Source organism: Budorcas taxicolor, chromosome X (genome assembly GCF_023091745.1).
Source record: "Budorcas taxicolor isolate Tak-1 chromosome X, Takin1.1, whole genome shotgun sequence".
NCBI lineage: Eukaryota > Metazoa > Chordata > Mammalia > Artiodactyla > Bovidae > Budorcas > Budorcas taxicolor.
Window position 1 is genome coordinate 102,624,009 of NC_068935.1, and position 72,089 is coordinate 102,696,097.

At 42.0% G+C, this 72,089-nt stretch overlaps 1 protein-coding gene across 2 annotated transcripts; it reads right to left on the reverse strand.

The window, feature by feature from the left end:
* Positions 1-32,740: 32,740 nt before the first annotated feature.
* LOC128069750 (ATP-dependent RNA helicase DDX3X) lies at positions 32,741-47,771 on the reverse strand. Of its 2 annotated transcripts, none has more exons than XM_052662884.1 (17): positions 47,642-47,771; positions 44,847-44,904; positions 43,252-43,299; positions 41,442-41,574; positions 40,297-40,452; positions 40,117-40,216; positions 39,349-39,484; positions 38,113-38,198; positions 37,842-37,940; positions 37,572-37,732; positions 37,110-37,254; positions 36,886-37,030; positions 36,522-36,703; positions 36,312-36,429; positions 35,877-36,030; positions 35,499-35,635; positions 32,741-35,305 (listed from the first exon to the last, which is right to left on the reverse strand). In XM_052662884.1, exons 1-17 carry the CDS (start codon positions 47,684-47,686, stop codon positions 35,226-35,228), a joined length of 1,983 nt encoding a protein of 660 aa, XP_052518844.1. In that variant the 5' UTR covers positions 47,687-47,771; the 3' UTR covers positions 32,741-35,225. The 2 variants fall into 2 exon arrangements, with proteins under 2 accessions (XP_052518844.1, XP_052518843.1); XM_052662883.1 differs by having other exon boundaries at positions 35,499-35,638.
* Between the last annotated feature and the right edge of the window lie 24,318 nt (positions 47,772-72,089).

Consider the following 72,089-nt stretch of genomic DNA (forward strand, 5'->3'; position numbering starts at 1 on the left):
TCAGCCCACACCCGCATGTCAGTCTGCACAGACCCCCAACCAGCACGTGCCATGCACATTCTCAGGCCCCATTTCCCAGCAGAACACATTCTTCTGTCTGCATAATCCTGTCTCTCCTCCAAGGCTCAGCTTACTTCCCTCACCCTCCACCCCCCCACAGGCCACCCTGGCCCACAACTGTCCTCCCTCTCCACAACTGTGCTGTTTCCTAAGACCACACGGTCTGATCCTGAATTGTCCCCTAGGAGACCCTTATGTTTCCCCAGTGTGACATGGGTGATGTTGAAACAGGAGGGGAGGGTGCAGGGCACAACCTTTAGAAGAATGACATAGCCGTTGAGGATACACAAAAACTGGTTAGGCCCAAGAAGGCAGAAAAGTAGGTTTCCAGTGGACCTTGAGCCTTATTATACTCTCATCGTTGGAGAAGGAAATGGCAACCCACTCCAGTGTTCTTGCCTGGAGAATCCCAGGGACGGAGGGGCCTGGTGAACTGCCGCCTATGGGGTCTCACAGAGTCAGACACGACCGAAGCGACTTAGCAGCAGCAGCACATTCTCATCGTAATACACTTCATGTGCGCTCAATCGCTTCAGTCATGTCTGACTCTTTGGGACCCCATGGACTGTAGCCCGCCAGGCTCCTCTGTCCATGGGGATTCTCCAGGCAAGAACAGTGGAGTGCATTGCCCTCCTCCAGGAGATCTTCACAACCCAGGGGTCGAACCACTGTCTGTTGGGTCTCCTGAGGGTTCTTTACCACTAGCGCCACCTGGGAAGCCCTCATAATACATTCAGTTCAGTTCAGTTCAGTCACTCAGTCATGTCCGACTCTTTGCGACCCCATGAATCACAGAACGCTAGGCCTCCCTGCCCATCACCAACTCCCGGAGTTCACTCAAACTCATATCCATTGAGTCCGTGATGCCATCCAGCCATCTCATCCTCTATCATCCCCTTCTCCTCCTGCCCCAAATCCCTCCCAGCATCAGAGTCTTTTCCAATGAGTCAACTCTTCACATGAGGTGGCCAAAGTACTGGAGTTTCAGCCTCAGCATCAGTCCTTCCAATGAACACCCAGGACTGATCTCCTTTAGGATGGACTGGTTGGACCTCCTTGCAGTCCAAGGGACTCTCAAGACTCTTCTCCAACACCACAGTTCAAAAGCATCAATTCTTCAGCACTCGGCTTTCTTCACAGTCAAACATGACCACAGGAAAAACCATAGCCTTGACTAGATGGACCTTTGTTGGCAAAGTAATGTCTCTGCTTTTCAATATACTATCTAGGTTGGTCATAACTTTCCTTCCAAGGAGTAAGTGTCTTTTAATTTCATGGCTGCAATCACCATCTGCAGTGATTTTGGAGCCCCCAAAAACAAAGTCTGACACTGTTTCCACTGTTTCCCCATCTATTTCCCATGAAGTGCGGGGACCAGATGCCATGATCTTCATTTTCTGAATGTTGAGCTTTAAGCCAACTTTTTCACTCTTCTCTTTCACTTTCATCAAGAGGCTTTGTAGTTCCTCTTCACTTTCTGCCATAAGGGTGGTGTCATCTGCATATCTGAGGTTATTGATATTTCTCCCAGCAATCTTGACTCCAGCTTGTGCTTCTTCCAGTCCAGCATTTCTCATGATATACTCTGCATATAAGTTAAATAAGCAGGGTGACAATATACAGCCTTGACATAATCCGTTTCCTGTTTGGAACCAGTCTGTTGTTCCATGTCCAGTTCTAACTGTGGCTTCCTGACCTGCATACAGGTTTCACACCCACCAGCACCATGACAGCTCTGAAACAGAGCAGGACCCCATGGTCTTTGCTCCCCACCACCCCCCACCTGCACCCACCCATGTCTTCTGCCTGCCTTTTGTCTGTGGAAAATTTCAAAGAATTAAGTTTAATCAGAGAAATGAGAAATGCAGACACAAAGGAAAACAGTCAAAGGAGACCAAATAATAATAACGTAGTCATTAAGCATAGTCAAGGACCTTTAGTTCCTTCTCAAGGACTATAGATAATATTTTGAGCCACATCCTGTGAGCTGTCTTAGCGATACTAAAACCCCAGGTGGAGAAGTTAACCACATGATGGCCAGACTGTGCCCAGGACATGAGCTGCCACGGTTCTGAGAACTGGCCTCAGAGAAATGGGAACAAGTGGACCCTGGAACAGCAGATTAACTATACCTAAATCAAGATGACCAATTTCGAGATGACTGTCAGAGCTGACTGTGCTGTTTCTGCACGTAGCCCCTCCTTTTGACTATAAAAGCTCTTGCCCCACTGGTTGCCAGTTGGGGGGTGGGGCGGAGAGTCGGCCTTTGAACAGACGTCAGTCCCGACCCCGCCCACCAAGCCTGTTGCCGGCATCTGAAATAAAGCAAACTTTCGTTTTCACCATCCTGGCCTGTTTATTAGCTTTTGAGCAGCGAGTAGCCAGACCCACACACTCTTTCAGTAACAGTGCCAAGGCCAATCATAAAAGGCCAAAAAGTGGGCAGTGGTCCGGCTTCTGGAAATCCCTGCCCCTTCCTCTAAAGAGTTAGAACAATTCTCCCACTCATTAACCTAGGAAATGATCCAGTCCATAAAAACTAACCACCCTGTATTTCAGGGCCTCTCGCCTTCTGAGATGGCCCACACTCTATCTGTGGAATGTGTTTATCCCAAGGCTGTTCTTGCCTTTTGAGAGGGACTGCGTTCTGTGAAATGTGTATCTCTCTAAATAAATCCACTTCTTACCTATCACTTTGTCTCTCACTGAATTCTTTCTGCAACATCAAGAATCTGAAAACCATAATTCCAAAAGATACATAGAGCCCAATGGGTTTGTTTGTTTAAATATTTATGTATTTATTTGGCTACACCAGGTCTTAGTTGTGGCACATGGGACCTTTATTTGTGGCATGTGGGATCTAGTTCTCTGACCAGGGATCGAACCCCAAGCCTCCTGCACTGGGCACACAGAGTCTTAGCCACTGGACCACCTGGGAAGTCCGCAGCCCAGTGTTTGTTGCAGCACTATTTACAATAGCTAAGTTACATGGAAGCAACCTAAATGTCCAACAACAGAGGAATGGATAAAGAAGATGTGGTACACATATACAATGGAAAATTATCAGTTGTAAAAGGAACAAAATTGGGCTATTTGCAGAGACATGGATGGACACAGAAGAACTGTACAAAAAAGATCTTCACAACCCCAGATAATCACGATGGTGTGATCACTCACCTAGAGCCAGACATCCTGGAATGTGAAGTCAAGTGGGCCTTGGAAAGCAACACTACGAACAAAGCTAGTGAAGGTGATGAAACTCCAGTTGAGCTATTTCAAATCCTGAAAGATGATGCTGTGAAAGTGCTGTACTCAATATGCCAGCAATTTTGGAAAACTCAGCAGTGGCCACAGGACGGGAAAAGGTCAGTTTTCATTCCAATCCCAAAGAAAGGCAATGCCAAAGAATGCTCAAACTACTGCAAAAATGCACTCATCTCACACGCTAGTAAAGTAATGCTCAAAATTCTCCAAGCCAGGCTTCAGCAATCCGTGAACCGTGAACTTCCAGATGTTCAAGCTGGTTTTAGAAAAGGCAGAGGAACCAGAGATCAAATTGCCAACATCCGCTGGATCATGGAAAAAGCAAGAGAGTTCTAGAAAAACATCTATTTCTGCTTTACTGACTATGCCAAAGCCTTTGACCGTGTGGATCACAATAAACTGTGGAAAATTCTGAAAGAGATGGGAATACCAGACCACCTGACCTGCCTCTTGAGAAACCTGTATGCAGGTCAGGAAGCAACAGTTAGAACTGGACATGGAACAACAGACTGGTTCCAAATAGGAAAAGGAGTACGTCAAGGCTGTATATTGTCACCCTGCTTATTTAACTTATATGCAGAGTACATCATGAGAAACGTTGGACTGGAAGAAGCACAAGCTGGAATCAAGATTGTCCGGAGAAATATCAATAACCTCAGATATGCAGATGACACCACCCTTATGGCAGAAAGTGAAGAGGAACTATAAAGCTTCTTGATGAAAGTGAAAGAGGAGAGTGAAAAAGTTGGCTTAAAGCTCAACATTCAGAAAATGAAGATTATGGCATCTGGTCCCATCACTTCATGGGAAATAGATGGGGAAACAGTGTCAGACTTTGTTTTTGGGGGCTCCAAAATCACTGCAGATGGTGATTGCAGCCATGAAATTAAAAGACACTTACTCCTTGGAAGGAAAGTTATGACCAAACTAGATAGCATGTTGAAAAGCAGAGACATTACTTTGCCAACAAAGGTCCATCTAGTCAAGGCTATGGTTTTTCCTGTGGTCATGTATGGATATGAGAGTTGGACTGTGAAGAAAGCTGAGTGCTGAAGAATTGATGCTTTTGAACTGTGGTGTTGGAGAAGAGTCTTGAGAGTCCCTTGGACTGCAAGGAGATCCAACCAGTCCATTCTGAAGGAGATCAGCCCTGGGATTTCTTTGGAGGGAATGATGCTAAAGCTGAAACTCCAGTACTTTAGCCACCTCATGTGAAGAGTTGACTCATTGGAAAAGACTCTGATGCTGGGAGGGATTGGGGGCAGGAGGAGAAGGGGATGATAGAGGATGAGATGGCTGGATGGCATCACTGACTCAAGGGACGTGAGTCTGAGTGAACTCCGGGAGTTGGTGATGGACAGGGAGGCCTGGTGTGCTGTGATTCATGGGGTAGCAAAGAGTCGGACATGACTGAGCGACTGAACTGAACTGAACTGAACTGGATGGACCTAGAGATTGTCATACAGAGTGATGTAAGTCAGAAAGAGAAAAATATCATGTATTAACACATATATGTGGAATCTAGAAAGATAGTACAGATAAACCTATTGGCAAAGCAGAAATAGACACAGACATACAGAATAAATGTATGAACACCAAGGGGAGAAAGGGAGGGGTGGAATGAACTGGGAGATTGACATTAACATATAAACACTACTACATATAAAATAGGTAACTAATGAAAAACTGTATAGCACAGGAAACTCTTTAAAAAAGGGGAAATACATCTTCAATTTGTTTAATATCCACACAGTGGGATACTACTTAGCAATGAAGAGAAATAAACTATTTCTACCTGTAACAACAACAAAAAGAACCTGAACTTCAGTAAGTCCTGAGATTAAGTGTGTGATCTCAATTAAAAGACAGGGGGTGGGAGGCGCTTCCCTAGTGGCTCAGTGGTAAAGAATTTGCCTGCCAATGCAGGAGACACAGGTTCAAACCCTGCTCCAGGAAGATCCCACATTCTGAGGAGGAACTAAAGCCTGTGCACCACAACTAGAGAGTAGCCCCCGTTCTCTGCAACTAGAGAAAAGCACATACAGCAATGAAGACCCAGCGCGGTTATAAATAAATAAAATTATATCTTTTTACAATTATCATTCTAAAAATAAAAGATATATGGGAGGATTCCCTGGTGGTCCAGCAGTTAGGCCTTCTCACTCTCACTGCCAAGGGCCTGGGTTCAATCCCTGGTCAGGGAATTAAGTTCCCCACAAGCCACACAGCCGGAAAAGAACAAAAAGGGACTTCCCTAGTGACCTGGTGGTTAAGACTCCGCTTTCACTGTAGGGGGTGTGGGTGGCATACCATGATGTGACCCCCCAAAATAAAAAAAGATTGGGTTCAAGTCCCAATCTGAGTTGTGCAGTTTCAAAGTCATACATTTCCTTGTAAATCACTCGTTTAGGGTACTTTACTAAAACGGCAATTACACAGATCCCATCTTAGACTTGCTTAACCAGAATCTCTGAGGGTAGGCTCGGATGTCTATATTTTTTTTTTGGTAATGGCTTAAGTGAGTTATAGGGCTTCCCAGATGGCTCAGATGGTAAAATGTCTGCCCGCAATGTGGGAAACCTGGGTTCTATCCCTGGGTCGGGAAGATCCCCTGAAGAAGGAAATGGCAACCCACTCCAGTACTCTTGCCTGGAAAATTCTATGGACGGAGGAGCCTGGTAGGCTACAGTCCATGGGGTCGCAAAGAGTCGAGCACGACTGAGCGACTTTCACTCACTTTAAGTGAGTTATACCTTACATAAAATTCACCTTTCTTTCTCTTCTAGTTTTATTGAGATCTGGTTGACATACAATGCTGTATAAGTTTTAGGTCTACAGCGTAATGATTTGGCTTACATAAGTCATGAAAATGATTACCACAATAAGTTTAGTGAATATTCCTTGTGAGGAGAAAATTCACCCTTTTGAAGTATACACGTTATAGTTTTTAATATATTCACAGAGTTTTGCAAGCATCACCACTGGCTAATTTTAGAACATTTTCATCACCCCCCCAAAGGAAATTCCATACCCATTAGCAGTCACTCCCCATTCCCCTCTTCCTCCAGCCCCTAGCAACCACTAATCCACTTACTGTCTCTATGATTTATTCTGGAAATTTCCTTTAAACAAAATCATACACTGTGTGGTCCTTTGTGACTGCTTAGCTTTAAGTTTTCGAGGCTCATCTATGTTGTAACAGGTGTTAGTATTTCATTCCTTTTAATTGCTGAATGATATTCCACTGTAGGGATAGACCACATTTTGTTTCCATGCATCTTTTGCTGGATATTTGGCCTGTTTCCACTTTTTGACTATTATGAAAAAGCTGCTGTGAACATTTGTGTACAAGTTTTTGTGTGGACATAAGTTCTCACTTCTCTTGGGTAGACACTAGAATTGCTGGGTCATGGGATAACACTTATGTTTAACTATTTGAGGAACCGCTGAAGTGTTTTCCACAGCAGCTGCACCAACAATGTGAGGGTTCTAGTTTCTCCACATCCTCGCCATATGTATTTTTAACACATTCCATGGGTATGACAAAGTTTGAGGATTCCTGTGCTAAATTCTGGAAGCCCTGCTTGTCTACCATCCTGGGACTACTTTGAGGTGTTGGGTGGCCCTGGGTTGAATGACCTTCTGAGACAGGAGAGAATGGAGCTGGGCACAACCTCTAAACGAATGACATAGCCGTTGAGGATACACAAAAACTGGTTAGATCCAAGAGGGCAGAAGATTTGACTTCTTGTGGACCTTTAGCCTTATTACACACTTGTAATAATATTAGCATATGCTAAATGACATAATCACAGACACCATGACAGTTACAATGCGGACCACAAAAGGCCAAAAAGTGGGCAGGGGCCAAATCCTGGAAATCCCTGCCCCTTCCCCAAAATACTTAGAAAAATCCTCCCATTGTTAGCTTATGAAATTACCCAGCCCATAAAAACTAACCCCTCACACACACAGACAAGCACACACCTCCTCTCCCTTTCTGAGATGGCCCACAGGCTATCTGTGGAGTGTGTATCTCTCAGAAAATCTACTTATCAGTTTGCCTCTTACCGAATTCCTTCTGGGCCAAGACGCAAAGAACCTGAGCTTCATTAAGTCCTGAGACGGGGTATGCAGTTTCAGCTGGGAGATTTGGGGTTCAAATCCCTTTCCTAAGCCAAAGATTGTAGGTTCAAGTCCCATCTGAGGCACAATAGGGCTTAAGTCCCATCTGCGGTACGCAGTTTCACTTCCACAGAGATCCCCAGATGGAGGTGGTGGAAACAGCGTAACTAGGAGCAAAAGCATGGCAGCCCAGGTGCTAAAACTAAAGGCCCCCCAAAAAAAAAATTTTTTTTTTAATAAATAAATAAACTAAAGGCCCAAGAAACTGAGGGCTTAGAGATATTTAGGAGGAAGCAGCTGCTCTGGGGGTAAGGCCTGAGACCCAGCCAGGTTCTGACTCAGCCTTTGTGTTGCTGTTTGTGTGTGACTGGGTCATTTAGCCTCCGGGGCAGGCCTCTATTGTGTAAAAAAAAAAAAATGAGGGTGGCATTTGCTCTCCATCCTCACCCCTGCTCCCCACCCCCATCCCAAGAAGGATGCTGTAAGGTTAAAATCGGCTAATTGGAAGCATCTGGTGGTAGCCCTGGCTCACTCCTTTGCTTGATTATGCTATTACCTCCGTCTAGTCCTCAGGTGGGAACCGGAGGGCGTGGTCCGTGGGCCAGGGGGTGCCACAATTTTCCAGACTGATCTAGCAGTTGTGATTCCTTCGAAGTGCTACAGCCCTGGTTTAAATCCCCGCCCCCACAGCTTTAAAGGACTCAAATAAACAGGAAGTTTCCGTTTCACCTCGATCTCACTGAGGCTTGGGCAGCCTGTGGTTTTAGCTGTCTAGTTCTGTATCTCTCTTCAAGGACCTTTCAGGCCGAGGCGTGGCTCCTTTGTACTCAAAGCAAAGCGTCCTCTTTTTTGTTTGTTTCTGAGGTGTGTTTTTTTTTTTCTTTTTGCCTGTATGACTTCTATCCAGAAATGATTCTAGTCCCCTCTCCCCTCCACACACATGGAGCGAAAAGGTGCTGAAATCATAGGGTTAGAATTCATAGCGAAGCCCACCACCCCACCCCACCCCCCGCCCCCGGATCCTGTGGCAAATCCACATGAAGCTATTTGTGTAGGACTCTGACAGCTGTTACTCAGAAGCATAGTTCCTGAGAACACAAAGAACATTTCTTTGAACCAAGTGAAACCTTAGTCCCTGGAACAACTGAAGGGTGTTTCCTTGCCTTGCCGGCGCAGGCTCCCTGTGGGCTGGGTCAGAGTCAGCCGAGCCCCGGCTTTTCTTTGTCTCTGGGTTTGTTACCGAGTCCCAGGGAGGACTCAGCCAAGGCCACCGCATGTCAGTCAAATGGTGGAGGGGGCGGGGCGGGGCGCGGGTTGGGGTGGACGACTGCTGTACATGGAATCAGAGGTTTTGTTTCCTCTCTGCCATGTCGAGAACAGCAGACCCCTGCGAGAGGTCTACGTGGAAATAGTCGTTGAGGATAAACAACTGTTCACGGCTGACAGCCATCACCGATCAGCCCCGACAGGGCTCCCTTCTCCTACTTCCTGGAATTGTATTCCTTGGCTGGGAGAGGAGCAGATGGTGTAAGTTCATTTGCAGCTTTGGAATGAAGGCTTTCCCCTCTCCCATCTTTTTAAATAGAAAAACGAATGGATTCCACACGGTCTGCTGCCCAAGTCTCTGCTAAATTTTATCAAGCCTTTGTATGGTTCGCATGTCGCCTCGTGATCCAGATCTCAGTCATAAATAAACAAATAAGCCCATCGGAACCTCTGATCCTTTCCTTCCCAGAAATCGGATGAGTCACCAGCTCCTCAACCTCCCACTTGCAGAAGCCAGTGAGAGTGGAGTTGCAGAAGCCAGTGAGAGCAGAGCTAACCGGACTCTGCCCTGAGGGAGAAGCAGGTGAGACCTTTGCCCCCTGCCTGCTTGGCAGTCTTCTGGCCTTTCCAGGATGGGGTTCCAGTCCCAGGAGGGGGTAGGGGAGCTCTGTTCGTGACTGGAAGAGTCAAGAGGACTTCTGCTAAGAGGGCCAAGAAACTTCCCAGAGTTTTGAGGAAATGAGGCCACCCAGGTTTTCGGGCTGTGTCCTCAGCGCCATGTCCTAGGGATAGAGGCCGTTCAAGAAAGGGCTTTGAATTGGAGGGAGAAATCCATGGGGGAGCTCATGGTACACCTTCTTTTTTTAAAAAAAAAAAATTATTTATTGGGCTCTGTCGGGTCTTAGTTGCCTGCAGCACATGAAGTCTTTTGCGTCCTGCGGGATCTTTCATTGAGGTGCACGTACTCTGACCAGGGATCAAACCCACGACCCCTGCACTGCAAGGTGAATTCCCAACCACTGGACCACCAGGGAAGTCCCCAAGGTGCACCTTCTATTCCCTCGAGCTTGCTTAGGGTCAGCCCTCCAACTTCATCCAGCCCCAGACCAGACTTGGGGGACAGTGAGAATTGGACTCTGAATGCATCCACACTGACCTTCCAGAAGCTTCAGTTGGAGGCACGTTCCAGGCCTCAATCCATAGCAGCATCAGTGGATTGGAACTGCCTTGTTCCTTACCAGGTGCCCTGCCCACCCAGTTTGGTGGGTTGGGGGCCACTCTGTCCCCAGGGGGCAGTTTCTAGCCTGGCACTAGCATCCCCCCACCTGGTGATGATAACTCTCAGACTCTAGGGCATCATCCAGAATGTTGATGGTTGGCAGATGACTCTGGAAAATGACCAAGGTTAAAAAAATAACTAAACAGTGCCTCCCATCCTGCCATCCCAACTCCCTGCCTGGCTATATGTAAAGCGGGACAGAGCCCCCTGTTTCAGGAATTTAATTCATTGGCTAATATTGCAAGCTCAAGATAGAGGACCTCTCAGCCATTCCTCCGCCCTGAGGGCAGTGCTGTCCTGCCTCCAGGGAGGCAGTGGCACTTCGGCAGGTCTCCGTGTCTCAGGCTGATGTTCCTTTGCTAGCCTGAGGTTGTCAATGAAAAGAAAAGAAGATAATGTAGGGGAACTCTCAGGACTGCTGCAGTGTTCTATAATTTCATCTACCCAGGTGTGGACATGTGGCAGAATTCATTGAGCTGGTCACTTAGGATTTCTGCACTTTGCTACATATAAATCATATATCTGAAAAGAAGTATTGTTGGACTGAGAAAGAACAGAAAAACAAGACAACAGATGTGCAAAGGTACTTTGTAAACCATTTGTCTCATGGATTTTTAAAACTTTTTAGTGAAGTATAGCTACTATCCTGACTTCTAATATCAGGGATTCGTTGGTCTCCCTTTGAGCTTCATATAAACAGATCATTCAGTATGAACTCATGCTTGTTTGCCTTTTCCTTCCATATGATGAGACTCATCCATGAGATACCAATAGCTTGTTCATTCTTGTTACTATATAGTATTCAGTTGTGTGAAGACACCAACCCTTTCTCTGTTCCATGTTGGTGGCAGGTATTTGGGTAGTTTCTAGCTGGGGGCTGTTGCAAAGTGCTCCTGTGAACATTTTTATCTTTGGGTAGACAACCGTTTGCCTTTCTATTGGGTCTATACCTAGGAGCAGAATTGCTAGGTCAGGGAACGTATATATTCAGTTTGGGTAGATATGTATTGTTGATTACTAAAGGACAATCCTGCAGCGTTCTCTTCACCAAAATAATTCAACATACAAAGCTTTAAATGAGCCCCTTACATCGATTTCACATAAAAAACGGTCACCTACCACCCCAGCACCATTCTGGAGCTCAGTATTTGTGCCAGCAGCATAGATTTACTTGTCTAGCCTCTATCCCTACTGCTGACACCAGTGGACACCAGTGAAGCTTGTTCAACAAGGCCCCATTTCCTTATGTCACCATATCGAGGGTTTAGGGTTTCAATATATGAATGGTGGGGACAAAGTCAGGCAACAGTTCAGCCAGGAAAATCCTGTTCATTTCTGTGCTGGGTCAGAGTTATGGAGGAGACAGGTAGGGGGTGGGGGGCAGGCCACCTGAGCATGGCCAGGGCAGGACATGGAGCAGAGAGGAATCTTCCAGTAGGAGGAGCGGCTGTATAGCCTCCTTTCTTCCATTAGCTGGGGCTTCCCAGGTGGCGCTAGTGGTAAAGAATTGCAGTGGCCTGCCAACGCAGGAGCCACAGGAGATGAGGGTTTGATCCCTAGGTCAGGAAGATCCCCTGGAGGAGGAAACAGCAACCCACTGCAGTATTCTTGCCTGGAGAATCCCATGGACAGAGGAGCCTGGTGGGCTACAGTGGCAAAGAGTTGGACACAACTGAGTGACTGAGCACACACACACACACATTTAGCTGGTTCACCACTGTGTCCCCAGCATCTGTAAGCAAAAGCTCTGGCATGCAGTGTGTGCCCCAAAAATGCTGCTTTTAGAATCTATTCTTATGGGAATTCTTAGGCAGACAAAAACTGAGAGACTGGTGCAATGAGCTCCTATATTCCTATCACCCAACTTCAACATCATCATCTGCCCCATCTAATATCACCTACCAGCTGTAGGAATCAGCATTCCAAGGACAGCAAATAGCATGTAAAAGACACGGAGACATGAAGACTACAAGATGTATGTGTTCGGCCTCCAAAGGGTTAAAGGGTGACCAGATCCAGGAGTGGAATCCTGGGGGAGTGGTGGTCCCTGTGATCGTTCCATCTCTGGCCTGCATCACCCTGATCTCATCTTTTCCCACAACATATACTAAGAGCCTACCAAGGGCCATCCCTGAGAGGGGTCACAGGGCAGCTCCACTTCTCTGACCATCTAGGGAGAGAGACCAATAGGGGGAAACTAGCAATATGCCATGATAGTGCTTGGACAAGGAGGCTGTAGGCATCTGACCAGGCTTGGCAGTCAGGAAAGGACTCTTGAAAGGAGTGATATTTTGTGATGGCTATTCTCCATTTGCCCCCAGATCCATTCTATGCTTGGAAGCTGACCTTTAACAGACTTCAGCAACCAAGCTCCCTTGCCTCTCTGGCTTCTAGGTGATCCAGCTCATCAGAACAGGCAGGAGACTGAGGTGGAAAAAAAAAGAAATTGGAGTCTCCATTCTTCTTTGTTTTATGCCCCACTGTAGTTCTGGCAGTGCCAGAACCATTTGTGGCCATGGCTTCTGTCAAGTGGCCCCTTTTCATGGCTTCGGCTCTTGCCAGAGCATCATTGCCTCCACCTACCCCTTCAGATCTATGGGTGTTAATGGCTTCCTGCTGTTGCTAGTTGCTGGGTGCCTCAATATCCCCTGTTAATTCCTTTCATCCTGCCAACACCTTTGCAAATGGTCCCTTCAATTAAAAAAATATATATCTCTGACTCCCCTGCTGGTCCAGTGGTTAGGAATCCGCCTGCCAATGCAGGGGACATCGGTTTGATCCTTGATCTGGAAAGACTCCACATGCTTCAGAGCAACTAAGCCCGTGCAGCACAACCACTGAGCCCATGTGCCCCAACTACTAAAGCCCAAACGCCCTAGAGCGTGATCCTCAACAAGAGAAGCCACTGCAATGAGAAGCTGGCACACTACAAGGAAGAGTAGTCCCACTCGCTGTAACTAGAGAATGCCCACGTGCATCAGTGAAGACCCAGCACAGACAAATATTTTAAAAAATCTCAAAAGTTCTGCATCAAGAAAGTAAGAAAGTGCTTGCGAAAGGATGGAAGAATGTTGAAAGGGCACTAAAGTCCACCTTTTATCCCCCCCACCCTCTGTTGTTTATTTTTTTTGGCCGGGCCATGCAGCTTATGAGATCTTAGTTCATGACAAAGGATTAAACTTGCACCCCCTGCAATGGAAGCATGGATTCAACCACTGGGGCCACTGGGGACACCTCTGAAAGAGCTCTTAATGGCCAAAGTTAGAACGATTTGAAGAACAAACTAAATAATGACAGTATTGAATTATATCCTATAGAATAAAATAAATATCCAGGAGTCCATCCTAATAGTAATAACTGAATTAATGAATAAATGGGACTTCCCTGGTGGTCCAGAGGTTAGGACTCTGCACTTTCACAGTCGAGGGTGTGGGGGTGATCCCTGATTGGAGAAATAGGATCCCACAAGCCAAGTGGTGGGGGCAAAACAATAAATAAATGAGGGAGAAGAGACAGCTCTTCCTTGCAGGAGAATTCCAATTAATAAATGTAAAAGGAATGAAGGGAAATATGAACAACACACAACACAGTAATAACAGTGGCGGGCAAGATCCACTGATGGATGCTAAAAGCCGAGAGCACAGAGAAGGCAATGGCAACCCACTCCAGTTCTCTTGTCTGGAAAATCCCATGGACGGAGGAGCCTGGTAGGCTGCAGTCCATGGGGTCACACAGAGTCGGACATGACTGAAGTGACTTAGCAGCAGCAGCATATTCCCAACATCACAATTCTCCCCCTTCTTACTGTTCTCAGAAACACAAGGAATAATCTGATCCAGGACCAGGACCACCTCTTCAAATGACTGTATTTATAAAGACTTTTGGAGCTGCACTGAAACATCTGTAATAGTTAAACCAACCTGATTTTCTTTTCTTTTTTTTTTTTTTGAATTGAATTCCCAAGGTACCTTATTAAAGATCTTTCAGAAAGCTCCAAAAAATAAATAAATAAAAGCCAAGAGCAAAAGTGTGAAGGGAAACAGGATATACACATAGTTTCAAACTATCTTTTCCAAGATATTTATTAATAACCAAGGAGGAAATAGTAAATTTCAATGGAGAAACACAGCACAAACCACCTTAACATCATCAGTAATGAGACACATTAATATCCTGTATCCCCAGATATGGTGAGAGGAGCATAGCATCATTGTGTGGATTCTTGCTAAAAAAATGCATAACCTCAATCTAACCACAAGAAAACATCAGGCAAACCTGAACGGAGAGATGTTCCACAAAATACATGACCAGTACACTTCAGAGGCATCAAAGAAAGACAAGGGAAGAACCGTCAGAGATTGGAAGAGACTGAGATATAAGGACTAAATGCAATGAGGAATCCTGGGTTGGATCCTAACACAGTAAAATAATCTTGGGTTTTTAAAAAAGGTGAAATTTGAATTAATTTCATAGATTTTTGTTTTGCTATTATTCTTTATTTTTATTGAGGTAATATTGGTTTCTAACATTATGTAAGTTTCATGTGTGCAACATTCCTACTTCTGTATACCTGCGGTATGCTCACCACCAAAAGTTTAGCTTCCATGTGTCATCCTATAGGTGACCCCCTTTACCCATTTTTGCCCTTCCCCAACCCTACCCCTTCCTCTCTGGTAGTCACTCCTTGGTTCTCTGTATTTACATATTTATTTTTGTTTGGTTTGTTTGTTCATTTCTTTTTTTTGTTTTTTGGACTCCACAAATAAGTGAAATCACACAGTACATGTCTTTCTCCATCTGACTTATTTCACTTAGCCGGATACCCTCAACATCAATCCAGTGTTGTCATAACTGGATAACAGTTCACCTTTTTTATGGCCAAGTGTTGATTATTATATTAATCAGGTTGTACATTACATCCCTTGGTATTTACTTATAACTGGTAGTGTGTGTGTACCTTTTGACCACTGTCATCCAATTCCCCGTCCACCCTCCCTGCTACTTCTGACAACCACAAATCTGATCTCTTTTTCTATGAGTTTGTTTGTTTTTGAAATATAATCGATCTACTACACTGTTAGTTCCTGTTACACAACATAGTGATTTGATATTTCAAATGATGATTACCATGGTAAGTCTAGTTATGGTATGTCACCATACAAAAATATTACATAGTTATTTTCCCCACACTGTGCATTTCATACCCGTGACTCATTTATTTCACAACTGAAAGTCTGTACTTCTTAATCTCCTTCACCTAATTTTTTCCTCTCCCTACCCTCTCCCCTTTGGCAACCATCTGTTTGCCTGTATCTATAACTCCATTTCTGTTTTGTTATGTTTGTTCATTTGTTCTGTTTTTAATTTTTAATTTTATTTTACTTAGCCATTCTTTTGCACTGGCCTTTCATTGCGGTGGCTTCTCTTGTTTCAGAGCACAGGTTCTAGGCCACTCAGGCTCCAGGAATTGTGGCATGTAGGCTCAGTAGTTGTGATTCCTGGGCTCGAGAGCACAGGCTCAATAGTTGTGGCTCACAGGCTTGCTTTGCTGTATGTGAGATCTTCTCAGACGAGGGATCAAACCCATGTCTCCTGCTTTGGCAGGTGGATTCTTTACCACTGAGCCAACAAGGAAGCCCTGTTTGATGTTTTAGATTCCACATACAAGTAAAAACATGCAGTAGTTTTGATTTGGATTTCCCTAATAATTAGTGATGTTGAACATCCTTGCATGTGCCTATTGGCCATCTGTATGTCACCTTTGGAAAAATGTTTGCTCAGCTCCTCTGCTTATTTTTTAATTGGGTTTTTTTGTTGTTGTTGTTGCTGTTGCTAAGATTCACAGCATCACACTGAGCTTAAATTCCTGGTTTTGATCATTGTATTGGGTTGGCCAAAAAGTTCGTTCAGGTTTTATGTACGATATTAGAACCAGGAGAAGCTGAGTGAAGGATATGTAGAAAGTCTTTGTCCTTTTTTGTGTGACATGTTTGTAAATCCAAATTCAAAATAAAAACTTAGGTTCTGATTCTGGTTAAGATGATGGAAGAATTACTTTCAATCCTCTTTCTCTCACTAAATGCAACTGAAAATCCTGGGCTGAGTGTATGAAGCACCTTATTTGAGGACTGTGAAAAGAAAATGGTAGCAGGTAGACTGGGGATATATATCAGAACTCAAAGAATGGCTAATCCAGTGGTGAGATTCCTAGACTTTTTTTTTTACCTCGCATATCTCCTGGCCTGGATTAAGACAGTACAAATCCCAGAATTGTATACCAGATGTGGAGCAAAAGATATTCACATAAGTGTTCTCTTTCTGGTTCATAGAATGGGAAGGGGAGCCCCAAATGATAGAGAAAGTGGAAAAATACCTTTTTTTCCCTCCAACTCCAAACCCCAAGCAAGTCCCGCTTTCAAAGCTACAGTCCCATGGCAGCAGCAATGGCAACAGTGGCTGAGCAGGTACCTAAAATTTCTCTCTAACCAAAGGAATTCTCTCTAACTAGAGGAACTCTGGTACAAAGAACTCAGGAAATCACTGTTGCTTTTTGATTGTTTTGTCCTTCTTCAGCTTGACCGTGAAAACAGATAGAGGAAATTCCCTGGAGGTCCAATGGTTAGGATTCCTCGAATTCACTGCCAATGGCGTGAGTTTGGTCCCTGGTCAAGGAGACCCTACAAGCCACACAGCCAAAAAAATGAAATGAGGACTTCCCTGGTGGTCCAGTGGTTACGAATCAGCCTTGCAATGCAGGGGATACCGATTCAGCCCCTGGTTGGGGAAGATCCCACATGCCACAGAGCAACTAAGCCCATGCGCCACAACTTCTGGAGCCCTTGACCTGCAACTACTGAGCCCACGTGCCCAGAGCCGGTGCTCCGCAACAAGAGTAGCCACTGCAATGAGAAACGCACACACCAAAACTAGAGAGTAGCCCCCACTCTCTACAACTAGAGAAAGCCCATACACAGCAATGAAGACCCAGCACAGCCATAAATAAACAAATATTTTTTAAAATTAAAAATGAAATGAAAATTAAAAGAAAGCAAACTCTGTCACAGGAGCTATATGGCAGAGCCACGAGGCTAAGGCCCAGGCTTTCTAACCATAGGACCAGGATGGGGGTCCCCTTGGAGCTGAGGAATATAGAGTGATTGCAAAGAGAAGGGAAATTGAGAAAGGGATCACATAAAGTTGTGCGTAAAGTCCTGGACTCAAGCCCAAGCCCACATATATGGCCTTGACTCTAAAGAGTCAATACTGAAGATTTTGCCGGCTAAGCTACGGAGCACAACACTGTCTAACATGCAGATTGGCTCCTGGGTGGCCCACACATGGAGCAGATCTGAACAGCACTGGAAAATATTTCAAAACTAAACTGACATTGGAACCACAGCCTACAAAAGGAGAGGTCAGAACTTGGTGCCTAAACCTACCTGAAAGAAACAAACAAAAAAATTAACATTTTCCATAGAATCTAAGCAAGACTCAGAGTCTGATAACATAACAGTCAAATGTCCAGGATATAACATGCCTTGGCATATGAAGAACCAAGAAAATCACAATAACTCACAAGGGAAAAGACAATCCATAGATACCAACCCTAAGGTGACCAAGGTGTTGGAAATGTCAGAAAACACTCTAAAACAGATAGTATAATCATGCTCCAAGGAGTATGAGCAAATACTCTTGGAATTATAAAAAGTGTCAGTAGAAAAAAAAAAATAGAAACTACAAAAAGAAACCAAGTAGAAGAAATTTTAGAACTTAAAAATTAGAATAACTGAAATAAGAAATACAAATTTGCTGGATGCGCTCAATAAAAATGGAGATAACAGAGAAGACTCAGTGACCTTGAAGATACATCAACAGAAATTATCTGATCTGAACAACAGAGGGAAAAAGATTTTTTTTAAGTGAACAAGGACTTCCCTGATGTCCAGTAGTTAAGAATCCACCTTCCAATGCAGAGGACTCAGGTTCCATCCCTGGTTGGGGAACTAAGATCCCACATGCCTCGGGGCAACTAAGCCAGTGTGCCACAACTACTGAGCCTGTGCACTGAAACCAAGACCCTACACAGCCAAAAAATAAAATTAATGACTTAAAAAAAAAAAACAACCAACATCCAGGATTTGACCAAACGTGTAAGATTCATGTCATTGGAGTCTGAAGTAGAAAGGAGAAGCATGATGCAGAAAAAAATAGTTGAAGAAATAAATTGGAAAATTTCCCAAATTTGAAGGAAGATATGAGCATAAAGATTCAAAATGATTGAAAAAAAAAAAAACATTATAAACTCAAAGAAATAAATCCCAGACACACAACCAAACTTCTGAAAAGCAAAGACAAAGAAAAAAAATTAAAGCAAAGAAAAACAATTCATTGCATACAAAGGAATAATGATTCAAATGACTAGATATTTCTCATCAGAAACCATAAGGCCAGAAGTTTAAAAATAACATTTTTAAGTGCTGAAAAATTTGTCAACTCAGAATTCTATATCTTGTGAAAATATCTTTCAGAATGTAGGCAAAATAAAGACATTCTCAGATGAAGAAAAGCTAAGAGAATATGCCACTGTGAGTCCTGCTCTAAAAAGAAGTTCTCTAGACAGAAAGTAAATGATACCAGAAGGAAATATGAAATTTTACAAATGAAAGAAAAGAAAGAAAAATGGTAAGTATCTAAGTAAATATGATAGAGTTTTTCCTCCTAAGTTCTTTAAAATACATATGACATTTGAATGCAAAAATTGTAATGCTTCCTACAGGAGTTTTAATGTACATAGATGTAATACATACAATAACTAAAACATAAAAAAGAGTAAATGGTCTTATATGATGGGAAGGTTTCCACACTCCTTTTGGAGTAATAAAATATTAGTGAAAAGTTATGTATATGTATAATAATCCCTAGAGCAACCATTTAAAAAACTATATAGTGGGGGACTTCCCTGATAGTCCACTGGCTAAGACTCCAAGGTCTGATCCCTGGTCAGGGAACTAGACTCCACATTCCACAACTAAGACCTGGTGCAACCAAATACATAAATAAAAACCTACACAATGAAATAGAGTAAAAAAAAAAATCCAATTAATAAATTAAACTGAAATGTTTAAAAATATTCCCATAATCCAAAAGAAGGCAGAAAAGGAAAAATGGGGGAATAAAAAGGCATGGGGAAAAACAGAAAACAAAATAATAACATGATGGTTCTAAATCTAATGTATCAATAACTACATTAAATGTAAGTGATTTTTTAATGTAGTGGATTAAACTCTACAATAAAAAGACAGAAATTTATAGGATAAATTTCTTAAAATGACCCAACTGTTTGCTATCTGCAAGAGACTCACTTTAGATCTAGGCATACAAATAGACTGAAAGTGAAAGGATGGAGAAAGATATTCCATGAATATAATAACCAAAAAGAGCGTAGAGGTGACTATAATTAAGTCAATCAGAGAAGGCCAAATACTGTATGATTCCACTTACGTGAGGAACCCGGAATAGCGAAATCTGTAGAAGCAGAAAGTAGAACAGTGGTTGGGGAAGGGGGAAATGGGAAGTTACTGTTTTAGAGGTACAGAGTTTGTTTTGCAAGATGAACATTTCAGGAGATGCATGGTGGTGATGGCTGCACAGCAACATGAATGAACTTAATACCAGTTCACTTCAGTTCAGTTCAGTCGCTCAGTCATGTCTGATTCTTTGCGACCCCATGGACTGCAGCATGCCAGGCTTCCCTGTCCATCACCAGCTCCCAGAGCTTGCTCATACTCATGTACATTGAGTCGGTGATGCCATCCAACCATCTCATCCTCTGTCGTCCCCTTCTCCTCCTGCCTTCACTCTTTCCCAGCATCAGGGTCTTTTCAAATGAGTCAGCTCTTCACATCAGGTCGCCAAAGTATTGGAGTTCCACCTTCAGCATCGATCCTTCCAGTAAATATTCAAGACTGATTTTAGGATTGACTGGTTGGATCTCCTTGCAGTCCAAGGGACTCTTTACCAGCTGAGCAACCAGGGAAGCCCTAGTCCAAGGGACTCTTAAGAGTCTTCTCCAACAGCACAATTCAAAAGCATCAATTATTCGGTGCTCAGGTTTCTTTATAGACCAACTCTCACATCCATACATGACTACTAGAGAAACCATAGCTTTGACTAGACAGACCTTTGTTGGCAAAGTAACGTCTCTGCTTTTTAAATATGTTGTCTAGGTTGGTCATAGCTTTTTTACCAAGGAGTAAGCGTCTTTTAACTTCATGGCTGCAGTCACCATCTGCAGTGATTTTGGAGGTCCTCAAAAATAAAGTCTGTCACTGTTTCCATTGTTTCTCCATCCATTTGCCATGAAGTGATGGGACTGGATGCCATGATCTTAGTTTTCTGAATGTTGAGTTTTAAGCCAACTTTTTTACTCTCCTCTTCCACTTTCATCAAGGGGCTCTTTAGTTCGTTTTCTGCCATAAGGGTGGTATCATCTGCATTATTTATTATCATGTGAGTTTATTGATATTTCTCCCATCAATCTTGATTCCAGCTTGTGCTTTATCCAGCCTGGCATTTCGCATGATGTACTCTGCATATAAGTTAAATAAGCAGGGTGATAATACACAGCCTTGTATTCCTTTCCCGATTTGGAACCAGTCTGTTGTTCCATGTCCAGTTCTAACTCTTGCTTCCTGACCTGCATACAGATTTCTCAGGAGGCAGGTAAGGTGGTCTTGTATTCCCATCTCTTTAAGAATTTTCCATAGTTTGTTGTGATCCACATGGTCAAAGGCTTTGGTGTAGTCAATAAAGCAGAAGTAGATGTTTTTCTGGAACTCTCTTGCTTTTTTGATGATCCAACAGATGCTGCCAATTTGATCTCTGGTTCCTCTGCCTTTTCTAAATCCAGCTTGAACATCTGGAAGTTCATGGTTCACGTACTGTTGAAGCCTGGCTTGGAGCATTTTGAGCATTACTCTGCTACTGTGTGAGATGAGTGCAATTGTGCGATAGTTTGAACATTCTTTGGCATTGCCTTTCTTTGGGATTGGAAAGAAAACTGACCTTTTCCAGTCCTGTGGCCACTGCTGAGTTTTCTAAACTTGCTGGCATATTGAGTGCAGCACTTTCACAACATCATCTTTTAGGATTTGAAACAGCTCAACTGGAATTTCATCACCTCCACTAGCTTTGTTCGTAATGATGCTTCCTAAGGCCCACTTCACATTCCAGGATGTCTGGCTAGTGTGAGCGATCACTCCATTGTAGTTATCTGGGTCATGAAGATCTTTTTTGTATAGTTCTTCTGTATATTCTTGCCACCTCTTCTTAATATCTTCTGTTTCTGTTAGGTCCATACCATTTCTGTCTTTTATTGTGCCCATGTTTGCATGAAATGTTACCTTGGAATCTCTAATTTTCTTGAAGAGATCTCTAGTCTTTCCCATTCTATTATTTTCCTCTATTTCTTTACATTGATCACTAAGGAAGGCTTTCTTATCTCTCCTTGCATTCAAGAACTCTGCATTCACATGGGTATATCTTTCCTTTTCTCCTTTGCCTTTAGCTTCTCTTCTTTTCTCAGCTATTTGTAAGGCCTCCTCAGACAACCATTTTGCCTTTTTGCATTTCTTTTTCTTGGGGATGGTCTTGATCACTGCCTCCTGTACAATGTCATGAACCACCATCCATAGTTTTTCAGGCACTCTATGAGATCTAATCCCTTGAATCACTTCCACTGTATAATCGGAAAGGATTTGATTTAGATCATACCTGAATGGTCTAGTGGTTTTCCCTACCTTCTTCAATTTAAGTCTGAATTTGGCAATAAGGAGTTCATGATCTGAGCCACAGTCAGCTCCTGGTCTTATTTTTGCTGACTGTATAGAGCTTCTCCATCTTTGGCTGCAAAGGATATAATCAATCTGATTTTGGTGTTGACCATCTGGTGATGTCCATGTGTAGAGTCTTCTCTTGTGTTGCTGGAAGAGGGTGTTTGCTATGACCAGTGCATTCTCTTGGCAGAACTCTGTTAGCCTTTGTCCTGTTTCATTCTGTACTTCAAGGCCAAATTTGCCCATTACTCTAGGTATCTCTTGACTTCCTGCTTTTGCATTCCAGTCCCCTATAATGAGAAGGACATCTTTTTTGGGTGTTAGTTCTAGAAGGTCTTGTAGGTCTTCACAGAACCATTCAACTTCAGCTTCTTCAGCATTACTGATTGGGGCATAGACTTGGATTACTGTGATATTGAATGGTTTGCCTTGGAGACGAACAGAGATCATTCTGTTGTTTTTGAGATTGCATCCAAGTACTGCATTTCAGACTCTTTCATTGACTATGAGGGCTAGTTCATTTCTTCTAAGGGATTCCTGCCCACAGTAGTAGATATAATGGTCATCTGAGTTAAGTTCACCCATTCCAGTCCATTTTATTTCAGTGATTCCTAAAATGTTAATGTTCATTCTTGTCATCTCCTGTTTGACCACTTCCAATTTGCCTTGATTCATGGACCTAACATTCCAGGTTCCTATACAATATTGTTCTTAACAGCGAACCAGTGAGCTCACCTAAAAACGGTCAAGATGATCAATGTTAGGTTTATGTGTATTTTCCCCACAATAAAAAAAAAGTGTTATTAAATTTTTTTAAAGAGAATGAAAAGCAAGCTACAGACTGCAGAAAAAAAATATCTGTAATGCACATATCCAACAAAGGACCTCTATCCAGAATAAATCAATAACTCTTAATACTCAACAATAAGAAAACAAACCAGTTTTTGAAACAAGCGTAAGATTTAAACAAACAGAAAAAATATATATGGTAAATAGGCACATGACTAAATGGTCAACATCATTAACAATTAGGGAAAAGGAAAACAAAAGCACCAGGAGATACATAGTATTAAAATAGCTAAAACACATTACATATAGAATGGATAAACAACAAGGTCCTACTGTATAACACAGGGAAGTGTATTCAATATCCTGTGATAACCCATAATGAAAAAGAATATAAAAAAGAATGTATACATATGTATAACTGAGTCACTGTGCTGTACAGCAGAAATTAGCACATTGTAAATCAACTATACTTCAATAAAATAATTTTAAAAAAATAGGGACGAAAATTTAAAATGTGTAGAGAAAGAATGGCTAAAACTAAAAAAAAAACATACAACAGCAAGTGCTAGTCATGTAATGACATGGAAGGGTGGCTACTCTCAGATGTTACTGATGGGAGTTCACAATGGAAAACAGTTTGACAGTCTCATAAAATTAAATGTGTACTTATCACATGACCCATCAATCTGACTTGTAGACATTTACCTGTAGAAACATAGAACTTATTTCTGCAGAAGAAGTTGTATAGGAATGTTTATAGCAGTATTATTCATAATCACCAAAACATGGAAAACATCCAAATGCCTTTCAACATGTGAATGGAGAAAATAACTGCGGTACGTCCATACAACAAACTATTTGCTCAGCAATAAAAGGAAAGGAATGATCTGTTAATGCATGCAATAATATGATTGAATCGCTAAGGTATGCTGAGTGAAAGAAGCGAGTTTCTAAAGGTTATATACTCTATGGTTTCATTTATATACCATTCTCAAAAAGATAAAACAATAGTACTAGAGAACAGATCAGGGGTTGCTGGGGAGTTAAGGGTGAGGGGAGGGTGTGACTTATAAAATAATACCTTTTGGGAGCATTTCAGGATGATGAGACTGTTCTATATCCTGATTGTGGTGTTTACACAGGTCTATACACGTGTTAGAACTCAGAGCTGTACACCCTTAAAAAAGTCAATCTTACTGCATGTAAATTGTTTTCATGTTGCCAAGTGTGCTTCTGGGTTGTTGTTTTTTTTTTTCAGGCCCCAGATGGATCCAATCACTAAAGAGATTTGGAGGATGTAAATTAGCCAGAGGAAGGGGAAGAAGTGTTTCTGACAGAACAGCATGTACAAAAGGCAGGAAGTGAGACAAAGACCCGGCAGGATCAGAAAAAGAAAGGCGGTTCAGTGTGACTGGAGTCAAGGGAATGATGAAAAAAATTTTTTTAAGAGATAGGAAAGATGAAGCAGGAGCCATGCGATGTCAACACATTAGGAATCTGGGTTTCCATGAGGGCAACAGGGACCCACTGGAGTTGTGGCTCACGGGCTTAGTTGAAAGTGAAAGTTGCTCAGTAGTGTCCGACTCTTTGTGACCCCATGGACTATACAGTCCATGGAATTCTCCAGACCAGAATACTGGAGTGGGTAGCCGTTCCCTTCTCCAGGTGACCTTCCCAACCTGGGGATCAAACCTAGGTCTCCCGCACTGCAGGCAGATTCTTTACCAGGTAAGCCACAAGGGAAGCCCAATGGGCTTAGTTACCCCTCAGCATATGGGATTTTCCCAGACCAGGGATTGAACCTGTGACCACTGCATTGGCAGGCGAATTCTTAACCACTGGACCATGAGGGAAGTCCAGGGACTTTTTTTTTAAGTCTTACCCATCACCTAACTTTAACAACTATCACCTCACGGCCAATCTTGCTTAATCTCTACCCTGACCCACTTTCCCCTTTGATTATTTTGAAACAAATCCCAGACATCATTTCATTGTTAAAAATGTTATCTCTAAAAGGTAAGGAGCCCCTCTCAAAAATAACTGCATTACCATTACCACAACTACTGCAATTCCTACTATCAGGGTGCTTGTAAGAACTAGCAAGTTCAATGACTCAAAGAGAGAATTTTATCTTTATCATCTGAGCCACCAGGGAAGCCCTTAAAACAAGAGTGATGGTCATTATCACAGAGTCATTGGCTGTGGATGACTTGCTATTGGTTTTTCCATGTAGCAGGCTCACCTCTGTCCTAGTGGAACTATGATGACACAGTATCATTGCTCTCCATATCCCTGGGAGGAGTGTGTATATGTGTGTTGTCTTTTTAAAAAATATACAGCTAGAGTTTTAAAACAAGGAACTTTATAATATTTGCAGAAGGGTCATGTAAATAATATCTCATATGATGGAAAATATTTGTGTCATGAGAGATCATTGGATGTGTCCTTTTCCACTAGCATACAAGTTCTTTTATGTCTCAATTTTTTTATTTAGAAAAAAATTAAACCTGCCGAAGACTTACAAACATAGCAGCCCAAAGGATGGAGAATGAGATACACAGGGATTTATGTTTCTTATGTAAAAAGTCCAGAGAAAGACAGCTCAGGCTGGGGCACTGGCCTCACCGGGTCATCTAGAATACAGGCTGGCTTATCTTCCACTCCACCATTGTCAGCATATATTTTTGTCCTCATGGTTGCAGAAGAGTTCCTGCCTCTCTGGGTGTTATGCTCCAAGTTCTAGGAGAGAAAAAATAATAGTAGAGCCAAAAGTCTTCTCATGAGGTTTTGCTGGGGAAGGGGCGCTCAGCTTAGGGACTTTCTACCTACATTGATCAGAACTGGGGGATAAGGTGATTCAAGCTGCAAGGGAGGCTGAGGAGCCAAATATTCTTAGAGAAGTACATCCATCCTGAGCCAAACTGGAGTTCTGTTAGTGAGGAGAGCAGAGAGGGATGTGTCACTGATGGAGAGAGGATGGAGGCAGAAAGACAGCTGTTTCTGTGGTCTGAGCTGAAGGCAGCAAGGAAGGGAAGGGACCACAAACGTGAGCAGTGTTCAGAAACGATGAGGCAGCTTTGGGTGACCGGCTGGTGGAGAGAGGTAGTGAAATAAGTGGTCAGGGTGATTCTGAGCTTTCTACCCTGGGAGAGTAGAGGAAGGATGGGGGTTTGGGGGGGTAGGGTTTTATTTTTTTGTGACAGTTGTGACTGTTTACTATTAGATATCCATTGATATCATGGGATCATAATATGACACTTTACATACATTGTCCCCTTAATTACCACAAGCTAAGTGTATGGGCAGGTACTGTTATTCCTACTTCACGCTAAAGAAGCTGTGATTCAGAGGTTAAGGTACTTGCTGAAGGTCACAGTTAGTGGGGTGGTGTTCTCTTGCATATAAAGAGACATCTTAGTTTTAGAAAGTGAAAGTGGTTTCATGCTATAGATCTTAGCATGGAAGAAGGCAGTAGGGGAGGATGGCCCTCAATATACGAGTGTCAAGGTAACCAGGAAGCATCTGGCAAGCATGTACCGCATCTAGTGACCAGGAGACAGTGGAAGCACAGCCCTCTGTGACCTGTCCCCCACTAGCTGGAAGTGCAACCAAAGAAGAGTCATCAGCCTCAGCGGCTCCCGCCGCACCTTTCCTAGGCAAGGGACTGGCCCAGGGTCCTGTCCGAGATTGCACATCTCTCCTTTAGGGCTTGCGTGGAACTTTTATTAGTTAGCTAGCAATGTCAGGGTAGGCCTCTCTGAAGAGGCGGCATTTGAGTTAAGACCTGAATGAGGAGGAGACAGCCATGAGAAAAAAGGAGGATCTAGCCGAAAGGATGATGTTGGCATGGTTAGGGGTTGGAACGTTGGTATGATATTAATAGGAGCAGGGTGGATGGGAAGTTGGGAGGAACCTAATCAGGTAGAGATCAGAAACCATAAAGGAGGCAGGGAGACCAGTTAAGGAGGCTGTTAGAATAGTTCTGGTGAGAAAGGAAGTTATCTTGGACCAAGATTTTAGCAGCTAGGAAATATAGTGGAAGAAGATACTCCATTTATAACAGTGACAAATAATAACATAAAATACCTAGAAATAAACATCACATAAAACGTAAAAGATCTTCATTTCAAAAAAACCTAACAAATGTTTAGACCTAAACTGTCATTTAAAAAATAATAATAATAAGCAAGAAGCATCTACACTCCAATAAAAATTAAACTATAGAAAATAAAAATAAGCAAGAAGAGAAAAATTAAACTCTAAAAGAACGTTGATATTAAAGATATTAAACCATATCACAAAGCCTCAGCAATTAAAACTATGTGGGTCTAGCACATGACATAAAAGGCCAGGGTTAACACAATAGAAAAATTTCAGAAGTAAGTCCATTGGTATAATGGGAGTTTCATATCTGAAAATTGTTAACTGTGTTGGAGACTGTTAGGTACCCTCCCAAATACATTCACACCTTCTTCTAGTAGAATGTGCCCAGCTAAATTACAATTCCCAATCTTCCTTGTGGTTAGATGCGGCTATGTGATGAAGATTTTGCCAAAATGGCATGAGTAAAGTGATGTGTGCCACTTCTGTACTGACACATGAAAATATTGGTTAGTGTGCCTCCTCTGGGTTCTTTGTCTTTTTTCAGCTTATCTATAATGCAGGTTTATTTGAACCACACAGATGAGGACAATACCCTAAATGAGGGGTTCTCACACGTAAGGGCATCAGAATCCCCTGGAGGGCTTGTTAAAACACAGATCACTGGACCCCATCTCCATTGTTTCTGAGTCAGCAGATCTGGGGTGGGCCCCAAGAATTTGTGTTTCTAGCAAGTTCCCAGGTGATGTTGATGCTGCTGGAGTAGGGATCATGTTTTGAGAACTACTGCCCTAAAGGTAGAGGAATAAAAGGGAAGGAACTTCAATCCAAATGACTGAGGGCAACAGAGTCACCTACTGACCTGTGAACATGAATTCTGTACTGGTAGGTAAGAGAAATCATTACTACCTTGTTTAAGTCATTGCATTTCAGAGCCTCTTTGTTACATTTTAACCCTATCCTAACACAGCGTAGGAAAGACATACTTCAGTAGATGGTAACTGGGTCAAAAAGTAAAAAATGTTGGATCTATACACCATTATCATTCACCAAGATGAACTCCAAACAGATTAAAAAATTAATATATAAAATATAACCATAAGACATAGCCATAAAAATAGACATGTAACTATTATAAAAGAAGAAAACAGGGACTTCCATGGTGGTTCAGTGGTTAAGAATCTGCCTTCCAATGCATGGACGGGGATTCAGTCCCTGAATGGGGAACTAAGATCCCACATGCCCCAGGGCAACTAAGCCCAAGAGCTGCAGCTAGAGAAGCCAGAGGGTCAAAACAAAGAGCCAGCCTGCTGCAACCAAAACCCAATGCAGCTAAAAATAAACAAACAAAATAAAAATGTGTTTTTTAAAAAAAGAAGAAAACATAGAGGAATTCTTTGATAACATGTTGGAATAGGGAAAAAATATGGAAAATATATGCTTCAGTTAGTATCTCCAGTACATCATTAAATAATAATTGTGAATTCTTCTGGTGTCTCCCCACCAACTATGATGCTGGAATAATGTTAAAGAATCTGCCTGCCAATGCAGGAGACACAGGTTCGATCCCTCATCCAGGAAGATCCCACATGCTATGGAGCAACTAAGGCCATGGGCCACAGCTACTGAACTTGTGCACTAGAGCCTGGGAGCCACAGCTACTGAGCCGGTGCACTTTAGAGCCATGCTCTGCAACAAGAGCAGCCACCGCAATAAGAAGCCTGCACGCTGCCACTGGAGAGTAGCCCCAGCTCGCTGCAACTAGAGAAAAGCCTCCAGCACAGCTGAAAATAAGTAATTAAAAAAGAGAATCCGGGAGAGAGGGCATTATGGATAATGCATTAATAGATGAGAGAGGGGATCCCCTGGTGGTCCAGTGGTTAAGACTCCTTGCTCCCAATGCAGGGGGCCTGGGTTCAATCCCTGGTCAGGGGACTAGATTATATATGCTGCGACTAAAACCCCGTGCACCCAAATAAATATTAAAAAGCAAAAAAAAAAGATGAGATTGCTAGGTTTTTGAAAAAGGCAGAAATAGATGAGAAAGGCACAAACAGAAGACTGGTCCTTAAACAAGAGCCCTCCATACTTCCTCTACGAGAAAGTAATAGAAAGCACGTGAGAGGAGAAAAAGCACAATAAGGCCAGGGATGATGCTAGTTCCTTTCTTAAGCTTTTAAGCAGATCTATTATCAAAACACACCCTGATCTTCTAGTGCTACACACTTTTATTTTGGCTGCTTGATTAAAACATAGTAACCCCGTAGCTATGTCTAACTTATTGACATTACCATTCAAAACAAATCTCACTAGTTGTTTGATCTCCCCTAGTAGATTCTCAGCCCAGGTGGTGTTAGTGGTAAAGAATCCACCTGCCAATGCAGGAGACATAGAGATGCGGGTTTGATCCCTGGGTTGGGAAGATCCCCTAGAGAAGGAAATAGTAACCCACTCCAGTGCTCTTGCCTGGAGAATTCTATGTACAGAGGAGCCTAGGTGGCTGCAATCCATGGGGTTGCAAAGAGTCAGACGTGACTGAGGGAGTAACACTTTCAAGTCCTAAGTAGATAATGAAGGACAGGGAACCCTGGCATGCTGCAGTCCATGGGTCACAGAGAGTCACGGCACAACTAAGCAACTGAACGACAAAGTCCTAAGCAAGAAATGAGTAAGATCACTTGAGTTGCTGCGCTGCCAGATTTAATTTTTATCATCCTTAAATCTAAATTCCTGTCTCAGGATACTCGTTTGGTAAGAAACCAAAACAAAAAATAGTGTGAAGTTTCATTTTATAGATTTATACTTTAACTCTGAAATTTGGAGGCAACTTATACATGTCCATGCAAGAAAATGAAAAAAGTCAGAAAAGAAAAAGTGAGTAGGTAAAAGAAAAAAAAAAAATTAGTAGGTGAAGATCCAACTAGGGGTAAATGCCATAGACCTTGAGGGTGGGGTTGGCAGGGGGCGGGGGGTGGAGAGTGAAATCATGTAGTTTTCACACTGTTCAGAAGAGAAAAACATGTTTCTCAGAAGCAAAGCCTGTTTGTCACACTGATACCTGAGATAAATTTATCCCACAGGTCCTCTTATAAAATAAACTGTTAACACTGTAGATTTCTTTGAAATCCACAGACTAAACAGGACCATGAATTGCACTTGGCAGCTTCGGGGCCCCTTGTGAAAGACAAGGCTCTGCCTAAGTGTATGCCAACTAAAGAATGTCTACAGTTAGTCACCACAGTACATTCCAAGGACACAGTTCCTTGATGAAAACTGCCATTAAATTTTTAAGTGTTATTAAAATTCTAGAACATTATGGTAATTAAATTCCAAGCATGCTGAGAATGAATATTGAAATAAGACTCCAAAGTACTCTCAAAATAATGAGTTTTAAGATGAAATTGAAAAGGTGTAAGGTTTCTTCCAAGTTTGGGATTAGCTGAATATTGCCATTTTGGAACAGGCAGTTACTAACTTACTTACTTGTCTCTAACAGGCACCCTTCCAGAAGATGCTTACTGGCTCAGAACAGGAAGGCCTCCATGAAATTTATACTTGCAGTTTTATGGTAATCTTCAGCAGGAGGGTTGATCCGAAATACCCAGGCTGCCATGACTAGCAACTGGACTCCTTAATATTCTTGTATGAATGTTCTCCACAAAATGTGGCATTTCATAGATACACCTGTACCATGGACATGTTTCAAAAGAGAAGTATGATCCTAGGATAAATAAATAGCAGTGTTCCATGTAAAAAGTATTAGATAATCTCCCGTTAGCTGGATATTCTGAATTCTCGACTTAAAAAAAAATGTTTTAGCACTAATTCAAAAAGATACATGCACCTCAATGTTCAAGCATTATTTACAATTGCCAAGATAGGAGAGCAACCTAAGTGTCTATCAACAGATGACTGGATAAAGAAGACGTGTGTATATATAAACAATGGAATACCATGCAGCCATAAAAAAGAATGAAAATTTGCCATTTGCAACAACACAGAAGAACCTGGAGGACATTAGTGAAATAATTCAGAGAAAGATAAATACTGTATGATACCACTTATAGTTAGCATCTAAAAAATAAAACAAACCAGTGAATATAACAAAAAAAAAGAAACAAACAAAAACCTCACAGATACAGAGAACCAGTGGGGAGAAAGAACGGAGGGCAAAATAGGCCTAGCAGATTAAGAGGAACAAGTATGTATGAAATAAACAATATACAAGGGTATATTATACAACAAAGGGAATATAGCCAATATTTTATAACTGTAAATGGAATAGAACCTTTAAAAATTATGAACCACTACTGTATACCTGAAACATACAATTATACCTCAACTAAAATTATACACACACACACACATACATGGGCTTCCCACATGGCTCAGTGGTAAAGAATCCACCTGTCAATGCAGAAGACTCAGGTTCAATCCCTGGATGGGAAAGACCCCCTGGAGAAGAAAATGGCTACCCACTCCAGTATTGCCTGGGAAACCCCATGGACAGAGGAGCCTGGTGGGCTCCAGTCCATGGTGTCACAAACAGTCAGATACAACTGAGTTACTAACACTTTCTTTTGGGGGTTGTGAATAATGCTAAGGCATATTCACATGCAAGCCTAAACTGTAAATTCTTTTCCTAGAATTGCTAGGTCATATAATTAACTCTTTTGAGACACCTCCTTGAAGTAAATGTGTTGATTTACTGTTTTCTCCAAAAAACATTTCCACAAGAAATATTCTTCCACAATACAACATACTGCCATGTCAAAATAATCTTACTTATGAAATTTTTCTAGACAACCTAGTCAGATATAGGTAGTGAAAACAGAGAAAAGAATCAACAATGAAAACAAGAAATGGAAGTCACTAAGAGGAACCAAGATGGCCAGAAGTTATCAATAACCTTGACATGCAGATGACATCACCCTTATGGCAGAAAGCGAAGAACTGAAGAGCCTCTTGATGAGTGAAAAGGTTGGCTTACAACTCAACATTCAGAAAACTAAGATCATGGCATCTGGTCCCATCACTTCAAGGCAAATAGACGGAAACAGTGGGAACAGTGACAGACTTATTTTCTTGGGCTCCAAAATCACTGCAGATGGTGACTGCAGCCATGAAATTAAAAGATGCTCCTTGGAAGAAAAGCTACGACCAACCTAGACAGCATATTAAAAAGCAGAGACATTACTTTGCCAACAAAGCTGTCTACTCCAGTAGTCATGTATGGATGTGAGTTGGACTATAAGAAAAGCTGAACACCAAATTGATGCTTTTGAACTGTAGCGCTGGGGAAGACTCAGTCCCTTGGACTGCAGGGAGATCCAACCAGTCCAGCCTAAGGGAAATCAGTCCTGAATATTCACTGGAAGGACTGATGCTAAAGCTGAAACTCCCAATACTTTGGCCACCTGATGCGAAGAACTGACTTATTGGCAAAGACCCTGATGTTGGGAAAGATTGAAGGCGGGAGAAGGATGATGGTTGCATGGCATCACTGACTCAACGGATGAGTTTTGAGTAAACCCTGGGAGTTGGTGATGGACAGGGAGGCCTGGCGTGCTGCAGTCCACGGGGTTGCAGTCAGACACAACTGAGCGACTCATCACCCCAAACCCAAATAACGTTCTTGATCTGTAAGTACTTATTGCACATATTAGATTACTAATGCATTTTTTTACCCAATTCATTACCGTACTGTTCAATCATCCTATGTATCAAGTGCTTCCAAGAATAGTTTCCACCCCTCCATCCATAAATGTCAAACTATAATCATAAACTGTACATCAACAAGGATCTTTTGGATTTCCATCTATTACAAAAGTCTTTTTCACTGTATTCCAAACTAACACCATCTTCATTTTTTATTAATGTAGCAGGGTAATTCTATATCCAAGAGGTACTTCAAAATCAGCACTGGATGGCAACCCCAAAAAATTACATCTTACAACTCTTCAGGCAAGACCACAACTTTATTTTCACCTAATAATAAACCACAATTGACAACAACAAAAGAGACTGTGCAGTTCAACTTTTATTTTAATAAAATCAGAATATGCACAGCACATGCAGTGCTAGCATCTAAACTAATACAATAAGCAATTACTAAAGCTACAGTGACTTGAGGTTCAATCTTTACATTCAGCAAGTTTAACTTCTTACATGATTTTTGAAACCTTATTAACTGAAAATATTGCTTGCTGATAAAACTTGCTCAAATGCTATCGCTGAATGTCCAAGTCACTGACTATGCCAATACAACAAAGATAACCACATGTTTCAGGATTGCAATGAGCCAGACATTCACTGGAAAAAAAAATACACACAACGAAACAAAACACACAATATTTGAATATGGACACTTCGTATCAGTGTTTTGAAGTGTTTCATTAATATCTTAAGACGAGTGTATCAAAACCTTGGCATGATTTAATTTAAAGTCGCCAATTTTGTTTTTACTAACATCAGAAAGTTATGGCTACACTGCCAATGCCGGGTCTGCTTAATTTGACTTAAGAGTTTAATATGACTTAACATTAAAAGCTCACACTACCCCGAAATATATAATTTCACGCATACGGTGACATTCAACATTCAAGTGCCAGTGTTTTTGTACTGTCTTTTGGTCAAGTTTCTTTAAACTTTCAAAGAATCACTTTTAGGCTTACAAAAATAAATATTTGTCAAAATGTTCAATAAATATTACATAAAACTAGCAGCAAAAAGTATCTAGAAATCTGTCGTGTGCAAATAGTTTTCTTCCCAACTATCATTCCCATGGTCCCAAATAAATTTTAGAATCTAGTCCCATCCCCTTCCTAGACAAGCTGCGTTCAACAATCTCCAAGAGACAAAATAAGATTGGAAGTTTAAGGACACGCACACAAGACATATATATAAAATTCTCTGAATGTGCAATAAAAGAAGTACTTTGTAAAAAGTTATGGGCAAAATGTACAAGGGCCTAAACCTAGACTAATTGAAATAGCACCATAACAAATGACCTCAATACTGTCAAGTGCACCTACTTAATAAAAGTTTTAGAACAAGGCACAATACACTTGAAAATCTATTGCACTTTAGGAAATTTTTGCCATCTTCCTATGCCACTGTAAAAAGATTGAGCATTTTGATCACCGCATTCTGGCCACAAAATTAGCACAGAATTCAAAAGTGGCAGAGGCATTTTAGTGGTGGACAATGCTCATCTTTGGCCAGATTTAGCATAAACAGACTATAAATACAATGGAAACCTATGCAACTAAAACTGACTAAAACTGCACTGTATAGCAGAATTGACACCTTGTGCAGTTATGTACATATTTCCAACCTGTGTGATCTCAAAGATTTCAGTTTGTTACTCTTCTGGAGCCATTTTTACAAAGTCTATAGTAAGCCAGTTTAACATCTCAACGCAGCTTGAACAGAGTAATATGAATCGGCATTTAAAAGAAAGCCTGCTGCATTTAATTCTTCCTGTTCATACCCTCTTGACCAAAAAACATCAACACTAGCATGCGTTATTAGACCAAAAATCATCCAGGGCCCTAATGAGGGCTGGTCATTGCTGTGGTCAGCCATTCTACCATTTCAATTTCACTTATGGCAGGCATTTAAAAAGTCTAAGTAGATGAATTCTCCTAAAACCCTATCTCAAGTTATCAGACCTTTAAACTTTCCCTGTAATATTATGCCCACATTTGGCTAGCTCATAATTAATGATCTGCCTAAACACTGAAAGAGGAATTGCTGTATTTACTTGCATTAACTTTGAAAACAGTGCTTTGAATGTATGCATGTATTCATACATCACCTCATCATGACTGGAATGGCTTGTTTAAAGACTATCAGGTTCTAAATACCTATCCAGGATAGAGTGAGCAAATCAGAACTTTAACTTAATACAGTTCGCCACATTAGAAACTAATTCCATTAATATGCTTCAGAGACATTTGTTGTTTGTTTTCCCCCAATCTGCAAGTATCAAAAAGCCCTAATGCAGGCTACTGCATAAGTTTTTTCCTTATAATATTTATGGATGAATCGATGATTCCTGTTAAGTTGTATCACACCTGTGTGCCAAGGTTTGATTTTAGCCCAAGTTCAGTAAATTTATTTTGTCAAAAACAATTGGTATCTTGAGCATTACTGAGCCAACAGGACATCAAAATAAAAAGTTGTCTAAAGTTAAAGGCACAGTACATTAACAAACAAATGATCCTCAGTCACAAATTATAAATGCAGTTTGGGATGGGGGTTGGGAGGGGAGTTAATCCAAACTACAGCAATGAAATCTTCAAACCACCTTCTGAACAGGGCTGCTGATTGTTCCTTTCGACTCTTCATGTGACCTTGAGCTCCCTTAAAAAAAAAATTTCAGTGGAGAATCACAGCTGGTAATGTACTGCGAGTTCTTGAAGCTACACAAGGTATAGTCTGGCTAAGTTACATGTGGTTTCCATATTAGCTTGTTTGGCAGGGTGACCTACTGCAAAGCAGGTTCAGTTACCCCACCAGTCAACCCCCTGGGAGTTATAATTTCCTCCATATCCATCACTGTTGTAAAAGCCTCCATAGCCACCTAATGAGAGATTAAAAAAAAAAAAAAATTATTAAGTCATCCATTGTGTAATACCACCTTTCCCTTCTGTAAATATTTTGATGTAAAATTACAAAAAGCAATCTACGGGGCCAATATTTTAAATTACTCTTTGAAAAGGATGAAAAAGGGCAAAAGCCTTTCCCAAAGGTATGAGATTAAAATTTAACATCACCTCCACCAAACCCTCTGCTGCTTCCATGGCCGCCTCCACCACTGCGGCTGCTGCTGGCGCGGCTGCTGCTGAAGCTGGAACTGCTGCCACCACTACTCTGTCGATAGTCTCTGGCACCAAATCCTCCACTGAATCTACTACTATAAGGACAAAACGTTAGTTTACATAAAGACAATCCAATTCTTGTTAAAATTTCCAATGACCAATTTCTGATTTTCCAATTCAAGCAATTCCACTTGGCCCTTCTTTTCTGTAATAAGAATTTTATAAGGCCTTAGCTGTGAAAAGCTGACACTGAAGGTCACTTAAATAACCTTAAAAATCACACCCCTCTCCATTATACACATTATTTAATAAAACACATTATTTCTAACTCACCTTTTGGATCGTCCACGACTGCTACCCTTGTAGTGGTGTTCATAAGCCATGTTTTCTAACCAAGATGGCACTTCCTGTTTAGCTTCAACAAGAAGATCCAACAAATCCTTGGTAATATTTATGTTCCTCTCATTAAAGAATGAGGTGGCAAGGCCTAAAACAGTTCCAAAAAGTACATAAATTAAGGTCTTCCACAGAGCAGCACAATATTCTTACTTTCATATTAGAATATTAAGTAGAATAATAACTTTTTAAAAAGATAATTTGCTATTTGTTCTTTGAACAAACCTTGACTTCCCCCCCTTGCCACTTCTGATACTTTAATAGCATTCCTTGAAAATCAGAGTTCATCTAAGACCCTGAAAAGTTCTTTGCTGTAAGAATCACACTGAAAATCAGCAGCCACCAGATCATCCTAAGTAATCACACACTTACCAAGGTTTCCTACACGTCCTGTACGGCCAATGCGATGTACATATTCTTCAATATCACTTGGCAAGTCAAAATTGATAACATGTTTCACATTTGATATGTCCAGTCCTCTTGCTGCTACCTAGAAAATAATTTTTGTTACATATGGTCCATTTAAAACAAAGTAAACAGTTGAACATGCTGGCCTAGAAAATAAAATTAAATTTTACATACTGCTGTAGCCACGAGAATTGGGCTTTTTCCTGAGCGGAACTGGTGAAGGGCCTCTTCTCTATCTCTCTGAGATCGGTCTCCATGGATACTGGTACAAGCATATCCTTCATGGTATAAGAAATCCTCCAGAGAATCCGCACCCTTTTTGGTCTCCACAAACACTAAGGTCAGTGAATCTTTGCCTGAAGTTAAAATATCACAAGGTTTCTGTCACTAACAGTGGCTTGGTTCTCTTTGCACTTAGTAAACTTACGAATAGAGGCAAATAGACTGTCTCAACAGAATGTATTGGATGAGAAGGAAAAGCACTAAAGGTGATCCAAATAGATTACCCTAAGCCACCAGACTAATGCTAAAATTATACCTGTTGCATTTAGAAGATCAAGCAGAAATGACCGTTTGTCTGACTCTTCAACCCAAACTACTTTCTGTGTTATGTTCTCAGAGGTAGAGCCAACTCTTCCTACGGCCAAAAAGATATACTCATCCAAGAAGTCACGAGCAAGCATCTGAAAGAAAAAAATTATTGTTTTATCATCTATTGAGATAAACAAATTCCTAAGTAAGATCTGCAGCACCAAACAATACCTGTATTTCCTTAGGGAAAGTAGCACTAAACATCATAGTGTGGCGAACTCCCTTTGGTGGCATAGTATCTTGTTCAACGATTCTACGTATCTGAGGTTCAAACCCCATATCCAACATCCGATCGGCTTCATCTAACACCAAGTACCTGCCATGAAAAAAAAATCCCGCTTAGAATTTGAGGCGAAAAGGTAGTTTCCATTTCTATAAGCACAGTTAATTATTCATTCAGGTAGTTTAGTTCCTCACACCATACAATCTGACCCATGTACATAAGACACAGCACAGGATCTCTGCCACTAAATCGCACAGCCAAATTAGCTCTGTATACTTGACTCTGGTCTCAAGGTCTGGTCATTCTTAGCCTCTACTAAAATCACTTCAAATTAAAATTACAATCAGCTAACTTTTTATAAAAGTTGGAAGACTAAAAAATGCTTTTCACACATTTAAAAATTAACATACTTGCAGAAGTCTAATCCAATTTTTCCTCTTTCCATCATATCCACTAGACGTCCTGGAGTCGCAACTAACAAATGGCATCCACGTTCCAAGTCTCGAATTTGCTGACCAATATCAGCACCACCATAAACCACGCAAGGACGAACTCTAGATCGGTATGAAAACTATAAGCAAAGAAAAATTTTATTAATTTTAAGACCAAGATTTTTACACGGTCATAAAACACTTCATCAGAATCAACGAGAAGGCCAATAACCTGAAAGGCATACTTACTTTCCTGGCTTCCTCATAGATCTGTACAGCCAATTCTCTAGTTGGTGCTAACACCAAAGAGATTGGGTATTGTTTGCGGCGCCCGTATCTTCCATTTTCCTAAGAAATAATTTATTAAACTTGTTAACGAACATCCTCTCTCAAAGGTTCATTACAACATAATCCCCTTCTGCAATTTATAGATTACATGTAAATGCTGTTACTAATTATACAGATTAGAATTCAAGTCTGTCATTTAGAAACCTTTCTCATTTTATACAGAAATATTTACCTTCATGGCCCTCAGAGCCTCGCCGGGACCATCAGAATAAATCTGACTCAAGATGGGCAAGAGAAATGCTGCAGTTTTTCCAGACCCTATTTTAAAGAAAGCATATTCATTTAACCACAGAAAAACTGGCTTATTACTTTTGAACATATATTGGTAGATGATGGTGTTTTAACTGCCCAATTACTTAGCAATTAACTAGTAATCTCACTTTAATTCCCAAATTAAATTTCTAAAAATAGGCTAATTTTAAAATACCATCAAGTGATGACTTTGATCAACCTGTAATAGGAGTTAGTGAACTAAGTTTAAACTATTTATTTTTATAAATAAAGCTTTACTGGAATATAGCTGTGACCAGTAATTTACATATCATCTATGGCTGCTTTCATACAACAGCAGAGTAGTTGCAGAGACCACATGGTCCATCAGCTAAAAAAATATTTTTGTTCATTTACCAGAAAAAAAAACCATATATATATACACACACCAAATTTTGGTCACAAACATTGTAGTAGTTTTCACTTCTTTGCTTCACTTGTGTAACGTATGTGTCACGCAGTCATGTCTGATTCTTTGCAACCCCATGGACTGTAGCCCACCAGGCACCTCTGTCCATGAGGATTCTCCAGAGCCAAGAATACTGGAGCTGTCATGCCCACATCCAGGGGATCCTCCCAACCCAGGGATCAAACCCTAGGTCTCCTGCATTGCAGGCAGATTCTTTACCATCTGAGCCACTAGGAAGTACTTGTGTAAAGAGAGCAGGAATTCTGTCTCAAAACTGGTGTCAATTTCTAATACTTCCTTATAAGTATTGTATATACTGATAGGGAGGTACTACTTTACCAATCGATGAACCTTCTTTTGGCCACATTTCCACGGATCACAGGCTATTCTCTATCTTTCTCTAATTTTCTACAGTTCTCACTTCCCCACCACTGCAATCACAAAAACCTATCTACTTGTTACAGTAATATCAAGCTCATGACTTTCTACAGGCCATCCCTAAGATACCCTAATGAAAGCACTAGAAGTAATATAACCAAAAGGCTAAAACAAAAGAGATACCATCCAGCTACTCCTTACCAAGGTGTACCAGTCAGACTACATACAGGACTCAAGCTTCCTCATGAAACTTAAAATGCTCCATGCATATTTTCCTGGTATTGGTTTTTATTAGAGCAAGCCAAGTCAAGGTATTCTTGACAACTTTTTACTTTCATCAAGTCTGCTTACCTGTTTGGGCACAGGCCATCAAGTCTCTCTTCTCTTTGATAATAGGAATAGCATGCTTTTGCACTGGAGTTGGGCGAGTGTAACGAGTAAGCTCAATGTTTCCCATAATAATTTCTCCCATCTCAACATCACTGAACTGTTAAGAAATTCATCAGGGTAAACAAGCAGAAATGCTATCTGGAGCATTTTGTTTCATACAAATACAAGGGGGGGACAACTATCAACCAATTTGAACTTTCAATTTGCTTTACAGTAAAAGTCATCATCTTACACATTTTCAGGAAAAACAAAACCAAACCACTCCATAAGCTTAAACTACAATGGAAAAGTTTTGGGTTCTTCCTATGTTTGACCCACTTACTATTTCTTTTTACCCCCAGTCTTTTGCCTTGTTTATTTCAACTCTCAGCTTCTTGACTATTTACTTTTTAAGTTAGTTTTTATAAGCATACAATTACTTTACAATGATGTGTTAGTTTCTACTGTACGGCAAAGTTAAATCAGCTATATGTATACACATCCCCCTTTTGGATTTCCTTCCCATTTAGGTCAACACCCGACCCATTTTCTATTTCAAATTATTAGTAATGGTAACACCGAATTCACTCTCCCCCTTTCCACAAACCACGAGGCAGGTTTTTAAATTAACTTTAAAAAACTGTCAAGATAAAGCAGGCAGTCTTCATATGTTAGGAAGCCCATCTCATCTTGATGTGCTGTGAAAAGATCTACACTTCCCTATCTTAAAGGTCATGCAAAAATACCTACACTTTCAATGTGTGGAGGACAGTTGTTGCCTGTTGCCTCAACTGGAATGTCATCATATTTTTCAAAGTTAATCCCAGTGTTGCCTCCAGAAAAGAGTTCTCTGAAATCAGAAGATTGGTAAGTTTGTTACACGGAGCTGATAAGGCTTCATCACAATTAACATACACTTCAGAAACTTACTGTTCCAAGCGTTCACTTGGTGGGAGTGGTTTTGACCAATCATCTTCATCTGATTTGTCACACCAGCGACTATTTCCACGTTCATATTTGCCAAAACCACCTCTGTCACCACGGCCGCCAATGCCGTCATAGTCACCTCGTCCACGATCATCAAACCTAAACAGCACAAGCAATTAATCAAAATCTTATTTAACCATTATCAGATTCCTACCACTAGAACTGTACCTGGAGAGAGGTTCATTATGGCTAATTTCAAGGATGTCACCAGTCCAATTCGGGCTTACTCTTACTTGACAAATAAGGCCCTCTAACCAGACTATACCATTTATATAACTTTATTTTCTAAATTCAGTATCCTCTTTTATTATTATATAGCCGATACAGTCCTCATACATGTTGAAATCAAGAATCAGGTCTTTGTACCTGAAACATAATATTGTAAGCAACTATACTTCAATAAATATAGAAATAAAAATCCTTGGGGCAATCAGTCTTATATGTGAAACCAGCACATTAACTTACACCTTTAAATGTTTTCATCCAAATATTTTTAGTGTTAGAGAAAAAACGGAAAGTACCACACCAAATATCAATTGTCCTGGTTACATTAGGATGCTACTTAAAGGACAACTTACTTGTGTGACAGACTTTGGATAAAAGGTAGAAAATAATCCTTACCTGAATTAAGATGTTTTTAGTTTTAGGCCTGTTTTCGAAAAAGCAGGACACACAGGACTAACCACAGCTATTAGGCGCATGAGGTCAGTTCATCACACTTGTGTAATCAAAAATATAAGGTTTAAAAATTGTCACAGAATATCCACAAAAATGTCAACCAAATTAGGCCATTCACTAAACTTACTCTTTTAAGTAGAATACATAAAATTAGAGAAATATAAAAATAATTGATTTCATCATGCCAAAGGGCATATTCTTATTCTCATTTAATTTCGGTGTAGTAAGTTCAATTTAGTGAAGACTTCTTACAGTTAAAAATCTATGATTAAAAAGACATACTTAACATCCAAACAGGTGGTCCACTAAGGGGGAAAGATAATCATGCTTAATGGTCAGGGTACAGACCAATTTCTAAATTGCTTTATTGTACACATGCAAGAAAGGCAAGAAGATAATAAATCACTTACCTTCCCCTTGATCCACTTCCACGATCACTGAAGAAACTAGACTTTCCTCTTGAATCACTGCGGGAACCAAAACTGCTGTATGCATCCTTATCTTTACTAGAACTCCACCCTGAACTGTCTTTATCATAGAATCCTTCAATTAAAAAAAAAAAGCAAACTCATTTTATTGTAGTAATTAGAAAATGACACTAGCTTAAAACATGATTTCTATGTTTCTGAGTTTGAAGCCCTCCAATGACCATCACATCTCTGGACCAGAGGGACAACAAAAATATTCCTACCATAGTACTAGAACATACTATAGGCTGAACAAAACAATCAAGTCTGAAAATGTTCTAAATGAATACAACTTCTAAAAGGTCAGTAGGTTTGCCTTTAACACAATGACTATGGTCTTGTTACATGACCATCAAAATTTAATTTCATTTTACAGGCGTGAATGAGTCTACCAGGAAAGAGCAATCATTGTCTCTATGTTTCTTAGAAGTGATATTCATTTAAAACATTAAGAAATTTACTTTGTTTAATGTAGTATTTCTTGGTTTCAATAGTAAAAAATTTAAGAACAGTGCTCTGTTCACATGTAATACATGGTATCAGATGAGAATTAGGAATACCTAGAAAAAAGGAAAATCCTGATACCTACACACTCAGTGTAGACAGGTTCCTAGGGTATAGCTATAAACATTCAGTAAAAGGGGATGACAAAGGTATAAATTAGCCCAACAGGTATATGGTTTAAAGACAAGCAGAGGATTTAACTAGCTTCAGTGACATTTTATTAAATAGTCAGAGATAGTTTACAAGTTAATTAGGTTACTTTCCTTCTCCCTGTGCCTCTACTAGCCCAGTGATTAACAGCCTTAGCTACCAATAAAGAGCTGAGTTAGATTTCTAAGACCTATTTCAGCTCTAACTCCTATATGATACTGCCTCTTTCCCTGCTTTGATTCCTATCATTGCAATAAGGCAGGAAAAGCACTAAATACACATGGGGGTCAATTTCAGCTAGTACATTCTAAGGAATAAGAATCCAACTGTACAGTAACTAAAGACAATGATGTGACACCTAAGAAATAATATAGGAGTTCTTTTAATGTTTTTGGCCCCATGGCATGTAGGATTTTAGTTCCATTCCCTAGATCTTATATTCCGTGTATTGCCTTAGATAGTGAAGCTAATACAGACTACCTATGAATATAGACAAATGACAGCAAATCATGGGCTCCTGTGGACTCTCCACCCTTCCAATCCTGCTTTCTTTATCCAGTATCTTCCCTCTTCATGGCTTTTAGTTTTCCTGACCTTCCCTTTTCCTCCAAAATCTCAGATGACCTATTTAAAGGAAGCAGTTGAAGCCAGAGAACCACTCCCATCTATCAGGAGCATGCCTGATGCTTGTTAACTATTCCCCAATAATCCCATTGCATTTCGGCACCTCTGCAAGACAGAAATAACTGGATTGTTATCACTGTGCAGCAGTTTTGTTTACACAGTAGGATCCCCACTCACCTTCTTCAAATTGAACTCATGCTATTTATGATTACATACAGAGGTTAAGCACAAGACTAGCGAAATTGTACAAAACCATGCCCTTGGCCTCAGATGAGTGTGACATAGGAAATGCAGAGATTTCCTCTATCTGACATTAGATGAGTTTTTCTAAGCCCTAGTAAGCCCTAGTAACTGAAATTATTCTGACAGTAGGAGAAAAGAGCAGTGTTCAGACTTCGAGGTGTCTCACTTTCCCTAAGCTCCAATTTTTAAATGCAGCAATAATTAAGCATATCAAGTTGCTCAAAAAACTTACCTTTAGTAGCTTCTCTGTTCCTTAAGTGAGGAGGAATATAGCGCCCTTCTAAAAGAAATGACAAAGTTAAATTTCACATTCCAAAAAACTTTAAAGCTTTTTATCAAAGTTTGTGATGCTAAAAAAGTCCTGGAAAGAAAAAATTTAAATCTCTAGTCTTCTAGTCTGGTCTACTATTTTAAATGAGTTACTGCTTTAATAAGATGAATTTTAAAAGGGGAAGAACAGATTTGAATTGAATTGGAACCTAATAGTTGAAATCTACGAATAAATTTAATTTGCCACTAGTGGCCAATTTAACACACGATTTTTAAAAAGTCTGCTAAGATTTCAGAGAATTGTCAGAAATAACAAGAGTTGCAACATTGTTACTACAATAATCTAGCCAAGACACAACAAAAATATTAACAAGTCTCTTATGGAGCATAAGTATTACTGTAACAACCTAAAAAGTAACAAATCGTGTATCTAGTCACTAAGAAGCTTTTTTGTTCCTGCTCTGGTTAAATCCAAAACATATGTACATATGTAATATGGGAAAAGCTGCAGAGTGAAATGATTTCAAGGAATTGTGGGTTTTGACACTTGCACTGTTTAAGGAAAGTCAACTGTTGTTCTATATGCAAATAAAAACACAGCCTAGACTATGAGTGAGAACAAAAGCAAGTAATATATATCCAACTAATAACATCAACTTGCTTTATTACTAGTTAATCTGCAATTTAACCTCTTCACTTCTGGGCTGAATTAAAGATCTCCATTAGAATGGTCAATTACTAAAAGATTCTTAGCCTGACAAAGTGAAATTTAAAACAAATACCAAGTAACTGTGCCCAGTGAGGCCCTTCGTGCCTAAAAATAAACATCCCTTAACTATGCAATAAACAGAGCTTGAAGAAACAGTGCTTTCAGCCCTTGACACATTCAATATACATATTACATTTTTTCTTTCAGTTAATTCAATAGGAAGAGATCTGAGCTGAAGCAGGTCTACTGCCAATAATAAACCAAGAGCCCCTACACATTAATCTTTACCATGTCTCAAAAAAAACCCTTTCAAAAGAAAATAACAAAAACTTCTTTTCAGGAAAAAAAAAAAATACAATTCAGCATTTAAAATCCTGACCACCACTTTGAGATTCATTATAGCCTTGTTCTATTAGTAATTCTCATGTTCTTCATGGGAAAGGAGTGGCTGTACCTGATGTATATGAATATGTGAATATTCTCTTTATTCAGTTTAATTCCAGTAAATTCACTCTTAATAGTGAAATATACACTCCCACCACCTTTAAGCTGTGTTCAGGATTCATAATGGACATAATCAAACTCTGTAATTTGTGTGTTGTATAAGGTCCTTAACGATTGTTTCACTCAAGAAAACTACTCCTCATTATCAAAAGACCACAACACTACCCACATTCTTTACACAGTAAAAACTGGAAGGGAAATTCCTAAATTTTAAATAAATCCAATGAAACATTAAGTTATTATAGTTCTAATACTCAGTAACACAACATTGTAAATCAACTATATTCCGACAATTTTTTTAAAAAGCTCTAACATTCAGTAAATGCATAAAATATTTTACTTACTGCTGGCTGTACTTCCTCCACTCTGATTATCTGAAGAGTTCAGGTCTAGGCCAGCAAACTAGAAGAGAGTTAAATTTTGGTTAGCAGCCCATGCGCAGAAACATTACACTAAAGGAAAACTTAGTGGAACTCTTAAGGAGAATGTGACTAAGAATGTGAGCAAACGCAAAATACTACAGTACTACAGTTTACACTGCAGAAGGTACCTAACCAAGATGGTGGCGCTATCCAGGAGAAACCGGGTCCAAATTCATAATCAAGATGAATTTTCCCTGTAACTTTTCCCATTGTAAAAGTTCAAAAAATTTAAATTATTTCAAAATGTCAAGTAGTCAGTGGATTCATTTTAGCTCCAAATATTTGGAGATAAATGTTTTCTACTGGGAATTATTCTAAACCTACAGAGCACACCCGAAAAATACTCAGAACAAAACTTGTATTGACCATTTCTCAGCTTTCATTTCTAAATACTGCCAATTAGAGTAGCACTCTTCAGAACAAAAATTTACAACATAACCACTACACAACCATATTAAGTAGGTACCTATTTATTTTTCCATTTTCACAGTTAAGCTGAGAACACTTTGGACATAAATGGCACATTTTACTGCCTTTCATCTCCATTTCTACCCATCCCTTTACACTGGTAACTTAAAAGCCTCAACATTCTAAAAAAAAAGCGCTTCATCGAATTCTGTAATGACTAAACAAACTATTTACAAAGCAACGAGGAGAAAACTATGTGCCAAAAGCAGCATTTCATTAAAAAAAAATTTAACCAGCCACACGGCATTATTGCCACGTGTTTCCAATAAACCACAACGTTTAAGTCCTGTTAAAAGCTTAAAATTGTACACTGTAAAGCTGCAAGCATCAACGTAATCACTGAAAACTGGAAGATGCTAAATCTTAAAGAAAAAATGAATACGGTAACACTTTGGAGGCAGCTCGTTTCCTAACTTCTATTAACAAAACGCTGCGGTGCTTTCTCTGCACGATTGTCTCAGCAACAGACTAATACTTTAAGGCACAAAAACTTCCTTTTTGTACTTATTGCAGTACGTGTTATTAATTTTACACTTGGCAAAATGAACTACGTAGAGCACTTTAAATGCTACTGTAAATTGCTAGGGTGACATTAATGCAATTTTCTCATTTGTGAATTTGCTTGCTGCTTAATTCTAACGACTGTGTATATTTTTTTCCAGTTATTTCGATTTCAAATTTTATTCCTGCTTATAATCTTAAATAGGTGCCGACACCACCTATATGTTAAATTTTAAAACTGGGGACCGGCCATGTTCTTGATCAGATTTTTTTTATGTCTCTGCTCCATTTAACACGGAACATGTCAGCATTTGGAAGATTTATTCCGATTCATTAATGGAAAAAATGCTCTCCCCCAAACAGATAGCCGAGTCCCTAAAAAACACTATACACGACTGAAAATCTATTAACAATTCATTTGTGTCACTCAAGTTCGTTTCAGAATTCTGGAGCTCGCGGTACGCAGAAGTTTACTTAAAAGCAACAAAACATCGATTGAAGAGCGTGGTGCCACTGTTGCTGAGGGATGCAGACTTCTGCCATCTCCGCCCAGAACCCCTCCTCTGCGATCACGCGCCCTCCCGTCCTCGAGGGGCTCCAATTAAGACAAACCCGGGGCCCCTGACTGATTTCAAAATTTTCAGTCCACAAGCAGCAACAAGTCACCAACAAAATTCCTTATTTCTTCCCAAGCCACATTCCAGGCGTTTTTTCCCAGGCCGAGCCCCGCACCAAACGTCCCCAACCTGAGGACACTGGTACACTCCGTGGTACCTCCCAAAACGACGCGTGGCTCGGAGCAAAACCTCCACACTCACTATTGCGACCACGTGAGGCGGAGCCGGCCGTGCCGGGTCGCTAACCTCCTCGCCGCGTTCCACCTCGATCTCCAGAGCCCGGCGCCACCGCGCACGCAGCGGCCCATTCCTCCCTCCTCTCCATCCCTCCCCCCCCACTCCTCCTCGAATCTTCTGCGTCACAAAACTTTCCACTCCGGAAACGCGGCCTCGAGGGCCACGGACCCGAGGCTGCGGAAACTGGGCTGGAACGAAAAAACAGCCCCGGGGAAGGAAGCCCAGGAAGAACAAGATGCCCATCCATCCCTGTTTCCGGGCCCTCTGCGGCCCGTCTTCCCCCGTTCGGGGGGCGCAGCGCCGCCCAGCCACCCGACACCACACAAAGGAGGCCGCCGCCATTACCCCGAGCGAAGGCCACCCCCCGCACCGCCCCCTCCCACATTCCAGGGCCGCTTTCCACCTCCCGCTCACACGCGCGTGCACACACAGACACGCCAACGCCGCCTGGGTCTCCGACAAGAATCCGAGCCGCGCACGCCCGAACTCTCAGGGCCTTTATAAAGGTCCCCTTTCGCGAACCTCCGCGCCGCGCCCCTCCCCCCCCCCGCAACACCCATGGGTCACAAGTCAAGTCGAGGTTCGCGCGTGCGCGCCTCCGCGAGAACGCGCGCCCCCTCCCCCTCCGCCCGCCTGCGCACGCACACACAAAAGCCGCCATTGTGCTCTGCCCGGGGACAATACCGCCGGCCAAGCTGGGGCCCCTGCGACAGCCACAATCAGCATTCCGGTCACCTTCCCGTTCCCCCACAGCCCCGGGACACTGACACTCGCTAGCCTGAGGGACCCAGAAAATGGGAACTGAGAGTACCAGGTAGCACTGCGCCACAAACCAGGTTAGATCGGGGGAAGGATTCCTGCAGCAACAATCCCGGTAGGCTCCTTGCGGCTCACCTGCTGGTCCAGCCCGAGCGCATTTTCCACCGCCACATGACTCATCCCTGAAGAGTACCGAGAACTCGGAGTCTTCCGCTGCTGAGCTAATGTGTTGGGTTCACCGCGAAGGTCCTCTCACGGGAGAACTGCGGCTCTGAAATGCACGGCGCGGCCACGGATCTAATATACCCGCTCGAGTGACTGCTACGTCAGCACGTACGACGTGTGCCCTCCCTCTCACACCCGCACTCCTCCCGCCGCTAAGACTTTTGCCTAGCTACTGCGCGCTCGTTTAGTCCTAACCTCGCGGGATTTCCTAATCGGTCGCGGCTGCGCCTCGTCGTCCTACCTTGGCACTCAGCGCTAAATGCTGTCCTAGATCGCTTGAGTGCCACTTCCCCTGTCCTCCGCTATTACCTTTTCTCAGGACTGGGAGGTCTCGAGATCTCGCGAGACCTCATCCCCTCCCGTTTTCCGCCAGCTGTGAGACCTTAAAATATAATCTAGACCTTTTTCCTCTTTTTTTCCCAACGTCCTCCGTTTTCACTGTTCCTTTCTTTCTAGGGAGCACTCTTTCCTTCTCTCTCAGTCCCCTAGACTTTGAAAGGTTGTGCGATTTCTCCAAACTAATCAGCCCATGTATTTTCCCGGGCAGAAGCCCCGAAATCCAAGTTTGGCAATGAGGGGCCCGAAGCCCAGGGGACAGCGGGTCACGTGACCGCAGGTGCCAAATGCGGAGGCCATTTTGTGGAGCAGGAAACCGTGGTTTTAAATAGAGTGCTCGGAATCGGGGGGAGGAGGGGAAAGAGGGAGGGAGGAGACGGGAAGAGGAGAAGGGGGAGGGGGAAAAGAGGAAGGAGGAGGGAAGAGGGCGTGATGGTGACGGGGCTTGGGGGGGAGGGAGAAGTGGAGGGGCGCTGGCGGCGCGCGCGGGTGGTGGGACACTAGTTGCCTAGGCAGCGGGTGCGCCGCCTAGGAATGCCATAGCCCCTTGGTTCCCACACACACCTCCGACTCCCCCACCAAGAGAGCGCGCTCTAGCGCGCGCGTCCCCGCCCCCCGCAGTTAAGAAACAATGAGACTATCGGGCTGAACACGAGCGGGAGGTAGCGCACCCTCTTGGGACCCCCGCCCTTCGCCGGCACCACAGCTCCATTAGGCCGCAGGTTTCCTATTGCGGGGCGTCCAGCGGCTCAGGGCCGATGGCCACCACCGGCGCGGTGCTGCTTCCCTCAAAGCCAGAGGACTCGGGATGGAGAGCCGTTCTCCTAGGGAGTCGGAGGCGTTTGTGGTTGGGCGCAATCTGGGCCTGCCGAAGAAAGTCTACCGCATCATCGGCCTGGGTTCAGGGTGACCCCGGGCCACTGCGGTGAATGGGGAATTGCCGGAATGGGTCGGAGGCACCCCTTATGCTCCCCCCTCCTAACCAGGCGACCTCCGGTCCCAACCTCAGTGCCACAGAACCTTAAATAGAAGAAAATGTGTTGACTAGTGAATCCCTGGCTTTAAGCGAGCGGCGGCACATATATGGTTTTTAGAAACGTTTTTCTCTCTTTTCTGACCCTCAGCCTGACAGAATTAAATAATATACAGGGTTTCCAACCATCCCCCAAAGGATCTGCTGCTGCCAGAATTCAAACAGCTCGTTCACATCACGTACTTTACCACTTTGCTTTTCTCTTCCAATTTTTAATATTGAAACAAATTCTAACGAAATAGGGAGATAAAATAACCGTTCTGTCCTGGGCAAGTTGCTTAACTGCTTTAGGTTTCGATTTCCTCTATAAAAGGAGGTGGACTACATGACCCCGCGAAAGACCAGATTCCTTTTTATAACAACTATTTGGTAATGTCCCCTTTAACCATACTGAAATAGTACACCACAGATAATGTAGCCTAACAACACACAATTTCAAAAAACACGACGTAACGAGAATAAAAGCAAAATAATTATAATAAAGCAATATATTTTATTATATGAATGCTCCCACACAGGGGCACTAAATGATGATAGATACCTGCCTAGCACAGTCACAAATGCAAACTGAAAAAAGTGTTTTCACAATTCAAGTACCATAAACAATGTTACATTGGTGACCTTAGTTTCCAAAATGGCAAACTCTTGGTAATGTTTGAAACAAAAACACAATAGTCTTCCCTCAACTGATAGTTTTATTCCTAGAATTCAGTGTGTATCGAAACTGGGTAAAATATTTTTGTTTATAGGTAAAATATAGTGTGTGTTCTAAGCTTATATCATGATGAACTGTTTTTTTCCATTGAGTCAATTTTTCTCTGTATGGGACAGTTCAGATTTGAACTGTCAGATATTGAACTCTTCAGATATTGCTAGAGTATCTAGCAAACCTGGTCTCTGCTCACTAACTTTTAGTAGCCCTTGCCAATCATTGCAACACCCTATATATATATATATATTTTTTTAATTATTTTTCACAATGCCCCCTTGAGAACTATTAAGCTTAATAATGATCATTAAGGTCCCTTTCAGCCCTACAAGCACGGGTGAGGTGAGTTTTCACTTGGTTTTGCTTCCTTTTCACTTGGTTTTGCTTCCTTTTCGTATGGACCAGAGTAAACATTTGAAAGCCCAGAGTTCCGACAGTTCAAACTGCATATAGCAACGATGGGATGTTCTGAGTACCCAGGTTCTGCTTTTAAGTAGAGCCAATTAAAGGGTACTGCCATGGGAGTATCTAAAAGAATTAAAATATATGGCCGTTTCCCGTTTTCAGTTAACCCCTGCTCACAGGCATTCTCAGTTCAAACCAGTGGCATGTTTTGTTAATCAATTTGTTTATCATTGGAATATCAATTTGGAAAGGAAGCAAAGTAAACATAAAGCTTTGTTTTCAAATGCATTCGTTCTGAAAAAGGATGGGCGCACTTGAGGTAGCTAAATGAGCCAACTTTCACAACACCCGGAATAACTTTACCTCTAAGCAGGTATTTGAATATCTTTTCCATTAGGCCCTTTTTGTAGGTTTTATTTTTGTTTGGCCACACTGTGCGGTTCGCTGGATCTTAATTCCCCAACCGGGGATGGAACTTGCACCCTCTGCAGTGAAAATGAGGCGTCTTAACCACTGAACCTGGACCGCCAGGGAAGTCCCGTCACAAGGCCCTTCTTTGTGAATTTTGTTTGAAGGGACCTAAAAATAGTTAGGAAAAGCTGAAGCCAAAGAAACTTTTTTCACAAGTTCCTTTTCTTACATTCCCGGGCATTGTTAAGCTGAGCACCCATACTGAAATAAATATACTATTGGCACCACCCCGACTCTTGTCCCCTCCTCACCCCTCCATCGGGAGCAGATCGCCTGCCATTCTACTGCTTACAAGCTGTGTGACTGGGGGTAACTTACTTGACATCTTAGAGCCTCAGGTTCTTTGTCTATAAAGTTAGAATAAAAATAGTTTAGTTTCTGCCTCAAAACATGGTTGGGATTCAAGGGCTCACACATGAAAGGAGTGAGAATATGTCTATATCTATCTCTCCATTGTCTCAACTACCCCAGCAGAGTAGGTTGCTGGGCTCCAAAAGCACTCGCTGTTCAAGTCTCCACTGTAACACTCACTGTGTTGTACTGCAGTTGGGTGTGAGCCCATGGAGGGAAAGGAACTTGTCCCACCCCAGGACTGCACAAGGTGTGGTACACACAGAGGCCCAATAGATGTTAAAGATGAATGAACAGTACAGATATTCGGCTTCAGCAACATATGGGTCATGTTACATCCTTTATTTTGCTTCCACACACGGCTTTAGGAAAATTTCATCACCACTCTCTGAGACTAACGTAGACTGAAATCACATTATCGTGATGCAAATAAAATAAAATGTCCAAGTAGCCTAAAACCTCACAGAAAGATAATTACAGTAGTCTGCAACTTGAAGAAAAGCAGTAATAAGAGGAATTCCAGGAGACAGAAACCTCAGAGCCTTTAATCAACCTCATGATTGCCAGTCATTTTTCTGCAAGGTCCAGGAGGCCTTTTGGGTACAACTGACCCACACTTCCCTTTAGTGTGGACGGTGAATAAAGTTCAAGGAGGGCAGAACTCCCCTGTAATCGGAACGGTAATTATAGGTGTAGAGTTAAAGCTGTTGCCTAGTGAGTCTCCTTTTATGTTTTAAAGTGTCATTGCCTTTTTGAGTGTTTGTTTGTTTGTTTGTTTGTGGCTTCAGATACAACTGGTTAAGCTTCCAATGCCAGGTGATTTACAGTAATTAAGAAGATGTTACTATGAAGGCAAATAAAAGTTCTAAAGGGAAAAGAGGAGTCCTAGGCTCTAGGATATTGTTGTACACTTATTCTCCAAGGATGAGAGCTGGTACATACAAAACCAGCTTTGTTTTAGGCAATTATTATACTCCCCAACGGGCTTCCCTCAGCGGTAAAGAACCCGCCTTTAAATGCAGGAGACGGAGACATAGGTTCAATCCCTGAGTCGGGAAGATCCCCTGGAGAGGGAAATGGCAACTGTCTTCAGTATTCTTGCCTGGGAAATTGAATGGACAGAGGATCCTGGCAGTCTACAGTCCACAGGGTCGCAGAGAGTCAGACACGACTTGGCGACTAAACAACAGCGTACTCCCAAATAGCAGATCTGGCCTGGAATCTGCTTTCCTTTCACAGAGATGGCAAGATTAAAAACAAAATTATATTGGAGGGCATCTTCTCTACAACTAACATTGCTAAAAATATTTTCAAACAGAAGAATCCAGTGTCCTTCTGCCTTCATTCATGCGAAGTGATTGGGCAGTAATAGGACTAAATAACAAAGAAACATTGGGTAAAGCTGCCTTGCTTTGAGAGAAAAGACAAGAGGTCCTGGAAATACAGCAAAGGGATCACAGACCTTCAAAATTCCTTGCTGTGTCTTAAGTAATAGGGGCATTTTTAGCAGTTTCTCTCTCAGATGATAAAGAACTTGGCCATGACCTCACAGATATGGCTGAATAGCAGTCCTTGTGTTGGAATTACAATCATTCCTCTGTATCCACGGGGAATTGGTTCCAGGATCCCACTCAAATACTCAAATCCTCAGATGCTCGAGTCCCTTATATAAAATGGCATAGTATATGCATATAAGCTATGCATATCCTCCCATATACAGGCAAACTTCGGAGATTTCAGGTTCAGTTCCAGGGCACCACAATAAATTGAATATTGCAATAACTCGAGTCATACACTTTTTTTTTGCTTTCTCAGTGTGTATAGAAGTTATGTTGGGAATTCTCTGACAGTCCAGTGGTTAGGACTCCACACTGTCACTGCTGAAGGCTTGGGTTCAATCCTTAATCCCACAAGCTGCGCGGCGCGGCTCCAAAAGGAAATTAGTTATGTTTACACTGTACTGTAGTGTATTAAGTGTGCAATAGCATGTCTAAAAAAAGGACATACCTTAATTTTAAAATACTTCATTGCCAAAAATGTTCACCGTCATCTGAGCTTACAGAGTCGTACTCTTTTTGCAGTAGTAGTATCAAAGATCATTGATCACAGATCACCATAACAAATATAATAACGAAAAAGCTTGAAATATTGTGAGAATTACAAAAATATGACACAGAGAGATGAAGTGAGCAAATGCTGTTGGTAAAACGATCCCCAGAAACTTGCTCCATCTGGGCTTGCCACAGACCTTCAATTTGTAACAAACAAATTATCTCGGAAGCACAGGAGAAAGAGATGTGCCTGTCCTTGACACCATCTCTTGATTACTTATAAAACCTAATACAATATAAAGACTATGTAAATAGTTGTAAGCAGGGCTTCCCAGGTGGCAGTAGTGGTAAACAGCCCACCTGCCAGTGCAGGAAACATAAGAGACTCGAGTTCGAACCCTGGATCCCTGGAGGAGGGCATGGCAACCCACTCCAGTATTCTTGCCTGGAGAATCCCATGGACAGAGGAGCCTGGCAGGCTACAGTGCAGGTCCGTGGAGTCCAAAGAGTCGGACACGACTGAAGCGACTTAGCAGGCACACACGCAAAAATGGTTATAAATACAATGTAAATGTTATGTAAATAGTTGCTTGAAAAGTGAAGCAGTCGTGTCCGACTCTTTGCGACCCCGTTTTATCAGGCTCCTCCGTCCATGGGATTTTCCAGGCAATAGTACTGGAATGGGTTGCCATTTCCTTCTCCAGGGTATCTTCCCAACCCAGGGATCGAACCCCGATCTCCCTCATTGTAGACAGATGCTTTACTGTCTGAACCACCAGGGAAGTCCTTGCCACAGGGCAAATTGAAGTTTTGCTCTAGGAACCTTTATGGAATTTTTTTCCGTGAATATTTTCCTTTTTTGGATACAGAACTAGAAGATATGAAGGGCCAACTGTACGTACTCTGAGCTTCCTGAAATTAATTCACTTTCTCCTACCCCTTCCGATTTGGTGATTATCACTCTCATTGCCCTATAGACCTTGATAGCTAGTAGATTTAATCATTTTTAAAGTTTTTAAAATCTTTTCAATGTTTTAATTTTTATTCCTGCAAAGATGTCTTGTTTTGACTGTAATTTTGAGATTAATAATAAGAATATATACAGCATTTGGTCTTTGACCTTGTTCCTGGCACAGAGCTCCTAAAACCCTAGGAATTTCCTGTGACGGGAGTGATTAAAGGTCTTTTGTTATGTTAATGAGGTGGCTTTGTGAAGGCTGCTAAAGATGGGGGCTGGTTGCCAGAGAAGGCAATCACGTGATTAGAGGGTGGGAACATTCAATCCCACGCCTTCATCCCTGGGGAGAGGAGAGAGGCTGGAGGGTTCAATTGTTCTGTCACTCAGTCCTGTCCGACTCTGCAGCCCCACTGACTGCAGCACTCCAGGCTTCCCTGTCCTTCGCTATCTCCCGGAGTTTGCTCAAACTCACGTCTATTAAGTTGGTGATGCCATCCTCTGTCACCCCCTTCTCCTCCTGCCCTCAATCTTTCCCAGCGTCAGGATTTTTCCCAGTGAGTCAACTCTTCGAATCAAGTGGCCAAAGTATTGGAGCTTCAGCTTCAGCATCAGTCCTTCCAATGAATATTCAGGGTTGATTTCCTTTAGGATGGACTGGCTTGATCTCTTTGCAGTCCAAGGGACTCTCAAGAGTCTTCTCCAGCACAACAGTTGGAAAGCATCAATTCCTCAGCCCTCAGCCTGCTTTATGGTCCAACTCACATCTGTACGTGACTACTGGAAAAACCATAGCTTTGACTGTATGGACTTTTGTTGGCAAAGTGATGTCTCTGCTTTTTAATACACTGTCTGTGTCTGTCATAGCTTTTCTTCCAAGGAGCAAGCGTCTTAATTTTGTGGTTGCAGTCACTGTACGCAGTGATTTTGGGACCCTCTGGGGAGGGGAGAGAGGCTGGAGAGTGAATTCAATTACCAGTGGCCAGTGATTTAATCCATCATGCCTACATAATGAAACCTCCATGCTGCTGCTGCTGCTGCTGCTAAACCACTTCAGTCGTGTCTGACTGTGCGACCCCATAGACGGCGGCCCACCAGGCTCCCCTGTCCCTGGGATTCTCCAGGCAAGAACACTGGAGTGGGTTGCCATTTCCTTCTCCAATGCATGAAAGTGAAAAGTGAAAGTGAAGTCGCTCAGTCTTACCCGACTCTTAGCAGTCCCATGAACTGCAGCTTACCAGGCTCCTCCGCCCATGGGATTTTCCAGGCAAGAGTACTGGAGTGGGTTGCCATTGCCTTCTCCGGAAACCTCCATAAACACCCAAAAAAGACTGGTTTCAGAGAGTTTCCAGGTTGGCGTGGAAGCTTGTGCCCTTTTCCCATAGCTTACCCTATGCTCTCTCTTTCATCTGGCTGTCTCTAAGTTACATCCTTTTATAATAAATCGGTAATCTAGTAAGTAAAGTAAAATGTTCTTTTTGAGTTCTGGGAGCCACTCTGGTAAATTAATTGAACCCTAGGCGGGGGTGGGGGACAGGCGGGGGTATTGGAACCTCCATTCTATAGTCCTGTGGTCAGAAGTGCCGGTGACACCTGGATTTACAATTGTTTTCTTAAGTGGGGGGAGCCACAGTCTGCTGAAACTGAGCCCTTGGCCTGTGAGGCCTGCTTCTCCAGGTAGATGGTGTCAGAACTGAGTTGAATTGTAGGACCCAGCTGGTGACAGGGAATTGCAGGGTGATGTGGGAAAACAAACGTGCATCGTGACTGGAGCCAGAATTGTACTGTCCAGCCCATTGCTCTATTAAGAACTACCGAATCTGGTTCCTAGATAGAACCGTGGAGCTTCTATGAGTTCTCCCTTCACAATGGCCATTCTCATATTATAAAGCAAAAAGGCAGGGAAGATTCATCCTGGAAATACAGTTTAATTACAGTCTGTGACTGTCACCACATACACAGGGCAGGTGACTCCTCCTGGGATGTGGAGTCCGGAGAAGGTGCTTTGGAACTCTTCTTCTTGTTCTCTGGGAAGCTAAAGAGCTGCAGGTTCAACGGTTTTCTGGGTCTATTTAGAAGCATTATTCTAAGTGCTTCAAGCGTAGTTAGCTCTTCGAATTCTCACAGCAGCCCTCGAGGAAGGTACGGTACCCCACTCCACCCCAGGTGTACAGATGAGAGGCCCCAGGACTTGCTGTGGTTCGCACATAAGGCTAGTAAGGCTAGTGAGACCAGAGCATCTCAGACCTCTCAAACTCAGACAGTCCTATATCGGACAAAATAACTTCCTCCTATGGTCTTTATCTCAGATAATAGCATCATCATCTCTTAAGATTTAGACTTGAAACCACTGTGTCTCTTCTCTCCTCCCCGCTAACCATAAACAGTCCCTTTCTCTTTTCTACCTATGCCCCTCAAACTGGTCTTTTCTCACTGCCAAGTTCAAGCCTTTTTTTCTTTAACTTCCACATTAGTAGTGAGCATTCTTTTTTTTTTTTTGGCATTAGTGTCAATTTAAGGACAATATACATGTTTATAAGCTGTCTTTTCCCACAAGAGGAAAAAAAAAAAAAAACCCACTATCTTCTCCCAGATGGTTGGAACCTGGCTCAAGCCTGCTCTTGATTATGCCAGGAGCTTCCTCACTGCCTCTGCTCCCTCCCTCCTCCCCCCTCTACCCAACCCTTTACAGATCTGCCAGAGTTTTCTTCTTCAGAGTCCTAGTGTGCCACTTCCCTGCTCAGAAACCTCTGACACCTCCCATTGCTTCCAAGGTCCTTCCTGACCTAGCTTGCTGCTCCCCACCATTCCCCACCCCGCTTGTGCGCCTTGCCCCCTGCCTTGTGTGTCCAGTTCCTTCCTGGCACTTTTCGCCTCTCCGCTGCACTTCGCAGTACTCTGAACAGACTCAGACTTCGTTTTTCTCCACCTCTGTTCCTTCTTTTCACAGTGTTTCCTCCCCATGAAATGTTCCTCCTCTGTGTTCCCACCTCTCAGATCCCTACCTGAACCTACACACAGACACAAGCAACACCTGCACGCTCCAATGCAGCCTACCACTTTGGCCCAGCCATGGTACCCAGGTATTTGGTCAGATCCAATCTAGGCGTTGCTGGGAAGATAGTTTTCAGGTGAGAATAACTTTTAAGTTGGTAGACTTTGAATAAAGCAGATAATCATCGTCCATAATGTACATGCATGCGTGCCTGCTTTGGTCGTGTCTGACTCTTTGCGACCCTATGGACTGTAGCCTGCCAGAAGAAGGCTTTTGCAACAGCAGCCCCTCTCTGGGTCTCCAGCCTCTCAGCCCACCCTGCATATTTCAAACTTCTGAGCACCCACATCACATGAGCCAATTCTTTAAAATCTATCTCTTGATAGACAGAAAGACGTATCAATAAAAAAGACACATACACAGAACCCTATTGGTTCTGTTTCTTTGAGAACTCTGCCTGCTCTGTGCTCACAGTTTCTGCCTGCTCTGTGCTCCCGCGGCCCTTTCTCTGTTTCCATTGCTTCCTGTCTTGCGTAACATACATACATGTGTACGCAGGTCAGTACCTCCATGGGTACATGTCCACTGAGGGCAGAGACACTTTCTTTTCTGCAGATCTCCATAGAACCCAGTGCCTCGTAAAGATCTTGCTTCACCCAGAAAAGAGATGCCCCAAAGCAAACACAGGAGAACTGGGAAAATGAAGGGCTTGAATAGGGCAAAGGGGAAATAACCAACCCCGAAAGGAAACACACGGGCCGAAGGTTATAACCTCAAGACTCCTCAGGGCCAGACAGGCCTAGTGGATGAAGGAAGACAGCCAGACATAGTGGGGGACATGGTGAACCTGGAGGGGCAACTCCATGCAGGGCCTACTAATTATTTCCCTAGAGGAATGCAGGCCCAGGGGTGCCAGGTTTTTCCAGAGAGGCTAGCCATCCAGACTTTTGTGTGAAATGCCCCAGTCTTACAGTGTGTGCCTAGAAGGTTTCCGGCTATTGGTACTGTTTTAATTGTTAAGCCTGATTCCCCTTTCCTCACAGATGTTCGAAATACCCATTTCTGTGCATTGCAAATTAAACTGAAAAATCTGTAAACCCTTTATATGAATTCAGTCGTGCCAGCAGACCACCCATCTGTGTCCTCTACTGCAGGTTAGTTTGTTGTTTTGCAAAACTTGCAGATTAAATGAGGCTTTGTGGCTATATACCTTCTCTTGAATAATAATTGGATTAGTTAAGCGTTACTTTGGGACGAAAATAGAAAAAAGGCAGCAATGCTGTTTCTTCCACAAGAATTGCTCTATGAAAGGAAAAATGTTGCAGCTCACTGACTGCCACCCACTCCTTCCTCTCTGGAATGTTCTTGTATCTTTCATATGTTACTTTTTGCACAACTTGATCTTGAATAGAAGGATATTAATTATACTGCACAAACCAAACTCTGACTCCAAGCATATACATGTCCCTCTTTGCAGCTTTGAAGAAGTCTGTATGTGTGTGTAACAGGGCACAATTTGTACTCAGCGTCTGAGAGAGAGAGATCTAAATACTAGCACCATGGAGATAGCTCTGTGTTTGCTTCCAAAAATGTTCAGCCTCTATTTTGAATGAAGCAACTATGACTCCCTTGCAGCTGGGAACAAGTTACTTCACCATTCTTCGCCTCAGTTTCCTCATTGATAAAATAAGAATAATGAGAGCCATCTTCTAAGTATCATGTATGGGTGATAGGAAATTATTTTATCTGGCTGGAGGAAGAAAACTACAGAGAGGGAAAAATATCAAATCAAATTATTATTTTAATCATTCTGCTACCAAGCCAAACTTGGGTCTACTCTCCTGAGTACAGTAAAGCCAATCTACTGACAACCAGGTTGTCATGAAGGAAAAGTGTGGTATTTATTATAAGGCTTTATACAAGTCATCTGGGCCAGGTAGTGCTGAAAAAACCCCAACTGGGTTTCAGAAACTTTCTTTTTTAACTTTTTTTTATTATGGAAAATTTCAAACATACACTAGTGTAATAAATTCCCATGGGGGATTAGCCTTGAGAATTATCAACACAAGGCCAGTCTCATCTCATCTATTTCATTCTCTTGTCCCTTCTTCATTTATTTATTTTCAATTGGAGGATAGTTGCTTTACAATATTTTATTGGTTTCTGCCATATCTATTGTTTTTTAACAGTAGGTCCTTTTGTTTGTTATTTATTTTAAATAGCAGTGTGTGCATGTCAGTCCTAAACTCAAATTATCCCTCCCCACCAGGTAACTATAAAATAGTTCTCTAGGCCTATGAGTCTGTTTTGTTTTGTATATAAGTTCATTTGTATGGCTGGTTTTTTTTTCTTCTTAGATTCCCCATATAAGCGATATCATAAGGTATTTCTCTTTTTCTGTCTTACTTCACTCAGTTTGAAACAGGAAAGTATTTTTAAAGGACAGGTGAGGGAGGTAGTTTGCAAGGTCTGTAATCATCTTATGCAGAGTTCTCTGATTGGCTGATGGTGAGGTAGCAGGGGGATGTCACAGGAGTCAACATTATCAATCCTTAGGCTCCAGTAGGCCTGGAGGCTATGTGCTCAGGGTCAGTAGATAACATGATACCATGTGGTGGAGAGTTTTCACATCTGTAAAACAACTCAGATACTGTTATCTGGGTATCACCTTCCAAAGGCCCCATCTCCTCCAGAGAGGAGCCTAAAGCTAAGGATACAGGGGAGGGGCCTACCCCAGGAATGCCCCATAAGGTCCTGTTGGTTATGATTCAGAAGATGTTTATTGAACACCATGATAAGAGCTGGATGTGAGGGGGTGGCAAGTTTAAAACATGGCCTCTGCCTATGTATGACTGAGTCCCTTTGCTGGTCACCTGAAACTATCACAACATTGTTAATCAGCTACACCCCAATACAAAATAAAAAGAAAGAAAGAATACTAGATTCAAAAATGGCTTCTGCAATCATAGAACTGGGGAGACAAGACATATACACAAAAAGTGATTAACCCAACATGAGGCAATATGTGGTAAATGCCTTCTAGACTGTGAGCTCCTCTACTGCTGGGCCTGCGTTTTGTTTGTCTTGTTAAATGTGGACCAAATGAATGAGTCCAGGGCAAACTGGCAGGCTATAGTCCATGAGATTGTAAGGGGTTGGACGTTGGACGAGACTGAATGACTAACACTTTCTTTTGTGACCCCATGGACTGTAGCCCGCCAGGCTCCTCCGTCCATGGGATTCTCCAAGCAAGAGTACTGGAGTGGGGTGCCATTTCCTTCTCCAGGGGATCTTCCCGACCCAGGGATCGAACCCAGGTCTCCCACATTGCAGGCAGACACTTTAACCTCTGAGCCACCAACAGTACAATAGCTCTTCTAAGAAGGAAGACACCTGGGTGGGCTAGAAAGTTCCAGAAGCCTTCAAAGTTGCAGCTTGAGTCAAACCTGGAGATATGGTTAGGACTCAGATATGGTTAGGATCAGAGAGGAGGGGAAAGGCGTTTCTGGTGGGGGTAGCTGTGGGGATGAGGGAGAAGAAAAAACCTAGTATATGGAAACTTGTGGGCGGGGTGGGGTAGAAATGGCCAGGGAATTTTTTGAAATAGTGAGTTTTAGAAACAATGGTTGGAGGGGACAATTTGATCGTTTATCAACAAAACAAAGCAGGAATACAGTGGTGAATAAGCAAGACTCCCGTCCTTGACGTCATGGAGTTGGCCATCCGTTGACTACGGTGTTTAAGTTTAGACAAATGGGGGAGACTAAAAGGTAAGAAGAAAAAAAGAAAAGTAGATTGAAGCTGATTATGGAAAATGAAGTATTTGGACTTTATTTTGTAAGCAGTGGGGAGCAACTAAAAATTTCTAAGCAGAGAGTGACAGGAGGAACTGTTGCATTTGAGATGTAAATCTAGTGTTGCTTTCTTAGCTTATGCTGCTATCACAGAATGCCACAAGACTGGGTGGCTTATGAACAACAGACTTCTGTTGTTCTTGTAATGTTCTGCTTTCTGCTTCATGGAAGAGACCTTCTTACCATGTCTTCACAAGGTAGAAGAGACAAGGGAGCTCTCAGGTCTCTTTTATAAAGGCACTGATCCCATTCTTGAGGGCTCCACCCCTAGGACCTAACCACCTGCTAATGCCAGCACATTGGGGATTAGGCTTCAACACATGAATTTGGGAGGACACAAACTTTCAGTCTAGAGTGTACAGGATGGGTTGGGGCAGGGGGCAGAGAAGCTGAAGCTGGATATGTCAAGTGTCCCCACACCAAACTGAAGTAGGAATAGGAAGAAAGGGAGAATATAAGGGAGCAACGTCACCGAGGAAGAATTTACAGAATGAAGTCCTGATTAGACATAAGAACAGAAAGCATTCTCACATTTTCAGCCTCAAGTATTTGTTATAATGATAATTTGATCAAGCTTTCTATTTAAAAGATTCTTGACCTAAACCACTGGTTCCATCTTTTTTTTTTTTTTTCATAAGATTTTTCTTTTGTTTTGTGTTTTTGGCCTTGCCTGCTATGCATAGCTGTCTATGGGGTCGCACAGAGTCGGACACGACTGAAGCAATTTAGCAGCAGCAGCAGCTATGCACAGCTCCCTGAACAGGGACCAGGGATCAACCCTTGCCCCCTGCAGTGGAAGCACTGGAAGCTGAGCCTTCACCACTGGACCACCAGGGAATTCCAAGCTTGATCCTCTTTTCTCGCTTAAGAATCCCTAAAGTGTTAGCGTTAGTCACTTAGTCATGTCCAACTCTTTGTGACCCCATGGACTGTCCGCCAAGCTCCTCTGTCCATGGGATTCTCCAGGCAAGAATACTAGAGTGGGTTGCCATTCCCTTCTCCAGGAGATCTTCCTAACCTTGGGATCAAACCCTGGTCTCCCGCATTGCAGGCAGATTCTTTACTGTCTGAGCCACCAGGGAAGCCCCTAAGAATCCCTAGGTTTCTCCCAAATGTGTCGCTGGACATACTCTTCTAGGTCCCTGGGGAGGGAACATCATACTTTACTCAGAATATAGGCCACTGCATAATAAATCTTGTCTTGCCTTCTTTGAAGAGTCAGTGCAAAATGAGGCAGCTTGTCACGTGAGTCCAGTCCTTTAAGCTTCTTGGGTGATGTTGCTATATTAAGACCAAGGACTGTTATGCAACAAGACCCAGCTACACCTTTCCTTGATGCCAGAACTTCTTAGTGAAGACCACCTGTTGAACTAACAGGTGTCATTTTATTTTTGAAAAATGATGACATCCAGGGGTGAATTCTCCATTAATCTCATAGGATCTCAGTTGGAGTATTAGTCAGTGGGGGATGTGGAAAGAATATTCTAGAAAATGAATGAGTGGTAATTTTCATGAGAAGAATAGGTGGAAATGTTTTTACAAAATATACCATGGCCTATGTATAGCTAAAATAATACTAGGGTTTCAAGTCACCCATAACTGACAGTCCTTGAGAAGCTGTGTGAAAAGAGGCAAGCAAGGATCAGCCTCCCCACCTGCCCCAGTCAGAGCAAGTGCTCTATCTTGGGCTCCCACAACCTGCTTTCCATCCCTTACCACATTCCATAGAAGGCACGTGCTCCATGTCCCTGTCCTTGCTAGATTATGGACACCTAAAGGCAACTGTACTTTATTCCTTTTCACATCACTAGGACCTGACTCTGAACCTGAAACATAGTAAGTGTTTAATAAAAACACTGGATGGATGGATGGATGGGCAGACAGATGGACGACATATGTACATGCCCTTATTTGGCATGGAATACAGGGTAGGCTGGGAGATCACTATATATATATATTTAACTTTAAAATGAAACCACGTCAAAATTTCAAACTTTACTCTGCCAAAGACCCTGGTAAGAAGAAGAAAAGACAAGTTAACAACTGGAAGGAAATATTTGCAAATCATACATCTTACAAAGTACTTGTATCTGTAATATATAAAGAACTCTCCATTTTAATGATAATAAATAGTACAATTAGAAAATTGGCAAAAGACATGAACAGATATTTCACTGAAGAGAGTATACAGATGGCAAATGAGCACATGAAAAGTTGTTCAATATCATTAACCATTACAGAAATACACATTAAAACCACAGTGAGATCGTACCATACACCTATCAGAATGGCTAAAATTTTTTAAATTCTGACAACACCAGATGCTGGAGAGGATGTAAAGAAATGGAATTTCTCCTGTGTTGCTGCTGGAAATGTAAAATGATGCAGCAGCCACTCTGGAAAACAGTTGGGCAGGTCCTTTTAAAACTAAAAATGGATTTACCATACAACCTAGCCCTTGCACTCAGGCATTTTTCCCAGAAAAAATGAAAACTTATTTTCACACAGAAACTTGTTTACAAAGGTTCATAGACGCTTTATTTGTAATAGTCAAAGACTGAAAGCTACCCAAATGTCCTTCAGTGGATGACTGTTTCAACTACGGTACATCCATACCATGAACACACTCTACCATAGAACAAACTATTGTATTATGGGCTCAATGTTTTATAGACTCACAAAGTTGATAGGCTGAAACCCTAATTCCTCCCTGCTCCAGTGTGATGGTGTTTGGAGGTGGTGCCTTTGGGAGGTTATTAGGTTTAGATGAGGTTTGGAGGATGGGACCCTCATTGTGGGATTGGTGCTCTTATAAAAAAGAGGAAGAGATGCCAGGGAGTGCTTGCATTCGCTTTTCCTCCCTCTCCCTCCCTCCCCGTCACCATCCTACACTCAGAGGAAAGGTCAGGTGAGGACACCGCAAGAAGGCAGCTGTCTGAAGCCAGAAAGAGGGCCTTCACCAAGAACCCAATCTACCATACCTTGATCTTTGACTTCCAGGCTCCACTACTATGGGAAATACATTTCTGTTGTTTAAGCCACCCAGTCTCTAGTACTCTGTTACAGCCACCTGAGCTGACTAAGACATATTGTACATATCACAACAAGATGGACATATCTTCAGGGAAGTATGTTGAGTGGGGAAAAAAATCCAGTCGCAAAAGAGTACATACTGTATGACTCTGTTTATATAACTTTAATGGAATAACATAAATATAGAGATGGAGAATAGCTTCTTATTGCCTGGGGTTCAGATGGGGGAGGTGAGACGAATGGGTGTAGCAACAAGAAATAACCTGAGGGAAACTTTTGGAGATGGTAGAACTCAGTGTCTTGATTGCAGTGGTGGCTACACAAAGCTACACATGTGATAGCTTTGCACAGAGCTCCCCCTGCCCCCCAACACACACACACACAAATGAGTGCATGTAAAACCAATGAAATCTGAATACAGTCTATGTATTGTACATTTCCTGATTTTAATTTTGTACTAAGTTGTACAACTTCCTGTCAATCTATAATTATTTCAGAATTTAAAGTTTTTATATACTAAAACATAATAGTGTGAATCACAATATACTTCAACTAAAAGAATTTTTATCTAATTAAAAAAAAGATCCTTTTCTAAAAAAACCAGTTAGCGTTTCTGACTTGCAACTTTGTTTTTTTGCCTTATGTACTCCCTCTCTTTTAAATACTGCTTCTTGCATCATGATTTGTGAGAACTTTGAGGCAGTTAAAATATATCTAGAGGCTTCAAAGTGAAAGTGAAGTCGCTCAGTCATGTCCGACTCTTTTTGACCCCATGGACTGTAGCCCACCAGGTCCTCCATCCATGGGATTCTCCAGGCAAGAATACTGGAGAATGTTGCCATTTCCTTCTCCAGGGAATCTTCCTGACCCAGGGATGAACCCAGGTCTCCTGCATTGCAGGCAGATGCTTTAACTTCTGAGCCACCAGGGAAGCCCAGAGGCTTCAAAGGTGCCTTTAAAGTTGTAATCCTTTTGTTATTGTTTTGTGGTGGTAACAGTGGAAGTCGATTTCTTTCTTTTTTGATTTCTTTTAGAGGCCCAACGCCAATCCCCTCCTTTCCTTTCTTCCTCGTTAGTGAAATCATTATCACCTTCCTTCTTGGTAAACTCTGCTGAAAAATGTTGGCTGAAGTGTCTTCTGATGATCCTGGAAGATGATTAGAGAGTGTCCAGAGATGTAAATTAGTCAGTGACATACATGTGAACTTTCCTTTTGTCATTTCCCCCAAAGGTTTATTGGACAATCATATTCTTCAATTAGCCTAACTTTAATAGCAGGCTGGGCTCCTTGGTGGTTAATTAACCATCACAAACTACTGTTATTTCTTGACCTCATCACAAGGACAACTGGAGGACTGTCTTGTCCATTCGGGCCGCTGTAACAAAATACTCAGACTGAGTATCTGAGACTGGGTGACTCAGAAACAACAGACATTGATTTCTCACAGTTCTGGGGGCTGGAAGTCCAAGATCAAGATGCTGGCAGATTCAGTGTTCGGTGAGAACCCATTTCCTAGTTCCTAGATGATCATCTGCTTCTGTGGCCTCATTTGACATGAGGGGCTTGGGAGCTCTCTGGGCTCTCCTTTATTATAAGGACACTAATCCTATTCACTGTGGCGCTGCCCTCATGACCTAATCACCTCGAAAAAAGGCCACACCTCCTAATTTCATCACCTTGGGAATTGGGATTTCAATATTAGGAAGAACATTTCTCTCAGGTCCTCCAGGGACCCTGCAGGGGTTGGATGGTGAAGCAGAGAGAAAAGAAAGGCAAGGCCCCTGAGGGAAAATATTTCTTGAGAAAGATCTGGGAGTCTGTGGCTATAGGGGTGGGGCCAGGCCTCTTCTGTTCTGCTTCCACTTTCCCTGCCATTGGCCGTTGGGCCTTGGGTCTGCACTGCTTATATCTTCCCCATGCCCTTTGGGACCCAAGAGAAACCAGCTGTCACAGTCCAGTTTACAAGCACCTTTGTCACTTCTGAGTCCCTCTTCTGTGCAAGACTCCTTGGCGGTGCTGACCATAGGGTTTATGCCACACAGGTTTTTTTTAACATTTTTTTTAAGTTTTTTAAAAATTTATTTATTTTTAATTGAAGGATAATTGCTTTACAGTGTTGGTTTCATTCTTGTTAAAGATTTTTTTTACATGGACCATTTTTAAAGTGTTGATTAAATTTGTTACAATAATGCTTCTGTTTTATGTTTTGGTTTTTTTGGCCACGAGGCAGGTGGGACCTTAGTTCCCTGACGCAGGATCCAACCCATACCTCCTGCATCGGAAGGCGAAGTTTTAACTACCGGACCGTCAGGGAAGTCCTCGCACAGGATTATGAACAAAGCCTTCCAACACACAACAAAGATTTGTTACATCCTCTGAGATCAAACCAGTAAAAGATCAGAAATATTTGGTCTTAATATACACGATGTCCATAAACTCTGGAAACAAAGATGCTTTTTTTTTTTTTTTTAACCTGATGATATCCTGATGACATTCTATACTTTTGCCCCTTTCCATTCTGGATGACTACCCTGTATAGTTAGCTAGGGTGTGACTCAGTTACACCATGAATGGAGCTGTTTTCAGTCCGGCTATTTATAGTATCTCTGTGGGTTACCTGACTCCAAGCTACTCAGTTTCAGGACTTCTAAGTCATAGATTCATTCATTAGGCAGACATTTTTGAGTACCATCTGTGTTTCATGACAGCATTCCAGGAAGAAGGAAGAAACCAATTCCCCTTGATTATCTACCCTGTGGGGGACACTGACCCCTGGACAAATTCTTAGTGTCTTATCCATTAACATAATTAACATGTTTCGTTCCTTCTTCTGAGAGGAGGGAATTGGTGAGACTGGAATCTCTCTATCAGCTCAATGACTGTGTTGTCCTGACTGCCTTCCTGTGTGTAATTGTTCAGCGTTGAGTCTACCAGCCTCGTCATCATCAACAACAACAATCCTATGAAAACTCAGCAAGAAAACGACTGCTCTGCTGAAGTCGTTTCTCAGGCAGAGTGCCCAGATTGTCTTTCTTTACTGAGTTCTTTAAGCCAGTCTCTGAAAAACACCTGTACTGTGTTCTGTGTCTCCAGAAGGACCCAGTTCTTAGAAAGAGATCCTGGAGAAACATGATTTTAACTAAGAGCAGTGAAATGGTAGTAACCAGAAGCTGTTTTCCCAGTCAGCTCTGGAACACTGGCCCACAGTTACTTCCCGGGTTCCACCAGAATGCTACCAGTAGCTAATGTTATCTTTATTCATTCAAGAGGCTCACGGTTGTTATTACTTAACTTATTTTCCTTAATTGTAATGGCAAAACTTCCAACCTAGCAAAGGGGGCCCACAAGTAAGATCCAAGAAGAAACTAATTGAGGTCTAAAAGCTGAGGTATAGGGATTTCCCTGATGGTCCACTGGCTAAGACTCTGCATTCCCAATGCAGGGGGCCTGGGTTCAATCCCTGGTTAGGGAAGTAGATCCCACATGCTCTTAACTAAAGATCCCACATTCTGAAACTAAGACCCAGAACTGCCAAATCAATATTTTTTCAAAAAAGAAAATAAAAATGCATATCTTAAAAAAATTTTTTTAGTAAAAGCTGAAGTATAAATGCTGGGGAGATTCTTGATGTTCCCTTGTGCTGAGCATGCAGAAGGATGAATCAGCACATCCTCATGGGAGTAGACAGTAGTTTGGAACTGAAATTTTGGTGCACTTAGGAAACTGGGGCTTAATCTGGGTGCTAGTTATGTACTGTTATATAAAAGACACCCCAAGGACTTCCCTGGCAGTCCAGTGGTTAAGCCTCTATGCTTCCAGTGCAGGGGGGATGGGTTCCATATCTGGTTTGGAGATTAAGATCCTGCATGCCACTCAGTGTGGCCAAAATTAAATAAATAAAATAACCCTATGGACCATAGTCTGCCAGGCTCCTCTATCCATGGGATTCTCCAGGCAAGAATACCAGGGTGGGTTGCCGTGCCCTCCTTCAGGGGATCTTCCCAACCCGGGGATCGAACCCTAGTCTCAGGCATCTGCTTTGGCAGGCAGGTTCTTTACCACTAGCCACACAGTTCTGAGGGATGATAAAAAAGGCTCAGCTATGTGGTGCTTCTTTGAGGTTCTGAGTTTGGTTGAAGTCAAATGGTGCATAAGGCTGGACTTATCTGAATCTTCTTCACTCTCGTCTGGCCCCTGGATTAGAGTGGCTGGAAAGCAACTGTGGGCTTCCTTACAGCATGGCAGTCTCCAAGGACTTGGGCTTCTTGAAGCCAGCATGGCAGCCAAAGCACGTGTTCCAAGAGCCCCAGGTGGTAGCTGCAAGGCTCCTTAGAACCTAGCCTCAGAAGCCACACAGTGTCATTCCACACTGTTCTGTTAGCTAAAAAACAAGTTCCAGGGTCAATCAGGGTCCAGGAGCATGAATACCAGTCCTTTGTAGAACCATGGACCAGGCATGAGGAGGTTTCAAACACCAGTATTAAAGCAGGACTTGAGGAAGTTTCAAACACCAGTGTTAAAGCAGGACTTCCATGCGAGTATGTCAGTGGTGGGATATACATGGTGCCTTGCATGCCTTTCCCAACACCAGGTACAGAACCCAAGCTCTCAGGCTCGGAGGAGCCATTCTGCAGGCCAGGACACTGGCAGACCCAAGCTTTCTTTACCTTCACCATTCTTTTTGCTCACCACTGTCTGTCACCATGCCAAGCAAAGTAATTCCACCTCAGACTATCTTTTTTCACTTTTGTCCTCCTTCACCTTTTCCTCAGAGCTTCTTTCCAACTAGCACGTAGTTAGTTCAATAATATCTCTCCCTCTTTTAATTCCGTGTACTAGCCCAAGCCCCGCCTAACCATGGCTGATGTTAAACCAGGGAGCTTTTAGGGCTGGGGTTGTATTGAAAAAAGGCCATACATTGTGAACTAAAATTAGACCAAAAGTACCAGTGACTTCAAGTCCTTAAACTCTTTGAAAGTATTCAGAAGTACCTATTTAAATCTTCCTAAAAGTTAATGGCTTCTTTTCTACTTTCTATTAAGTGTTGTTTTTTTTTTAAGTACTAGTGATTTGGATGAATAAAACCTGTCTTATTTTCTGTTCTGAAATTGTTTTTCCTTTGTTTCTTTAAAAATTATTTTTGTAGAATGACAGTTTGTTTCCTACTAAGTTTTAATTAAAATATATGGGTATTTCAGCCATAATATAACATATATAGAATTTTGAGGTCTAGCCTAGAAATCTAACAACCATTTTAAACATTACTGTTTTCCTCTGGGAAAAAGCATTCCAAGCTTGAAACCACAAACTTCAGCATGGCATTTTGTGGACACGCCCCATTTGTTTCTGACTTCTGCCTATTCATTCTCTTCTTTCCATGGAGATATATCATGAACTTGGATTTGGTTGTATTACATTAAGAAACTGAAAAGCGAAGTCGATGGGGAAAGTTTCAAAATATTCTGTGTCTTCATGCCATGCTGTCACCATCTGTGGAAATCTTTAGCCTTACTGTAAAACCAGAGAAATGCAGGCATTTCCCTTTAGGAACAATTTTCCATTTAAACAAACTGCTGGAATCCAGTGGTTAAGACTCTGCACTTCCACTGCGGGTTCCATTCCATATCCCACATGCCCCACAACGTGGCCAAAAAACACCACCAAAAAACCGATGGTTGACATTGCTGGCCAGTTTTACAACAGTACTGTCTGGGCTGGTGACTCTGGGGTCACTTTCCACATGTATCTGCTTTCCTGCAGTTGTGCCTTTTAAGCTGCTAGTACCCAAAGATTGAGAAGACAGTGGGAACAGTTGAACTAAAAGCAAAATCCTTCCAACGGGCCCTAACACAAAGTTCTTCATACATTAGTATTCTGGTAAACAGGCTAATGACTTATAGCCCTCTAGCTAGACAAAAATGTGGATTTTCAACAAATGTTATTATTTCACAAAGAGAATCACCCCGGGCAATCCTAGAGAAATTAGAAATAAGATTTCAGCTAGCCACAATTTTCTGGAATCCCAGCATGTCTGTTCCATAAAATAAGAAATGCCTTTATGCAGATGTTTGTTAATTATGGGTGGTTTTTTATTTAGACATGCTCATTTTTTCCCCTTGAATTATTAAATTATCGGGGCATGCCAGAGGGACTTTGGGATAAGCCACAATTTGTTTATTTATAATTGAAGTATTGTTGACTCACAATATTGTATTAGTTTCAGGTATACAACAAATACGCAGAAGAACTATATAAAAAAGATCTTCACGACCCAGATAACCACAATGGTGTGATCACTCACCTAGAGCCAGACATCCTAGAATGAGAAGTCAAGTGGGCCTCATCACTATGAACACAGTTAGTGGGCCTGATGAAATTCCAGTTGAACTATTTCAAATCCTAAAAGATGATGCTGTGAAAGTGCTGCACTCAATATGCCAGCAAATTTGGAAAACAAAGCAGTGGCCACAGGACTGGAAAAAGTCAGTTTTCATTCCAACCCCAAAGAAAGGCAATGCCAAAGAATGCTCAAATTACCACATAATTGTACTCATCTCACACAATAGCAAAGTAATGCTCAACATCTCCAAGTGAGGCTTCAATAATACCTGAACCGTGAAATTCCAAATGTTCAAGCTGGATTTAGAAAAGGCAGAGGAACCAGAGATCAAATTGCCAACATCCGTTGGATCATCAAAAAAACCAGAGAGTTCCTGAAAAACATCTACTTCTGCTTTATTGACTATGCCAAAGCCTTTGACTGTGTGGATCACAACAAACTGTGGAAAATTCTGAAAGACATGGAAACACCAGACCACCTGACCTGCCTCCTGAGAAATCTGTATGCAGGTCAAGAAGCAACAGTTAGAACTGGACATGGAACAACAGACTGGTTCCAAATCGGGATAGGAGTACGTCAAGTCCGTATATCATCACCCTGCTTATTTAACTTATATGCAGAGTACATCATGCGAAATGCCGGGCTGGATGAAGCACAAGCTGGATTAAGATTCCTGGGAGAAATATGAATAACTTCAGATACACAGATGATACCACCCTTATGACAAAAAGTGAAGATGAACTAAAGAGCCTCTTGATAAAAGTGGAAGAGGAGAGTGAAAAAGCTGGCTTAAAACTCAACATTCAGAAAAGGAAGATCATGGCATCCAATCCCATCACTTCATGGCAAATAGATGGGAAACAGTGGAAACAGTGACAGACTTTATTTTCTTGGGCTCCAAAATCACTGCAAATGGTGACTGCAGCCATGAAATTAAAAGATGCTTGCTCCTTGGAAGAAAAGCTATGACCAACCTAGACAGCATATTAAAAAGCAGAGACATTACTTTGCCAACAGAAGTCTATCTACTCAAGGCTATGGTTTTTCCAGTAGTCATGTGTGGATGTGAGACTTGGACTATAAAGAGGGCTGAGCACCGAAGAATTGATGCTTTTGAACTGTGGTGTTGGAGAAGACTCTTGAGAGTCCCTTGGACTGCAAGGAGATCCAACCCGTCCATCCTAAAGGAAATCAGTCCTGAATATTCATTGGAAGGACTGATGCTGAAGCTGAAATGCTAAGAACTGACTCATTGGAAAAGACCCTGATGCTGGGAAAGATTGAAGGCGGGAGGAGAAGGGGATGATAGATGATGAGATGTTTGGATGGCATCACCAACTTGATGGACATGAGTTTGAGCAAGCTCTGGGAGTTGGTGATGGACAGGGAAACCTGGCGTGCTGCAGTCCATGGGGTTGCAAAGAGTCAGACATGACTGAGTGACTGAACTGAACTAAACTGATACAACATAGTAATTTGATATTTTTGTAGATTATACTGCATACAAAGCTTTTATAAAATATTGGCTATATTCTCTGTACTGTATATTACATCTTTATAATTTATTTTATACCTAGTAATTTAATCCCCTTCACCTGTTTTACCCTTCCCCCCATACCCCTCACTCATCAGTAACCACTATTTTGTTATCTGTATCTGTATGCCTGTTTCTGTTCTGTTCTATTTGTTTATTTTTCAGATTCCACTGATAAGTGAAAGCATACAGTATTTGTCTTTCTCTGTCTGACTTATTTCACTAAGCATAATACCCTCTGGGTCCCTCCATGTTGTCACAAATGGCAAGATTTCATTTTTTGTGTGGCT

Bases quoted from the DNA above. Each gene is read 5' to 3' on its own strand.
- LOC128069750 (XM_052662883.1), bottom strand. From the start codon at position 47,686: ATGAGTCATGTGGCGGTGGAAAATGCGCTCGGGCTGGACCAGCAG. The intron at 38,199-39,348 runs GTAAGCAGACTT...TCTTTAAAATAG, and splicing joins GATGGCCTGTGCCCAAACAG to GGTCTGGAAAAACTGCAGCA. The intron at 37,255-37,571 runs GTATGTTAATTT...TTTTCATGGCAG, and splicing joins ATTGGATTAGACTTCTGCAA to GTACTTGGTGTTAGATGAAG.